Source organism: Pagrus major, chromosome 18, assembly GCF_040436345.1.
Source record: "Pagrus major chromosome 18, Pma_NU_1.0".
Classification (NCBI taxonomy): Eukaryota; Metazoa; Chordata; class Actinopteri; order Spariformes; family Sparidae; genus Pagrus; species Pagrus major.
Window position 1 is genome coordinate 27,037,727 of NC_133232.1, and position 60,948 is coordinate 27,098,674.

Sequence of the window (60,948 nt, forward strand, 5' to 3'; positions counted from 1 at the left end):
TCCCTCGAGATGATAAACGCATCCTTTAACTTGAAACACACATAACTGTTGCACAGGTCACACACGGTAAGTCATGAAGTCATTTTCTTAACACGCCACCAATCAGCACAGTGGATTGATTTACTCAAGTAAACTTTTGGCAGATGCTATTTGCACCTAGTTGTCCATAGCCAACAATGCTTTTTGCATCCGGGTTCACTGGCGCCAGAGTACATTGGACAACAAGACCCCCCCCCCCACACACACACACTTTCGGGTGTTATGGCACAAACGTCTAAGCAAGGTACTGAAAGGCTGTATGTTGTGTTTGCTGCCAAAAAAGAGAAATAAAATCCCTGTTTATGCAACGTGTTTATGGTGTCCTCCTTCAGTCTTCACAGCAGAGTTGGACCAGACTGTGAAAAGCTTGTTATCAGCTACGAGCCAGTAAATTACAGTAGAGTAAAACCAGAGGCGTCCCAACTACTGTTCACAGCCCCCACCCGTCCATTCCCACCACCACCACCAATATAGCTACCCAGATAACTACCCAAATTCAGTTCAACCTGGAGAGACTTAATACGAGTGAACAAGTATTTATTGACATGCACAATAAGGATGAGAAATGCGAATAGTCTTTGGTGATTAGACCCTATCATGATGTCATTGTATTTTAAGGGGGCAATGAAGCCATGTGTGGTCTAGCCACTGGTGGTGGTGACTGGATGAAGAGAATGGCTAAGATCTGGATGGATGTGAAGAGGAATGGGCTTCTGGTGAGCTCAGACTTGGGGTGCTGGAGGTGAATTGGGAGGACGAGGGCCATGACAATTTGCACTGAAATGACAACTGACAGCAGCAGAGAGAAAAAAAGGATTTAAAGTTCGGCAGCAACATTATGATTGGCCTCAGAAGTTTGTGGAATAATCTGGTTGGTTAATATGAAAGAGCAAATAGCCATGGTCATTTGATTATGAAGGAAGCTGGAGAAGAAGGGCGAGAGAGAAAAATGAATGATGAGGACGTAGAGATAGTCTTCCTGATTGAACTTAGGCCAAGCTTCATTTGGAGCATGCAGTTACCTCATGACAGGATGTCATCAAACATTAACTTTATTTTTTGTCCCCCCACTGTTTGACCCAAGTTGGCTCCACACTACCCACGATGGAAAAGCCAACATGGCTATCTACGGTTGGGTGATTGTAACGTAACCAAGTAGTTTTGGTGCGTACACCAAACCAAGAGATGTTGTTGCTAATGACCCATGTGCATGTAGTGTTTCTTTCAAGCAGAAAAGCACTGGCAGAGCACTTGGGACCATCTGGTTGCACATTGATTGACATTAGCTAACGCTGTGGTTACAGAGTCTGCTCCCACAAATGGGCTTTCCTGTCTCTGTTATGGTAGTTTCGATCCTCACTGGGAACAAGTAGATAAAGATGATGGTGCTCGGAAAAACATTATATCGTCAAAAGCCCTAAAACTAACCAAACTGCAACTGAAAACGGAAAATAATTACATTCGAAAAAGGAAGATGCAAAATGGTGGTCTGAGGCTTTCTGACCCAACTGTTTGTCTTTAGTTACAAAGAACCCCAACTAAACACTTTATTGTTAGGTGTCACAAGCCCAAAAGCAGCATTGAATACCTTTACAGGGAGGCGTCCAGTGGGAATCCTTATCAGATGCTCAGACCCATACCAGTACAAGAAGTGCTACTTCAACCTCCTCACCCTTCTCCTACAAGTTTATGCCTTGTGGTATTATGTGTGGAGATGGTTAAGAAATGAATGAATGGACATAATCTTTGAATATAGTTTGCCAAGATCCTTCCTGTAATCAGTTTCTCTTTGAATGCTTTGACTTTTCTTTGTCGTGTCTTTTCCTCCTCTCAGTGCTGACGGCACCTATGAAGTCTCCTTCTACTCCAATGCTGTGGTCTCCAATAACGGCGAGGTGAACTGGCTCCCACCAGCCATCTACAAGTCGGCCTGCAAAATCGAAGTCCGCGATTTCCCTTTTGACCAGCAGAACTGCACCCTCAAGTTTCGCTCCTGGACCTACGACCACACTGAGATTGATCTCATGCTTCTTAGTGATTATGCCTCACGTGACGACTTCAAACCCAGTGGTGAGTGGGACATTGTTTCACTGCCTGGACGCAAGAACGAAGACCCTAATGACATCAGGTACCTGGATATTACCTATGACTTTATTATCAAGAGAAAACCTCTGTTCTACACCATCAACCTGATCATTCCCTGCATCCTGATCACGTCGCTGGCTATTCTGGTGTTCTACCTCCCGTCAGACTGTGGCGAGAAGATGACTCTCTGTATCTCTGTCCTCTTGGCCCTGACTGTGTTTTTACTCCTTATCTCAAAGATTGTGCCACCAACGTCTTTAGCAGTGCCTCTGATTGGGAAGTACCTGATGTTTACAATGGTGCTGGTCACCTTCTCCATTGTCACAAGCGTTTGCGTGCTCAACGTGCACCATCGATCCCCCAGCACACACACCATGCCTCCTTGGGTCAAACGTGTCTTCCTGTACCGGCTCCCCTCTTACCTCTTCATGCGGAGACCCGGTAGCTCCAACATCCGCGAGAAGTTCCGGAAAAAACACCAGCAGCGATCGTTCTCTGACCAGAAGCTGCGTGGAGTGGACGGAGGGACTGGAAGTCCTTCGGGAATGGCAGATTCCTCTTCGTCCTTCTATGTGAACGAGGATTCGGCCAAACGCTATGGCTGGAAGATCAGCGACTTGTCAGAGAACACAGATTTCAGAAAGAGGATGACGCTAAAGTGCAACATTGACGTGGAGGATGCGGTGGATGGAGTGCGCTACATCGCCGACAAGATGAAGAGCGAGGACGATGATGAAGGGGTAGGTGTATCTGCATGTGTCATGAGTGCAGCATGCTTTGGAGACTTTTTCTTCACCCGTTTTGTTCTTGCCACACAATTACATCCTGACATAGGTTGCTTTTAGTCTTTTGAGATTTTTGCAGCTATTCATAGTTCCCAAAGGATGAATCCTCATTACTTTATTGATCACTGACTTCCCATCTATCATCACAAGCAGGTCAAACTTTTTACATTGCAGTGAACTTCCTCAACATTTACGTGATGGATTGGCTCAAATTTTGCTGCAGACATTCGTGGCTCCCAGATGATGTATCTAATGATCCTGGTGATCCGGAGTTTTCCTCTAGTGCTCTAGTTTCTTCAGTAATTACACTAAATTGTTGCACATCAGTGGGGATTAATTTGGCTATTGAGCATGAAGAAGATATACTGGCAAAATCCAAAGCAGCTGTGGTGCAAAGTTCCTGCCCTCAATTCAATGATTTGTGACTTTGTACCACTTAATTTTTTGTCACAGCCACGTCACTAATATTTAATATCTAACGTCTCTGCAGATCATTGAAGACTGGAAGTATGTGGCCATGGTCATCGACCGTCTCTTCCTGTGGATCTTTGTGTTTGTGTGCGTGGTCGGGACGCTGGGCCTCTTCATGCAGCCTCTCTTCCAGAGTTACAACACCCCCATCGTTGATGACATGGACCATAACTGAGAACAGAAACCTGAACTTTAATCTCAACATGACCCAGACATGAACTTTGAGTCCCCCCACCCCTCCCCAGAAAACAGCGCTCTAACAACATTTTAACACATGAAGTCACACGTCCGCCTCACACCACACGCTCACTGGGAATTATAATTATGCACTTTAGCCCTCGTCCGCCACCTGCTCCCATCCTTACTTCCACCTCTTGCCTCTTCATCCTACATGTGTCCCAGCATCCTCTGCTCCACATCTGTTGTGTACAGAGGACCGGGGATTTTTTTTGTTTTTGTTGACTAAATAGATAATTCTGGTTTATAACAAATTGGGTCACATTTTCATAGTTTTGGCCTTCATCCAGTTTAATAGGAGATCGTATTTTTAATAGAGGAACTTGAGAATGTGCTGACATTTCTTGCTCCAAACCTCCAAAGTTTTAAGAGGACTTTTCTGGCATTTCTTCCTTTATTGGGCAGTTGATACAGAGACAGACCGGAAACAAGGGGAGCGAGACAGTGGTAAGACATGGATAAAAGGTTCCTGGTGCAACTGAGCAGAGGACACATGTCACACTTTTGACTGAGTCAAACTGTGCTATGCTGATTTGCGTTTCCATTACCAGTTTTACTGCGCTGCGTTGAACCGTGCTGCACCTGAGATGGACTTTCTCAGATGGAGCATCTCTGGACTCAGGCCAAAGCATTTTTTGGGCTTCTAACTGAATTAGCTGAGCTTTGATAGCAGCCACTCTTTGAGAGTATTCACAACTGCTTTAACCACTTCTCAAGACGAGCGCATCATCAAGCAAGTAGCCCTGTTGTAATGGCAATGCAAATCCCTGCCCAATGGGCCGACGTGCCAAGTCAAACCCAGTCAAGCCAAACAAGCACATGTGTATAAACTTAACCAGAACATTGGATCGAATTCCTGGTTCAACATTGACCCACATTACTTACATTAAACATTATTACTTACATTTTTGGTACATTACATTGACTCATTATTACCAAAAACACAACCTGAGTTATAATAACCAGAATTATCTTTTATTTAGAAATGTGCAATGAAGCCACCTGTCAGTCACGATGCTCTTTCTTGGGAATCAATATTGATGCAGTTCTCTATTAAGATATAGCTTTATTTTGAAAGGAACACCTGACCTGAAATGGTCGCATTAAAAGTGTGTTGAGCCCTATCACTGTTCACAAAGGTTTACCTGGCCAACAGCAACTCAGGACATATTGTTTTCTGTTTACAACAGACTTGGTCTTGCTCTTTGTATCTTAATCAAATTCTTATGGTCCTAACATGACATTATGGGAGCTAGCATGCGTACAGCAAGGCACTGCTCTTTGTTGTTAAGTCTTTTTGTGAGAGAAGAGAGAGAAAGAGGCCAAAGATGATCAAAGCCACAGAAACTCACAAGCAGATACAGGCCTCACGTCGACCACACATCCCCTGAGGAGAAGAAGATGAATCCCTTCTGTGTAGATACATAGAAGAAGATCACCTCCCTGTGTCCTTTTTCCAATAGCACACACACTGTATGGATTTCTGATATTTGCCTTGAACATGGGAACGACATAAGGACACAAACAGCTGTTGGACTGCTTAACTAAGAATGGATGGTGTGTTAGGGGGTTCCCAGCCTGTTTTTACCCTCACACACACCTCACTGTGTGGACTCAAAGAAACGGACTGATTGAATCTATGACAAGCTGCTTTTGTGATGTTGAAAAGCAGCCATGTTTTAAGAAGGTTGCAACCTTGCAAAAAAAGAAAACAATAATGATACAAATCTTAAAGCCAATGACCTTTAGGCTGTTGTTACTCACCATGCTTCTTTTTAAAAAGGTACAGTACGCTGGTTTCATCAAAGCAGTGCTCCTCAGCATCCATCACACCACCAGCAATAATATTGTACAGTATTTTATACACACTGACCCTGGGCCATATTAACCAAACAGTCTGGATCTTCACTTGTTTATCTTCCATCATATTGTATGCTTGATTACCGCAGCCTGTTCTCAGAGACGTTACTTGAATCAGTGTCCAATAATTATTCCTCAGAGGTATTATAACTTGTCACAGCACTCATCTGTCACTGCTACCAATGTTAGCCAAGGAAAAAGGTGTACTGTACTAATCCAGCTGTTTTTGATTCATTTCATCTTTCAGTGGATGAAATGAAACATACTTTCTTCTTTTTGTTTCCACCAGCCAGTCATGTTGCGTAACCTGTTGAGTTTTGTCTAAATGCTGAGATTTACAGGAAAGGAGATGGTGGCTGATGTCCTGCAAAGTGGATCAATAAAGGGAAAATGAAAGCAACAAGCAGACCTGATGAATCACATGAACATTAATTGGTCATCCTATCCTGCAGTCTTTCATTCCGCATTATAAAGATGTCTCAGTTTCTGTATTAAAGCAACTACAATGAACCTTTATTTATTTTTTTTGTTGATTCTGGCAGCCTTGTGGACAATCGTGGTCTGAGCACCACCGCCTGCTGTGGTAAAGATATTGATCGGGTTAGCATGTGCAATTTTTTTGAAAACGCTTAAGTTATCTACACTCCCTTTGTTATATCTTCATAAAAACGTTGCAGCAATATATAGCTCGGCATTAAGTGTTGCAATTGGCCTATTAACTGTAGTGCAACCCTAACTAGCTTTGTTTTAGCCACCAACTTAAATTAATATATGAAAACCACATCTCACAACGTATTTCATAAATAATAGAAGAAAAAGAAAAGGAGAATTCAGAATTAGTTTTGAACCCTTCCAGATCCTGCAGCTCTCTCCATCCGTCGAACCATAGTTGAGTCACATTTACGCCCATGCTCTTTCTGTTTTAGCTTTATTTGTTTCCTCGGTGAATTATTTTCTTTTTCTCTTTGCTGATCCTGCCACGGTATCAGCGACAACCACCAAATACAACATCGAAAATAAAATTCTATAAGGAAAACTCTCCTCCTCCTCCTTTCTTGTGAACACAGGCTCCTCTTGTCTGTGTGCCGTAAATCATTTTGTCTGATTTTGCAGGGAATCCAACGTGACAACAGGCATTAAGAATAACTATATAGAAATAGCCAATCTTCTCACAGATGGTCTCATTTGCTTTTGTCATATAGAGGCATCAGTATTAAATCCAGTTAAAAACTTCCTCGAGCTGCTTTTCGAGGTATTTCACAGCCTCGCTTGCTCTCCCTCCTCCAGCTCTTCCTCTCTTATTTGGTGTGTGTTTAACAGGCTATTTGTGTATCACCTTATTAAGGACGTGACAAAGTAAAAGCTTGAACAGCTCTTTTCTCTCACACATTTTCAGCCACATCGAGTTGATTCAAAACCAAGCACAGTCTCCAGGCAGTTGGCATTTTGCACAGAAGTTTTGGGAGTGCATGTGTGTGCGTGCTCTTTGTGCACGAGTGTGAACTGTCCAGCGCCAGGGCTAAATGTTAGTCAGCTGACTGAGGCTTCATTAGACAGTCTTATATCCCCGGGGTTTGTAACTTCCCCTTCTGTTAGCTTAAGATGGTGGGGAGGCGGTATGACTACCAAAGGGACACAGCATGTGAATGAAAACACACATGCACATTATCACAATTCTGAGAAATCTTATGTGTTGTGAAGCTTTCTGCTCTTTATCAGATAGCAGCTGCTTCCTGAAATGTGGTGTTGACCTAGAAAGGAGCCAGAGGCATCAGATAAAGCTGCATATTTGCTAATTTCATGCCACTAATAATCACATTTCACACATTCTAACTTTAAAGTTTGCAGCTTAGTCACTGTAGCAGCGTTAGTATCAACTCCCTGTCTAATGTGATGGCGAGAAAGTCTTACATTAAAAGCGTTATCAATAATTCAGTAGAGGTAAATAATACGAGAAATTCATAAACATAATCGCCAACAACAGCAGCATTAGTTCAAATCGTACATCACGATTTTTTCCACATTACATGTTGTTGCAGTTTCCAGTAGTGCCTGCGTGGATATTCTGGGTCCTTGATTATTTGTTTTTCCACAACACAAAAATACACAAGCTGCTTTTTCTGATGCTTCCAGCAAAGCATCATAATTTTCCAGCTAACATCACATCTATAACACACACACACACACACACACACACACACTCACACACACACTCACACACACACACACACACACACACACACACACACACACACACACACACACACACACACACACACACACACACACTCAGAGTCAAACAGTGACATAATCCTGCAGACGTAGTGACAGCCGTTGAATTGGAGTCGTGTTGAGCAATTACAGCTCACAGTTGTTCCCCCATCATCCCCTCGTATGACTCATAAATAAGATGCTTGACATCAGCATCAATTTCCATTAAGAGAGTGGCCACATGGTGGAGGGGAGGGTTTACAGGGGCTGATGGGTGACGGGGTGGTGTTGCTGGTGTTTTGGATGGACGGAGAGTCTACTGTTTGTCGATGGGAGTGTGTCAGACTGAAGCCAATGCCTTGATCCTCAAGGAGTTGCTAGTGCAGTACCTTTTTATGCCTCTGTGCCGGCGACAGCCATTGCTGGAGGCATAATGTTTTTGGGTTGTCCGTGTTGAAGTAAGACAAAGTGGACCCAAACGCAAGACAAAGACCGAACACAAAAGCTAAAGGAAGTACAACCAAAAAGCAAAGTAAACAACCAGGAATAACACAAGGAAATAGGAAAGAAGGGAAGATGGAACAGGGAGACACCGTAACACAAGGACAGAACAGACTACCTGACAAAGACAGAGGGGACGAGGACCTAAATAGAAAGGGGGTGATTACTAACAGAACACAGGTGAGGAGCTGAAAATGGCGGGAAAATGGACAAAGGGAGGAAGTAGAAAGTGAGACAAGACACAGGAGGATAAAACTTCAAAAATAAAACAGTAAATAACAGAACCACATCTTAAACCATGACAGAAAGAAAATATTTTCTACATAAAACATGATCCGGTTTCACTCTATTTAATGAACAAAAGTTTTAAAGTTGTGTTTTTGTGCACAAATCCGTGAGGCCCGGCCCTCAGAAACACTACTACGGCCCTCTGGCAGCATCCATATATTTAAGAATCCATTGCAGTGTCATACAAATTTCATTCATCAAGATTTTTAAAAAATCTTTTTTCCAGGAAATTACAAAATACCATTAAGAATACGTAAAAAATGAGTTTTTGTGCCATGTTAGGCCTGATGCTGGCGTGCAGGTGGAATATAGAGCAAACCATATGTGTTAAAAACACTGAAACATTGATTTTGACTCCATGGGAACTTTAAAGATTACCATCTTTCCACCCAGGGCTTTAAAATGTGTACAGAGATGTAGAAAGTAGGGGGGTTTGAATTCCCCAGCTATAAACGTTTCATCTTTTGCACTTTCTACCAGGCAGAGTTACAAAAGGGTCATGAAAATAATTAAAATTGGTCTTGGCAGTTGTTCAGCGGTGACTAACTTCCCTCGGCTACCATGTTTGTTCACTGTGGGTTTAAAGAATCTGCTGGATTTCAGCAGTGCACTCAAATTATACCCATCCGTCCAGCTGCACTCTATAGACTTTGTATGTATATAGAATATATATGTGTGTTTATGTCCATTATGTCCATGCAGAGTCTCCACGAAGATGACCGCACAACCGGGCTCTTCCTCCATGAATAAAAAAAACCTGCGCAGAAAAAAAAGAGAAAAGTCAGCCAGAGAGAGTTGGTGTTATGGTCTCCAGGTCTGATCGTGAAGCGTGACGGAGGAAATGAAAGTGGATGGGTGATGGAGGAGGGTTGCAAGAGAGAGAGAGACATGATAGAGGGAGACAGAGATGATAAAGGTCGGTCATAAACAACAGACTTCTGCAGCCTGTTAGGTCGGCGGAGGAGCCGATTCACGCTGCAGTCGGAGATCAATAAGCATTTATAAATTGCAGACATGCAAACATACACACACATATAGACGCTCAGAGGCAGGACAGCAGTCGTGGACATATGGAGTTTGTATTTATTGTATATTTGATTGGACAGTTTAACACATAATTCAGCAAAACCGTTTTCAACATGTTGGAAAGTTTAACTTGGCTATTTAGAAAGTGACCTGATTATTCCTTAATTTCTGCCTGAGGCCATTCACAAACACAAGCTACGACTCTGACATGTTTCTGCTTTATTCTATTCAGCTCTATCCTGTTAACCTGCTGTAATCAGCCTCTTGAACCTCCGATGCAGCATGGTGAATGTCAGCAGTTTGATCTGTTTCCTGTAGTCCACTGTTGCCCTCCATCTCTCCCATTATCCTCCATGGACAGTCCTTTAGGATTTATACCTGCCATTTCAGCTGTGTGGTCAATATTTATGAACTGCATTACTGCATTACAGAATGTGTAGCTGCTGTGCAGTCGAGTCAGGGGCCCATCGATCCTCACCTCTGAGCCACTAAGCTGAGGGGACAGACTCAGAGCTCTGGTCCAAACACTTTACAGGGCTTTAAACTGGGCTAAAGGGTCCCTCTGTAACGTCCCCGCTGGAGCAATAAATATCTCCTCGAGTCTGCTGCCTGGTGACAGATCAGGGTGCCTGCTGCTGCTCACTAGTGGTCAAAAGAGGAGCTGCACAGATCAGCATCGGAGCAGTCCTGTGAGTTAATCAGAAATAAAAACACCCAGAATCTGTGTTGATGGCAAATCTGGGATGACGTAAAAAATGTGCAGTTTTCTGTAAGTATGTAGAAGAATAAAATATCACATATGTGTCATTCTGCACATGTGTAGTGAGTAAGTAAAGATTTCCATGTTGTCTTCAGTCTGTATCCTAGTTTAACCAGTTTGAAACATTAAGTCGTCATCTTAGTGAACAGAACTTCCCGTCGCTCATCTGAACCTCTCTGTAAGCTGTTTGGACAGCCCCCCGATCAGTTAGATCCATTCAATAGCTCTAACATCCAAACTATAGATGATAATCAATAAAGTTAGATTTTTTTAACTTTTAAATGATCCTTTTTGGCGAATAAATTACACTTAAAATACGGGTGTAGGAAGGTGGAGTTACACTGTAAAATCTGAGGACTAATCATTTTAAGCTGTTAAAGCTTTTTAGCTCATACAACTTCAATTTAAAAGTCTACTTTACGTGGAAATTCTGAGGTAGCCTGATCAGTTTCATGACTTTTTAAAAGTCACTTTTAAAAATAAAATTTTACAATGTAGAATCTGCAACTATAACGGTACGTTGTCATTTTTTAATATCATGGTTATTATCAATATTGGTATAATGAATAAACCTGAGCTTGGCTTCGTTTCACTCCTCTGGCTGCAGACTTTTAATGAGGGACAGGGTTGATAAATACATAAAGCAGAATGGAGTTGTAAGCATGATTATAAAAAAACTGTCGCAATATATTATACGCAAGCTGCTGCTCTGCATTTGAATGTGTGTGTATGTGAGAGTGCGGGAGAGGGAGCGTGAGTGTTCATGGGAAAAAACTTGTCACACAGAAATGGCAGTTTAATTAGCAGCGAAGGCCTTTAATCAGATAACTGTGATTCAAGCAGTGAAGGGACTTTAATTAGTTGCTGGTGGCTGCAACAGGCCACAGCATGGCCAAGCAGACCGCACATAGTGGACTCTGCATGGAAAGGAAGTCAACTCTCTGTGGTGTTAATGGGTCTGGAGAGAGCGAGGAGGAGGAGGGAGCAGTGGGAGCAGGGGTGAAGGGGAGTGATGGGCAGGGTTTGAGGATGCGCATGCTGGAGGGTTGAGCGGGGGTCACAGAGTGTAGCGTGACTAGCAGAACAGGACGAGCTGTGGGACGAGGAAGGATGCTGAGAGCTTTTAAAAAAGGGGACAGTGCAGGGTGGAGACAGTGGAGTTGTGGGATTAGAGACAGCAGAAGGAAGAAAGGGATCATGGGAAGAAGTCTAAAATGTTTAGACTGGACTAAAGGGTAAAGACAGAAATATGGCAAGAGGTCAAGAGGACACATCACCATGAATTTTGAGATTACTTGGCCAAAAGTGAAATGCCAGTCAATTGAAAAAAGTTCTTAACCGCAGCTGAAATAGGTCAAAACCATGAACTAATCTAGCGTTGTGAGTGACTAAGCATAACTATACATATAAGTGGATTGTATTGACGGATTGGACATTTGGGTAGAAATAAATGAAGTAATAGTAGTAGAGGTTATTTATACAGCACTTTTTTCAGAAGGCTGAAAGGAATCCTGTATATTTGGAACATTAGTGAGCCAAGAACAGACCCTTGAGGGACACCCACGTTAAAACGGTCAACAGAGGAGTTGGCATTAGCTATAAGAACTGAAAAGGCTCTATTGGACAATAATGATTATAGCAGTTGTAGGGAAGTTCGTTTAAGAAATACAGTGTATGAAATAGAGATATGATACTTAACATTTCCTCATTATGTTTCTTTAAACATAATCCGCTGCTGCAATTTAGTTATGCAAATGTATTTTTTAGGAAACAGGGTCGCAGATACTAAAGTCCCTCTATCAGAGCTTTCTCACAGTTGACCCCAGACCTTAAATATAAAAAACAGATATGGACCTGTGAGTATTAAGTTTGAGAACCTTGACCTAATCTATCTGGGATTAGAGGGGAGGAGATTGAGGAGGTGACAGACTGTAAGTATTTTATCATAGATCACGAACACTTCAGGGACCAATGTGCTGATGCTGTTCATACGAAGGGCCGACAGCGCATTGACTTTCTTAGAAAACTGAACTTTTTGGATGTGGATAGCAAAATCCTTACTCTATTATACAAATTACAAAACAAATTTATATAAAAAATTTTGAGAGTATCCTGTGTTACTGTATTGTATGCTGGTATGGGCATTATAGAAACAAATTACCTGCACCACAACTACCACAAAGTCTATGTTTAAGTCTACATTCAGCTGAAAGATGCTCTATAGAGGAAACTGCACAGTCAGAGTTTAAAACTGCTCCACATTTGATTGGTGCAGCTTTAAATGTACTTGTAGTAGAAAAAAAAAAGGTTGACTGTATATCAATGGCTTAATCGGATGCAAAATTTGCACCAGACACAACATGTTCAATAATACAGGTTACTGATCAGACTTGCTGCAACATCAGACCACCGGCTGTTTAAAAGGTAGACGTCTTATCAGTGTGAGTGACAGGTAATGAGGTGAGACCGTGATCACTTGAGAGGGAGAAGAAAAGAACTAACAATGCATTTAATTAGGAAAGGAAAGATTAAACCGACTGATGCTCTCTTCTCTGACTCTCCTAACAGAGCACTTTGTTCTCTATTGTTGTAGCTTCATTGATGGAGACATCACATATAGTACAGAAGAAGAAGAGATATCCCCAAACTTTTTTTCAAAGAGTGGGAAGAATAAAAGAGATATTAGATAATATATAAAAAAGTAAAAGAGACACCAAGGCCAGTAAAATGAGTGATTTAGAGAGACAGACATATAAACATGAAAGTGACGATGAGGAAGGTGGAAAACAGAGAGCTAACACCCAAACAGATTCAGCTGAGGAGGGAGAAGCAGTGTACAACAGTTGATGTGGATGAGTCGGGACAGTCCTGTCTGACACACACATTGTTACAACTACACCCGCCCTTTTTCCTTTTCCTCTGCTGTCTCCATCAGGCCCTCGAGGTCCTTCTGCTTTGTCTGAGCTGTCCGACCACATGCCTGCTGTTATTTAACAGCGCGTCGGCTGTGTGATCGCACAGGGGGAGAGACAGGACAGAAGACAAGAAAGAGGGAGACAAGTAACAGAGTAGGAGGGTGAGAGTGTTTTCCTCTGTTAGCTCTTGCTGCTGGAGAGTAAGCAGTGCTGGGATGTCACCTCAGCTGGAGACGGCTCTGAAACACCAGCCGAATGACTGTGACGCTGTAGGGCTGTAGTCTTCTCCTGTGAACCTGACTAATTCCTGCAGATGCTTTGTTTCTTTGAAATTCATTTTTTCATTTCCTTACCTTCTACTGACTTTCTCTCTGCTCTAAATACACAACACACATTGATATCCAAATGTTATCTATCCCTTTTTTCTTTAAATGAAAAATAACCCATGATATTGATATTTTATCATAACCAGGGATCAATACTGTTTCATTTTTATGTCTTCCACGTGCTGAATTAAAGGTGCAATATGTAAGATTTAAGTTAAAAAGACACAAAAAGTTTCAATTAAAAGAAGGTGAAGAAATAATAGATATCTACCAAAGTTAGCATGCTAATGCCTCTCTCGCTCCAACGCTCCTGTGCTGGTGGTGTAAACACCAACACTGAGCTAACTAGCTAGCCGCAGCTACATTTAGCTGCAGTTGGCGGTAACACTAACAATACGCTGCCCCCTATTTGTTCTGGGTGGCTAATTCTTACATATTGCACCTTTAAAGCTGCTGCTGGTTGATACAGATGTTACAGTTAATACAGTGATTTAATCGCTGTTTTTCTTTTCTATTTCACACTGCCTACAGTAACCAGTAATGATTCAAAATTAAATCCTTGTTTTGGCTTTTAAATCTTTAATATATCTTTAATTATTTAATATATTTTAGTATATTCTAATTTGATTTATCTGTGCACTGAAATATAGGTGTATTTACTGTATTCTTTAATCCTTCAATGCAAACTGCACTAGTTTGATTTTAAATTCTGTGATTTCTGTATTTCTTGCCTTCTGAATTGTAAATCTTTTCTCTTTTGCTGTATTCTTATCCTGTGAAGCACACTGACTTGCTTTTGAAGAAATGTAGTATACAAATAAAATTGCCTTGCCTCGGCTTCTAAATCCTGACTCATTGTGACTGATGTGAGAATACAAATACCAGAGACATGATGACGTTTGTGAATCCAGGAGCTTGTGAGCCATTATCCCTTTTTAAATCCCTAATTAAATTGAAAGTAACCACAAAGGAGGAGATAAGAAGCAGATGAGGTGAACGGAGGGAGATGTGGTTTGTGCAAAAGCGGCTGCAACTGACTATTAAGCAAAATTCCCAAATATTTTATACATTCGATGCAGAATACTTCAGAAAAAAGTTACATATTTCCTTCTAGCTTTGATATCAGAAAAAGAAACATTTAACATGCTGCTGAATTTCCCATAAAAAGCCCATTGAGATTTCAGAAGAGGTTATTGCTGAGACAAGCATACACCTTGGTAACTTCCTGCCTTTAACATACAGTGAGGTCATTATAGAGACAAATATTTAATTAATGACAAAGGTCACAGGTTGACCTTTTAGCTTTTAAGCTCAACACAGAAGGAAATGTTTGTTTTTCTGGCTGAATGTCAAGAAGCTCTGTTTAAAATGTCCATCACTGTCTTGCGGGCAGTCTCTCTCCCTGCGCCACATGGATGGATTTAGTTATTAAGGCAGACGGTGCCTTTTAGACGGATGGTGCAACAAGGAAAAGAGACAGAAGAGACTCGTTGAGATGGAAAAATAAACAGAATAACACACAAGAGTAAAAAATATAAGATATCCTGTTTCTCTTCCGGGCTGTTGGGTAGAAAGTCTTCCTCAGCTTTTCTTTGCATCCTGCTGAATCAAAAAATATATTTCTGCAAATAGATTCACTGTCACATTGAAGCACATCAAGCAGCCAAAATGTATCCCTCTTCTCTTCTCTTCTCTTCTCTTCTCTTCTCTTCTCTTCTCTTCTCTTCTCTTCTCTTCTCTTCTCTTCTCTTCTCGTGACACTCTGACACCATATCACGCCAATTCTGGAGCTTTTTAACATTTCATGCTCAGCTGATTCAAGTGTCTCTCTCTCTCTCATGGCCACGTCCCTTTACTTTTACCTATCATGCCCTCTCTGCATCACTCTTCTAAAACACCTCCCTTTACTTTGCTTTCTTTTCTCTTTCGTTGTTTTTGGCTCCTATCAGCGAGAGGCATTTAATCGCCGTGGTTTTCCCCCTCCGAGCTTCAACAACGACCTCGGTCGACTTCACTTCCCCAACGACAAAACTAATTGAGCTTAAAATTGAAGACAGAGCAGTTCCACTAGTCGTCAGCCTCTTGGCTCCTGACCTGCCAGCTGCTAACATGTACAAGCCACTTTGTACATTTACAATCTGCAGCAGTGTTGCAGAAAACACCAGACACACTGGTCCCATTCTGACATTAAACCGACCAGAACTGGTATACAGTTTGTGTGACAAAACAACGGGACATTTGTGAAGTAGACAGTTTAGCGAGTTGCTTTCTACAGAATGAAAAAGGAAGACTATCTTTGTCGCTGTCTATTCAGTTTCCCGGCGACATCGCCACCCGTTATCAATCACAATCACTCAGAGGAAGTTAGGAGGCCATGCTAGAAAACTAATTTGATTCACACAACTTTCTATAAATCACCAAAATTGATCGTTCAAGTTGCTGTACGTATATTCTTGACCCAGCAGATTCGGTCATATGTCACATGTGCAAGTATCAGTACAGTATCGTGCCTTTATGGGATGTTTAAGGGGATTTATAGCTAAATATGTTAATATGAATGGAGATCAAGGGCCCCTTTTCCCAGATCTCCTTATGGGGCTCCAAACATTTGCTTGGTTTGCCTCTCCTGATGGTGCGCCTGAATACATCTTGTGCTGAAGACTAAAACACGTATACATGTAGGTGAATGTGTCCATACATGCATTCACATACGCAGCTTCATGAAATATTAAGAGACCAATCAAGCGAAAGCTTTTTCTGTCCATCCTGTTACAGCGGGCTTTAATATCACTGTGTTACATTTATGTCTGAGCTCAACAACAGATACATTTAAGAAGCTTGGACAAACAAGAAGAAGAGACTTCGGGGTTTTCTGAGGTTTTTTTGCAGTGTGATAATACAGACGTCAATGAAAGTAAACGTGTTTACTTCAATGATATATAAAACCCACTACGACTGCTTTTTTCTCTTTAAAGATGACACAGTAGTCACTTTAAACACCACAGTGTAGTTCCATGTCGTGCTGCTTTCCATTATTTGAGTCGGGCAGAGTCTGCAGCCTACGAGACTCTGTTATAGAGCAGCTAATGCTTTAAGCTTCCTGGGCATTGTTAGGCGTACAAAATCAATTAAGTGACTAAATAGGCCATTTATAGCTCAGCAGTGAAAAAATGTGAAAGTGTGTGTGTGTGTGTGTGTGTCCTGTATATTTTTATTAGATAGACGTGAGGATAAATCTTTGGGTTAGAGATATTTTAGTGAAACCTTTTCTTGAGAAATGCTGCCAAATTGACATAAATCTACATTATTCATACTGTGTCCGGACAAGTACTGTAGAAAAAACCCCTGTTTCAAGAAAAGAGCGTGTGAATCTTGAAGGAAATAGTCTTGCAAAGCTGAACATGAGATGCTAAAATAGACATTTCTGCAGTGGGACCTCTGGCAGTCCTGCAGCCATATTTGAAAACCCATTTCATTATTCCAAACTTATTACCTGTGAGTCACTGTGAGTCAGGTCGCTAGGTTTGGCCCTTGGGTGAGAGGGTGAGTGGGTGAGTGGGTGGGGGTGTGGGACGCAGGGACGGAGGGAGGGGGAAGGCGGGACGAGCAGAAGTTGTTCATGTCGGCAGAGCGCACCGCGAGTCCAACCTCTCCACGCTCGGGAGCGCAGAGGAAAATGTTGCTCTGATCTCAAGGCTTCACAGACGACTGCAGCGGCTTCCTGGCGAGACTTTTATCGTCACAGTAATCTTTCATCCGCAGAAAGCGTCTTCAAGCGCCGATGTATCGATGAATTTCTCCGGGAAACTGACTAACGTCCTCCTGCTGGTGCTCCTCGCAGCGCAAGGTAAGACTCAGCGATCCCACAGCGCGCCGTGAATACTCGCTACCGTGGGATCACCTCATTTGTAGTGGTTTGTGAGCGTGATCGTTGCATTACTTTTAAGTTACAGTAGCCATCACCACCCGCAGTTGCCTCTCCTGCGCGCTTTTGGATAAAAGAAATCAGTGAAAACCACCCGGAGACTAAAAAGCAGTCGAGATGATCCACTCAGACAAACTTAACTTCTGTTCTAGCCCAGCCGGGTACAAACGAAACTGAGGGCGATGATTGACAAACGTAACGACAGTTCTTGAATTATTCTGTCATTGAAAGTGCAGGAGCGCGCAACTCCCAGCAGATCCAGAGCTGGTCCATGAATGTGAGATGCCGTGCGTCCTGCTCACTGCTCCATCACGGACGCATGCTCTGCCTTTACACCTTGCCTTTTCCTCCCTGACTGCTTGTGCGCATTGTGAATTATAGCATCCCACATTCTCTAGAAACTTGCAGAGTCGCTGTTTTGTTGGACCGTAATGATGCACGGATGGATTATTCTGAGCTGAGGATCTGTGATCGTGACATGGCGCATCAGAGCTGATACCTTTAGCCCCTGGAGCCGATGTGAAGCAGCCATCCGTGCACAAAACGAGCCAACACATGGATGACATACGTTTCTCCAGCAGCAGCAGCAGCTCAATGATTGTCAATGCTGACTTCCTCCCTATGTGGAGGGCTATGGGTTCCCTCCTCCCACAGAGGTCAGAGGTCAGGGTTAGCACAGGACAGATGTTCTGGGATTCTTGCTGAAGGGCCGATAAAAGATTTAAGTGCAAGTTATGAGGACGACTCCCTCATGGCTTTATTTGATGTCTGTGACGTTAAATCACAGCTGGAACACTCTGTCAGGTTGTCTGTATTTTCTTTTCTCTTGTTCCCTGACACATATTTTCTATTTTATTCCATCTGTAGTTGATGTGAAGCTGCCAGTCTCCTGTGTGCTTTAAATCAGCACATTTTGAAGTAGGGACCTTGAGTGGCTCCCAGGAGACCCGGAGCTGAACAAAGAAAAAAAGATAAATGCCTTAAAGAAAAACTTTGTGCTGCGTTCACATGTAACTGAATGGTTATTTTAATCCTGAATTTCTGCTACACAGACGCCGGTTTCCTGGGAGAGCGTCTATACCGCTGGGAGCAGCGAGCATAATGGGTATCTATCCGTGTGGAGGATAGAATAACTTGCTTTAAAGTGGTAATATGTTTTTTGGCAGCATCTTTGCTCTAAGTGCTCACTGCTGTTTTTGCACTTTAACACCTGTCAGTCAAACAGTGTTGGATGTACTGGGAAATCTTCTTCTGTGGCTTTTTTTTCATTGTGTTGTTGCTGGAATTTGAGCCCCTCAAAGGAAGAGCGGAGAAGCAGTGAAGTTAAAAAAACAGGTTTAAACTTTTGAGTTTGGCTGGCAGTTTGTAATGCCTTCATATCTTTTACCCCTATAAACCAGGGTTAAAAAATAGTAGCATCTAGCCTATCAATACTTTCAGCTTTCTTGACAGTTTAATCTAGTTTGATCAAGAAAATAATCTTTGTTTTGGTAATTTACAATCCATAGTTTGTAGGAATTAATAAAAGCATCCCTGGTTTGCTGCTGGCCTGTCCTTCTACTTTTAATATTCATGTCAAAGTCAATGCAATAAATACATTTAACATTTAACACTTTAAAGGTGCACAGTGCAGTTTGGTGGAAGAGAAAGATCTTCATTGACTGGTTTTCTTTATGCCTAAACAAACTAAATAAACAAACTGACCTTAAAGGACAACAGAATTTCACACTGTTTTACTTTGTTTATATGTGGCGGACCCTGCCACCATTCTAGCTTCAAACTTTGTTCTGGGGTCGTTATTTTCCTCTGAGAACAGCTTGTTTGTTCAGTTGTGGAGTGTCAGTATGATATATTAAAATTCTGAGTTTGAATTTCTTCTCCAAAACTACATAGTGCTCCTTTAAAAAGGGGCTCTGTGTAACAATTTAAAGCAATTTACATGTATTAATCACTTTTCTATCGGTTGTATGTGAGCGGATTGTAATGTGAAGTGAAACATGAGACCTTTCCGTCTCTCTCTGTTGCTTCTACAAGCCTGTGGATGATTTGTTTAAGTTATTTAATGCTTATGGACGTTCTCCAGTGAGTCAACATCTCAGTGCCTCTCTTCTTTTCGCTAACAGAGTCCACTAACATAAACTAACAACACAGCACAAAACAGAAGTTCTACATAGCCCCTTTAAATATGTAACTTAAATAAGCTGAAACTCACCAAAATGTTTGAATTCCAGTTAAGTCAAAAGCTGAGAACGTAGACAGCTTAGTAAGCTCGTTAGCATTAGCAATGGTTTATCAGCAAAGCATTATCAAATTACTGCCACATAAAATAGGTCTATAGTATGTTATTAAATTAATATTTTTGGACATGAGCAGGATGGTAAAATGAGGTGGTAGATAGTATTACTGTCCAATGTTAAAATATTTTACCTTTCCGTCCTCACCTATGGAATTTACAACCAGATGTTGATCAAATGTGATCTGGACAACGAGAAGCTATTACCCGAATGATTACTTGAGGGGGTTCTGTTGAACTTTTGTGTTGTTAGTTTATGTTCGCTGACTCCGGTTCTAAGCTAACATTAGCTGCTGTCGCTCTCTGTTAGTGGAGGCACTGAGACGAGGCACTTGAGAACGTGCATAAAGTCAAATCTCTGACCCGAGTCCTTCACCAAGAAATTCACATTCCAGCAGCATCAAACAACCTCACGAAACCATCCACAGGATTGTATCTAGGCAACCGAGGGAGACGGACAAGCTCTCGTTTTTCATGTCACGTTACAATCCACTCACATATGTTCAATAAAAAAATGATTAATACGTGGCAATTGCTACAAATTGTTATTTAGAGCCCCTTTAATATAACAGACATGCAATATGTTGTTCTTCACACAAGCGCCCAGAAATCTGTGAGGTGCAACTAAGCATGTTTCAGTGGTTGCACTGGTGCGCCTAAAATTTAGCAGGTCCGATTACAAAAAAAAATCCTATAAAAATATTTTTGAGGTTATTCTTCTTGTTGCCTGTGCTGTGATTTGAATTAAAAAAAACATTTATCTGCCTCTTTATTCCTGTTTACAATAATTTACATAAATCAATTTAAAATGTATTATTAGGTGCACCTAGCAACCAGTGTAAAAAGTTGGTCAGGAGACCTAAATGGCAGCTGTTACTCACACTAAAAGTCTTCTGTGGTCCATCTCATGCAAACCAGACACAGTGTGCTTTGAACAGACTGTTAGAGGAGTAATTATTCCGACGCTGACATTTTATAAGAACATTTGGTGATTCTTTGTCACTTTTAGCGCCTCGAGTGCAGCAGTGAATTTGTCCCAGATGTGGTACCCAGGGTCCCCCTGTGGGAGCGGCACTAAGTGCCTTCGTACTGTCACGCTCCAGTCGTCATGTAAAAGACACTGGCTTAACACATCCTGTAACCTGATGCAGACTCAGAGACGAGGGGAAGGGACTGTATGCGTACGACACGTGGGATGGGCTCGCCCGCTCTCTGTCATTCTCTTCAACGGGAGAGATTTGCTACAGCTGACTGCTTTGTCGCTTTGCCCTTGAACTGGACGGATTTCAAAAGGAACGAGGAAACGGCGCCGTGAAGGGATGACAGTGTCAATCCTCTCATGGCAGAACTGATTCTGCTCGAGTAGGAGGAATCTACTCCATGTCCTTGGTACTTTGTGTTGGTTAACTTTGCTTAAAAAAAACTAAAAGGATTTTGCCCTCACCTTCCTCTTTTCCCCACTCTGGTTCCCTTCTTCCCTCAATCCCTCACTGGCTGTGTGGGCTTTTATATGATGCTGTGCAGGGGCTGTTTATGCAGATAAGTGCCTGGAAAACACACACACACACACACACACACACACACACACACACACACACACACACACACACACACACACACACACACACACACACACACACACACTCCCAGTGGGGGTCTGATTAGTGGGCTGCATAAGGTATTGTCTCCTGCCATCCAGGATCAGGTGATTTGTCCCCATAACAGAGGAAATGCTGATCCTGCAGTCCATGGGATTGGGGGTATTTTAGTCGAAAATAGCATCTGGTTGGAGAAGGTAGGAGGTCTGTACAGCATGGGGCTGTTAGCTGGAGTTACGACATTAGAAATATAGTCCCAGCTATTTTTCAGGTTGGCGATTGAGTGATTAAAATGAGCGCGTGCAACCCCCTGCAGCATCTCGCCTAGCAGAAATAGCTGAGATGTCCAGCCATGCCTGCATTATACTGATCCGATCCGCATTATGTTTCACGCTTCACCTTTCATCTCACTTTGCTGTGCTTTTTAATGGGCTGCAGCGGCGTGTTGACAGCGTAAAAGGGGATCTGCCTTTTCAAACAAGCAGAAAGTTCAAGCTGCTAATTATTCAAACAAAAAAATACTAAATGTTTTAAACCGATGGTAGTGTGGCCAGAAAAAAGGGCAATAATCAACTGTTCTTTCTTCCACCAGCATTTGAAATGCTTCATATTAAGCTTCTGTAGCTTTTATCTAAGTCTTCTTGTATGGAGTTGTCTGCATCATCAAGCGTATTTGCTCCTCTGCCAGACTTAAAACGCTCTTCTGAGCTCCAAACTGCACAACAGCTCTCTGGTTTCTCTCCCAGAAGCAGTGTAGTTGCAGTCAGTATGTGTGTGTGTGCTTCTGTGCGTGTGGCTTAAGGACTGTGTGGTGGCTCCAGGATCCTCTTAACGCGATTGTCGTGTGATTATTGCAACCGAACCCCCCCCAACCCCGTCCCTCGCACACATACGGTATCACCACCACAGGCAGAGGCAGAGGCCTTATTCCACACACACACACCCCTACACCCCCCATGGATTGGCTTAGACCGTCATTCTCCCCTCCAACCAACCACCATACACGCACACTTTCGCTGTCTCTTTCACACACATGCACAGACATCCTCCTCCAGACAGCCCTGCTGCCTCACTCCTCTGGGACATCCTGGTGTTCAGTGCTGGCGATGAACTGAGTCACGCTTTAGGATGGAGGGGGAGAGGGTGTGAAGTAGAAAGCTAGAGAAGACGGCTCAGATGGAGGAGAGGAATATTAGAGCATGTTGCCTCTACTTTTCTCACACGTCTACATTTTTTTTTTATTGACTGACCTCAGTTTTACCTCTGATTTGGGGATTTTCTTTTAACATCTGTTTGCTCACGCGTCCCAAGCAATTTGTGTCTGTCAAAGCCGATGCAGGCTTATCGGCAATGTTCGTCACGCTGACTGGCTGTAAACTCTGATGGTTAACAGACATCTCAAACCTTGTGCTTCAGGTATTGTTGTCTTTCCATTTCATCCCACCGTGTTAACAAATACACTGGACGATTTACAAGAAAAGATGCAACGACGCTCGATCTTTACAACAAAAAGATTACTTACTTTTATTGTTAAACTTAGATGTACCATGTGCTCGGTTCGTCTATATTGGAAAGAAAAACGAGTTAGATGGTTAAAAGTTGTTGCTGGGGGACGTCTAAAAGCGACACTCGTCATCCGGACTGTGTGGAAAGTGTTGTATTAATTCCAGTTCCAAAAACGATCGACCATCACCAAAGACCCATCGTTTGTACAGTCACATCTTAGGTAGCTAACTGGCGAGCTAACATGTAACAGTCAGCACCATTGTCTGTAGTCTGTAATAAACACAGAGTACTTAATTAATCCCAAGAAGGGGTAAAGGGGACGTACCTGGCAGTGCAGGAGCAGTGTTGACTGATAATCTTGTCATCATCAGCCTCTATGAAAAGTATGTGTGGTACAAAGTATGAATGGCTTCTCTCGTTTTCCATCAGACGGTGAATGACTTGGCCCTCAGTGCTGTTTTCTTGAAACTTAACATCGTGGATATATCCTTCCATCGCATACCGTAGTCCTTGCTGTCCACTTCTTGAAGCTGTAATGCATGGACTCCCAGAAAGTATCTATTAAACACCGCTGCAGCCGGCTAAAGGGACCGGCGTCACCATGTTTCTTTCTGTCAAGCTTGTCCGACCTAGCGACAGTAACCAAGGGGTGGGACTTCAGTCTGTACAACCACGTCCAGTCGTCAAGCGACCTCATATCAGGCTGTGATTTCGCTGTTTTCAAGGTGCGTTTAGAGTTTGACACCTGCTTTTCTGGGCTGCTGCTGCTGTACAGAGCAGACACTTTGAGTTTATAACTGTAGTGTTCATCGTCCGACTAATTATTGACAACTCGTATGGTAAAGTATCGTCAATGTTAAGTACACGCCAGTTGTAAGGTCAGTCACTTTCCAGGTTCTCAACCATAATGGTGAGAAATGATTTCAGTTTGCGACATAAAGACGTATGAAATGTTCCTCCTGTTTTAATGTCACGAGGCGCATATGAAGCCCTCCATCGATCCATCCAGCCATTTCCCATTACCTCACCCGTGTCTGGGTTGTGGAAAACAACATCCTTTCTTTAAGAATTTCCTTCCTCTTGATGGTTTCTGAAAATTTCTCCGGTCATTGTGGGAAACGTGATCCATTCGGCATGCCCTGGGTCAGAGTATTGTGAAGCTGCTGGTGCCTCAGTTTTTCCACTCTGCCTTGAGAAATAACTACAGCTATCAAGTCATTCGAACTTCTATAGCCATTAATTCATTTTTATCTTGCTACTCAAGACTTGAAGCTGTAGGTGAGAGTCAGACCTGAGATAAACTGGTTAATTTTATTAAAACTCCTCTTTGCAGCAGCTCGTCTTCTCTGAATGGGTCAGAAAGCTACTTTCTCGTTCTTTCTGGTTCCCTGAGAATTGAAACACAGTTGTATCGCAGCATCCCTTGCACACCAAGGACAATATTTTCATTTTGCTGTCATGAGGTCTGAATTATCTAAGAGAAGCATAGAAAGCCATAACATTTTTGGCGTGAACATTTTGACATGACGCAGCAGGTAAAGCACAGGTGTAGATAATAAAATTATCAATGGCTGAATTCCATTTAGCCGCTCCATTTGCAGGGTCCTGGTGTTGTGCACGCTGGCACACAGTCGTGGCTTAACGAGGCACCATTGTTAATGTTATTTGTAACACCAGTGGTTTTTCTGCTCTGACAAGTCAACATGTTTGCTATAATTAGTGTTGAGGAAAGACTTGAAATGAGGGGAAAAGACATACAAGAGTTGCTCTGGACACAAAAGCACAGAGGTTTACAGAAACTTTACTCCACTCGAGGCCGTCTGAAGCCTCACTGCAGGAGAGATAAGCGCACCTTAGTACTGATTACTCAATTACCTACAGCTGTGACTGCAGCACTGAAAACCACCACAACCTCCCACTCCACACAGACACAGTTCCCCTTCTTCTGAGTGTCAGTGCAGCAGTATGCTGTTACTGTTTTAGCTCCTGCTGCAGTGGGCACCTGTCGCAATCCGGAGCTGCTTTTGTGACTAAACACATCCACAAATCCTCAATTCATCATCAGCCACATGAAAACACGTAGTTGAATCCGTCATTCAGCTCTTCACTAGACTGATTGAGTTTTATCTCCTTTCAAAGCACTAAGCTGCCGTGCTCATCCGTCTCTTCTCTTCCATCTACCTGTTTGCTTGGTGCGCTGCCTGACTGTTTACCTGCTCACCTCATTCATCACCGCTGTGGATAAATTCACTGAATGAGTTCAAATGACATAAACTGTCTGGATTTTTTGATGTTGTTCTGTGGCATTACTTGTGTAGAGGGAAATTTCACAGGGACTTGTTGATGACTGTGTTCACTCTGATCTTGAATTAGGGTGGATGAATGTCTCTCTGCTGTCTGTGACACACAGCAACATCACAGTGAATGTGGGGGAATCATTACACAATATTTTTTTTCCTTTTTCCGGATAGTCACTGTATCAGGCAGTTGTAAAGTTGTATACTTTTGCTGAGACGAGGGATATGTGAGACTCTGGCTGCAGGTGAATTTGTCTTTTTTGCGATGTGCTTGTTAGGAAGGTTCCTGACTGAAATGACTTATATAGGGGTGTCCGTTTTTTTTCCCCCAGAGGCAGGAAGGTAAACAATAAAAAGCAAGCTTTATTAAAATAAAGCTGGAATCCACGCAGGAAAAAAATCAAACAAAAAGGCAGGAAAAGAAAGTAAAAAGGGGAAAGAAATCAGGAACAGATGCAGGCTGACATGGGAAAACAGATGAACCAACAAGGAGTGAGGGGAATACACAGGGAGTGATTACTTAATGAGACACAGGTGTACACAGAAAAAGGGCAGGAAAACAAGGAGGGGAAGTGGAAATTGAAACATGATACATGAGGATATACTTTCAACTACAAACAGGGAATCACAAACAAACTAAAAACCCAAACCATGACAATGGGTGTGCATTTTCTTCTTTGTTTTATAAACTGATCATGAATGATTTTGATTGGTAGTTCGCTGTGCAGTCACTTACAAGCAACAAACTCCCATGTATCCAGAACCCTTAAAATTGACTTGACTATGTAATATCAGAAAGACTTATCTCATAGATTAGTCTGTAAAATGAGGACTGTGTAAGGTTTTGCTTTTGTTACAAGCAGCAAAGAGTTGTAGCAGGATGTGTTCGAGTTATTTTGCCATACTTGACATTACATGTCCTCGATGTGACAGAGGAAAGCTAATAATGTCGGCCTGTCGGATTCTCTGAGCACTGCGGTTGTCTTTTCATACTTTTGAATTCACCTTCACATCTTCCTCATCCAGTTTTCCATCAAGGTCAAGCAAAAGACACAGGACTTTTTGTTTTTTTCTGTTCAACCGTAGCCTGCAAGTTGTCATGATGTCATGATGTGACCCAGATAGGGATGCCTTAACAGTCAGTTATCGGTTAATCATGAGATGGCATGATCCACAGTATGTTCGATGCAAAATCTGAATAGATTTACACAAAATAACACAAAATAAGGACTTCATTTTAATTACGGAGCTCTTGTCTGTCGCTTTTTAGGAAAATCTGACGCATATTGAGGCTACTAAATGGCCAAAATGTAATAATATCACTTTGTATATAATGTCTCTTTGTTTTTTTAATTACCATTTACTTGTTTTTAATTAAATATTTTCTTTGTCTTTTCTTTTTCTTGTTTTCATTTTGACATATTTCATAAGCAATATTTGTAATGTGTAAACAAGACACTTTTTCATGTATGTATGTATCTGTGCCCATCTCAAGTAGGGCTGATGTGCAGCCGCCGCTCCACATTAGTGTTTATGGTAAACACATCATTGAATTAGGCTGCTTACACATGATGTGTTGCCCCAGAAGAACATCCTTACATTTGGAGAAATGCCATCTTTTTTCCATATCTCATAACATATGCAGAGAATCTGTCCTCAAACCTCCCACATCCTCTCAGATGAAAGCATGGAGGCAAGGAGCTATTGAATTTCATGCATCAGTGATAAAAATCATATGCTGCTCAGAGTGAGTCATATCAAAGGTGAGTGGACATACAGTACATAAATAGGAACATGTGATTACACACGGGAGCACACGCAGTTACATGTATGTACAGTACACAGGCGAGCCCTCATACATGAAGTCACACAGGTTAACACACGGCCCATATGTTTAATGAGTGGGTCGCAGCACATGCAGTAATCACTGCTGCTCCTCTTGTGCGTCATTCAACGTGTCACACTCAGGCCATCAAAAACCCTGGAGAGCAGCGACACGCTATCTAGCTTTTCTCTGCCTGCTCCTGCTGTCACTTCTCTCCTCCTATCTCCTCTCACTCTCTCTTTGTATCTCTTCTCCATGCACTCTCACACACACACACACACACACACACACACACACACACACACACACACACACACACACACACTGTCAGCAGTGTATTATTGGAGGGTAATTAGTTCCTTCAGTGTCCACCACTCGCTCCCAGGCTCATCCTGTTAAGCACATGCCTGATCAAAGAGCCTCCCACAGGCCACGGGTCTATCTGCAGCTTTAGGCTCCTGTAGCCGCCGGAGACGGAGGCAGACTCACTGTTTGGTTTGTTAATTCTAAATCAATGTAGCTATTTAAGGGTGAAATGCATGACTGCTTGACTTGGCCTCATCCCCGTCAGAACAAAGCATCGTCACTTTGTCACAGCGTCACAAAGACGGGAAGAAAAAAGCACATGTCTGAAAGAATTAAACACGACTGTCAAGTCGATTTCACATGATTTTCATCATCAGAGGCAAAGACAGTTCTGTCTTCAATGATTAATAACTTTCCTCTGAAGCTTGAGGCAAGTGAACTGAAACTGAAACATTTGGTTGGTACTCCACTCCAGCAGCGTCTCCATGGACGGCAGTGTTGGTCAGTTCACTACTCTGGTCCAACTACCGGATGGATTGTTATGAAAATTATGAGAATTTCATGGTTCCCTGAGGAACATCCTAATGATGTTGGTGGTCCCTCTTCTCCATTAAAGATAGATGAATAGATTGCCATGACATTTGTTGCAGACATTTATCTCACCCTCAGGATGAATTATGATAACCATAGCGCTCCCTTAACTTTTCACCCTGCACCATCATCAGGTTTAATGTGTCCAGTATTTTGGTTTAAGACTGCAAAACTAAAGACATCCACATCAGCCTCGTCTGTGTTTTAGTGCTTATTAGCATGTTTGAGCATGCTAACCTGCTAAACTAAGACTTTGAACAGAGTTGATGTAAGGGGGTTTTAATGTAATGGGGAAGGTACAAAAGTTTAAAATGTATTTACATTTTTTTTAATGCATTCAATTTAAAAGACTCCCAAATATATTAAAATCCCAGCATCAATCACTGTGAGAGGGACTATAGATATATTTGCTTAATCATCATTACTCATTACTAACTGCCTGTGACGTTCACCAGGGTATCTTTTCCGAAACATTGGTGCTTGTCCAAGTGTCCTGGAAGATTTTATTGTCCTGAACAAATGGGAGAAATCCCATCAAATAATCTCAGCTTATTGAGCTTGAAACCAATTCACGTGACTTCAGACTGCAACTCTGACTCAGTGTCGTCATTGTCATTAGACCTGCTTGGTTTACAAAAAAAAAAAACCTGTTACAGTTGCTTGTTTAACCATGTCTGATCTCTCTGGGTCATATCAGATTAAAGCAACAATGACACAAATGTGACGACTGTCTGTATAGACTAGTGTATAGCCAACATATTCATAAAAAGGCCACAAATCCATCTTCTATATTTGATGTATATATTTGAATGAGACTCAACAATCAACTGTCTTTCTCCAGAATTGCCTTATTTTCACCTCTAATACATTATTTTTACCCGACCACCTTTTTATGACCAAACAGATTTAAGTGTTGGACTTCAACAGATTTTCCCAGTGGAAAAATAATTCATTACTGGATAACAGAAATCCTCATTAACACCCATAAATGTTCTCTTTTCAACACAAAGTAAGTCCTCACATTAAATACTGTGGCGACTATGGCGAGCGGTTAAAGCAGCGTGCAGAGTCATCTGAGGTGAAAGGTCAAAGGTTATAATTAACTTCCTTTACATTAAGGCTACTTAAGATCTTCAGGCAGAACAAAGAAGGGAATTAGGGGAGAGACTGTGCCAACAGGAGAAAAAAAAATACTGGCATGAATTATTTTTTTAAATCACAGTGAACAAAACGTCCAATTAATTGACTGATTATAATTGCCCTGGTTTCCCTCGGCCCAATTAGAGGCTTAAACAAGGTTCTGGCAGTGAAGCGAATCAGGGAGCAGCGGGCAGTTTTCAAGTCAGGTACCAAGAGCTGAAATTACCCAAGCGTCTCAGGAGAGAGGCCTTTTCATTAAGCTTTAACACTGAACTTGTCTCTGCCAGCGACCTCAGAAAACTTCTTGAGAGTTTTGAAGCCACCATGGTATAACAATATAGTATAATTCTTATCCCCAGAGCGTTGGAACTGGATCTGACAGGTTTTTTATATTTTTTTAGTTAGTTAACTCCTTAGAACAAGTCTGCCTGTTGAAACGAGACTAACAATGCCACTAAAGTGAGATAAAAGCTGCAGAAAATGTTCAGGGAGTAAACATGACGGGGTTCTGATTTTCATTCACATCAGAGGACTTGAATACTTTGTGCCTCCACTCGTCTGCTCCCCTGATCTTGAAACTTCATCATCAAGCTCCTTTTGCTGCCTTCATTTTTTTGTTTTGACCTTTTTGTGGAGCTAAATATGGTCTGGGCTCATACTATGTGTGTGTGGTCATTGTTTTATGTGCACCAGATGTTGTGATTATGTAAGTGTTGTGTGTTTTAGCTCGGTAATCTGAGTCTACCCCTAAAGCCTTTTTTCTCCCCTGTGAGAGGAAATTAAAATATGTTGTTAAAACCTGTAAAATGTATGAGTGTGGTCCGTATTATCATTGTGAGACTAGACTTATTATTTTCCTGGCAAGTCTGATTTTGTCAACATGAGTCAATGAACAGTATGAAGTCTCCCAAAATGAGAAACCAGACAGCGTGTAATCTGAGACGTCTGCAAGATATTCATCTATATCTACTCCCAGTGGCAATAAAGAGATAACCTGCTTTATGACTTCACTGTATGGACAGTGAATATGAGACATTTCATTAAACATACTCTAAAAAAAGATGTTTTATGAAAGTACCATCCCCACTGAAAGACATTTTCAAGGTACTGTATGTGAATGTGTTGTGGATGACATGTACATTAGTAATAGTTACAAAGTGTTTGTATCAGAAATAAAAAGATAAAGTTATGACCCTCGGTTAAGAATTATGGTTGAATCTGCTGTTGGTCAACAACTATTTAACCATTCTTCCACTCCAGCCCTGTTGGCTTACATGAATATCTTGTAATAAATTATAAAAGTTTATATTTCTAAAGCATATTTTCATCAGTTTAACACATGCTACAGTAAATACCTGGTTTTTTTTTTCAGGTAAAAACTCTCTTCTTGCATACAAAGGTAACCTGTACCTAACCTACACAGTATTTCACTTATTGTTCCTCTTGTATGAGCTGCACTATTAAGCCACGACATGCAAATTATTATGACATGATGTCTTTGTTGATATAAAGCATAAATTGACAGAATAATATTCAATGATTCAATTTTCTCACTCTGTCCAGTGCTGCAGCTCTGTATTCCCCCTCTGTCTGAAACGCTCTGTTTTAGCTCCTGTCTCTTTAAGACCCCCCTCCTTAATACCCAGTCTCCTCTGATTGGTCAGCCCACACACGCCTGACCCTGCACCGCTAACAACAACAGAGCAGCTGTGCTTAATTAATTCTCACATGCTTAAACTAGCCGCTATAGGCATAAATAATGTGATTGTGTGACATGGTTGCATAGTGTGATGTCACAGAGTCACGAATCGAAGCTTCAAAGCCTCACAAATGGTATTCAGGACAGCCGCAGCGAACCAGCTGTACGTGCCTCTGGTTTGTAGAGAGTTAACTGACAGAAAGAAAGTGTCCCATTAAAGGACCATGTTTTATTTAGTTGTTGTCAAGGAAACAAACCTTTTCAGTGAATGTGGCTATTTGTGTGTATGTGGGTTGTGCCCTATTTGCCCTTTTGGTGAAGCACATTCTCCTCCGTCTCTGAACTGGTTCACGCGGCTCGCTAAGTGCAAGTTTGATGGTGTGGGACCGCGTTGGATAATGTGTGCGTCACACTTGTCACATTGAAAGCTGTGGTAGGAGAAGCTGGCCTTGGCTTTTAGACATTATATTTTTTCCATTTTTTTTATGTGCCTCAATGTTTCAAGGACATACAGTAGGACTGACGACCAATGTTGTCCAATGTTTCGTTACCCAGAAGAAAAGGGTAACGGAGAAAGGAGAAAAAATAAGAAAAAAGGTTTAATGGACATTAAAAGAAGAGATATTGAGTCATTTCCTTGTTATTCTGCGGTTATGTATCGAGGATTTGGAGCTCATTGATTCCTTAGGTTGTGCTGGTGGTGTGTGAGTGTGTGCTGTCCCAAGTGAGGCCACATTTTCTGCTTGGACAGGCACCGATCTGTGTGCCATCTGAGGCTCCAGTGTTACTAGTGGCAGTTTTTCCACAGTATGACCTTCAGTTCAGCCTTACAAAGTCTGCACACACACTTCTTCAGACACACTCTGAACCACACTGTTCTCTTTTTGCTTAAAGCATCTTGTGTTTGGAGACTTCCTGACTTTCCCTCGCCTCGGTTAACAAGCAGTTAAAAGCTCCTGTACTGTACGCAGTGAAAGTGAGGAAATGTTGGAGCTGTTCAGTGGACGATGTGGATCCAGTGCAACATTTTTCAGGGCTTGCTGGTGAAATGATCCCTTGATAATGAGAATACAACAATCATCTCTGTATCTCTGGATGATTTTCTTTAGCAGACACTGATGTAAAAACATTAGTTTAGCCGTCAATTTATGGCTTAATCTGTGTTATATAAAGCTGGATTGCCAAAAAACCCAAGGTATTTAGGAATGTCAGGAAATCACCTGTGCATTTCAGTGTCTAACTTTCTTTCTCCCTTATCTTCTTCTTTGTTTCAATAGGCTGTTTTTCATCTAAAGGGGAGGACAGATTATTTCGGAGGTTGTTCAGGAGGTACAACCAGTTCATCCGACCGGTGGAGAATGTGTCCGATCCAGTCACGGTGGAGTTCGAGGTCTCCATATCTCAACTGGTCAAAGTGGTAAGAGAGGAGTGTGAACAGCTGATTGTCTCTAAACAAAGAAATCATAGGTTTTAATACAAATCAGCCATTCATCAATGATCTTTACTTCCTGCTGACTAATTCACCTCTTTTTGTGCTTACAGGATGAGGTGAATCAGATCATGGAGACCAATCTGTGGCTGAGACATGTGAGTGATGTTTGTCCTTTATGCGATGGCGTTGGTGATTATGCTCAGTGCGTTATAATGAGTCTTGTCTGTCTTTTAGGTCTGGAACGACTATAAACTGAAATGGGCCCCTGTTGAGTATGATGGGATTGAGTTCATACGAGTTCCATCCAATAAGATTTGGAGGCCGGACATTGTTTTGTACAACAAGTAAGTTTTAGTGCACGAATACTAAAGAAGAGTCTTGCAATTAGCATTTATCATTTAGCAATAGCAATGTGATGAAGTCGTTGTCAGTCTGAATGCATTATGAGTTATCCCTCGAGCTTCTACAAACTACTCTTATTTATTTATGCTCTCCATCTTTTGACCTTTTGAGTTAAATGTTGTAATGGCCTTTAAGTGAAATGACATTTCTCCTTGAAAACGCTCTCTCGCAGCGCTGTAGGTGACTTCCTGGTGGAAGACAAGACCAAGGCTCTGCTGAAGTTTGATGGCACCATCACGTGGGTCCCTCCGGCTATTTTCAAATCCTCCTGCCCCATGGACATCACCTACTTCCCCTTTGACTACCAGAACTGCTCCATGAAGTTTGGCTCCTGGACCTACGACAAAGCCAAGATAGACCTGGTGCTCATTGGATCAAAGGTCAGAGGGGAGAGATCCTGTCTAGCAGCTTTGCATTTTGTTTTTAAAATGTTTCTTCCTTAAAATAACTTCCATTCACTTCACATCTTCTTTTCCGCAGGTGAACCTGAAAGACTTCTGGGAAAGTGGAGAGTGGGAGATCATCGATGCTCCAGGATACAAGCATGACATCAAGTACAACTGCTGCGAGGAGATCTACCCGGACATCACCTACTCCTTCTACATCCGCCGCCTGCCTCTCTTCTACACCATCAACCTCATCATCCCCTGCCTCCTCATCTCCTTCCTCACAGTCCTCGTCTTCTACCTCCCGTCTGACTGCGGCGAGAAGGTCACCCTTTGCATCTCCGTCCTCCTCTCCCTCACTGTGTTCCTGCTGGTCATCACGGAGACCATCCCTTCGACGTCGCTCGTCATCCCTCTGATCGGCGAGTACCTCCTCTTCACAATGATTTTTGTCACGCTCAGCATCGTCATCACCGTCTTTGTGCTGAACGTCCACTACCGCACCCCCATGACTCACACTATGCCGGAGTGGGTGAGGGCTGTGTTCCTCGGGGTGCTGCCCAGGGTGATGCTGATGAGGAGGCCTATCGACCAGGGCTCCTCCTCACCTGCCATCACAGGAGGGACGGGTGGAGGTGGAGGAGGGAGCAGCAGAGGAAACAAGAAGAGAAAGAACAGCATAGCAGGAACAAGTAGCTCGGGGAGTGTAAGTGTCGGGGGTATAACTGGGGGTGTAGCGATTCCACCGCTGGATGGGGGTGCAGGAGGTGGAGGAGGAGGGGCCACCTCAGCTGGCGGCTCAATGAACTGTGTGGAGTACGGCGAGATGAACCGTGACATGAAGCGGGATATGAACAGAAGGTGCCCCTACAGAGGCAAGGAGGTGCCAACTCCTGTCCCTCCCCCGATGGTGCCACCACCTCCTCCTCCTCCTCCTCCTCCCCAGGCACCCCAGACCCAGGTGCCCCAGGAGCCAGAGCCGCCCAAGCTGCAGAGGACCCTGAACGCCCCTTCGCCTGTCAACGCTGTCGTTGCGTTCTCCGTGGTGTCGCCAGAGATCAAGCAGGCCATCGAGAGCGTGAAGTACATCGCAGAGAACATGAGGACTCGCAACAAAGCCAAAGAGGTACAAAGACGAGCTGATGGGGGTGGGAAGATCTGCTTTAGTACATTTCTGCAATTGCAAGCTGTCCCCAGAGATACATAAGTGTACTGATGGTTTCACATTTATTTAGGGAAGAAACGACATCTTCATATTTAAGCTTGGATATCTCTTAGCAGAGGGTCTAATATCACTGTATAACCAGGATTTATTTTCACAGTCACAATCCCCGAGTGTGCAGCAAGTCTGAAGTCTCCATGAAATGAAACCTTATAATGAGTCTTGCTTTAAGTCAAAATATTTTTATGCATCAGCTGCAGGTGGCATTGTTTGGACAGAGATCTGCCTCACTCTGCACTGTTGGAAGAAATAAACACTTGTTCATAGACAAAGTGAGAATGCAATTGAAAACCATAATACTATTTCTGGGAAAGAAGGATCCTTCACATCCTTTTATTTTGTGAGAAAAATAACAATTGCAACTGAATATGAGATGTTTGTGTCAAAGCAAAACCCATAATGTTTCTTCCTGTAGTTCAGACTCAGTACTCCATAGCGCTAATGCAATCACAACAAACAGTCCAAAACCCAGGGAATCTTCATATAGTAGCATAGATGAAAAAGAAAAACAGCAAGTCCTTACATTTAAGAAGCTGGAACCAGCAAATATTTGACATTTTTTGCTTGAAAAATGTCAAAATAGTTGGCAATTAGTTTTCTTATGATCGACTAATTAATAATTAAAACAGAACAAAAGGAAGGCGTGATGCAGTGCCAGAGAAGGAGTATATGAACCCAGTTACACTTACACATACAGTACAGTACTCTACCTACCAGGACCTAAACACAAGATGAGGGAAAGACAAGACCTCCAGGCCATTTCAGAGCCAGAGGGCCATCCAGGAATCTCAGATGAATAGCTCCAACACTTACATTATTACACTTTTTCTCAACTGCTTAGGTGGATTTCTCGAAGTCGTGCTCCACTTCCCAAAACTCTAAACACAAATGCTTAACTGCACTCATCTTCACAAACCTCAAACATCCATGTCAAAACCAAACGCTCCACTCAAAGCCATGTAATCTTGGAGCAAAACCAAACTTTGCTTTCAGACATCACACAAAAGCCATGGAGCTAAAACCAAGCCTCAACCCTCAAAATAAACGGCTGACCTTGAACCAAATTTTTCCCCCCCAAAATAAATAACCACACAACAACAAAGCTCTACTCTATGCGTGTTGTCTCAGCAAGGTTTAAGTTTCTACCTTGCTTAGCAAATGGGGTGGAAACCATTTACGCGGGGCTATAAAAGGAGCGTAAAGCTGCTTGTTTGTTGCAGATGGAGGGCTTTGCGTACGCCTGCTGCACACTCTGGATAGCTCTGATATGTTTGTCGCTCCAGCTCCATCTTTTCTTAGCAGCGCTTGGATCTTTCCTTGATGCATGCAGAATAGCCACACTGCCTCCTCTATAGGCACACAATGGCATTACGGTCAGTGCAGCCATGATCCTATTGTCCACACCTGACTGATCAAGGAATAATACGTATATGCACGCACACACATGCTTTACAGACTACTCCAACAATAGCCACATGCAGGGTTGTAAACACTGGTGGCTCTCTCAGCCTTTCTTACAAAACTCACACACCCCTTTCAGACACACAGCTCCAGTGTTGACACAGAGACATCGAGTAAGTGTGGCCGTTTGAGCAGTTTCTAGAAATTTCACCATAATACCATTATGCAAAGGTCGCTGTGAGTATTTTAGTGAGGAAAGAGAGAGAGCACAGTGAATATGAATTCACTGAATGAACATTGCATTTCCTCCTATCCTCAGGTGGAGGACGACTGGAAGTACGTGGCCATGGTCATCGACAGGATCTTCCTGTGGGTTTTTGTGACCGTGTGTGTGCTGGGAACACTGGGACTCTTTCTCCAGCCCGTCATCAACTTCTTTAAATGAGACTCCCGTCTTTGTCCCGTCTCCTTTCTCTCTCTTTTTGTCTGCTCTCGTCCGTCTCTGCAACCCGCTTGAATTACTTTGGGAATTATCCCTCCTGCAGCTCTTTCACATCAAACACCGACTGTCTCCTTTCTCCTTTTCTGGCTTTCTGTCTCCTCTCTCTGTCTCACGCTCTTCTCTGGGACTCCATTACTTTCAGCCCTCTGCTGCCTCTTTCCTCACACGACTTACCCTGATTTCCCCCATTTCTCATTCGCCTTGCCCTGTCAATTTGCACGCGATCCAGTCTCCTCCTCCCTGTTAATGTGTTTTCTGACATGATCGTCACATCTGCTTTCCATTCCTTAGTTTTTCTCCTCTCCCTGTGCCATGTTTTGACCTGCCACTGCCTCCTGTACAGCTTATCTCTTCACGGTCGTCCTCTGTCCCCCATTGTGTTCATTCTTCTCTGCATTTCCATTCTGAGTGTTTTACTGAAAATGCCCACTCAGTCATTGTTATGGTATGGTCTTATACAATGTTTAACATTATCAGGTAATGATTTAAGTAATTATTGCTATAATTACTGTAGAAGAACCCTCTTAAAAGACAAATCACTGAGAAAGAAGAACCTGAATACCTTTGTGTGTTTTGCAGTCGCACGTTGTCATGTGAACCGGTGCAATAAAGACCAAACACTTTTGAGAAATTTGGTACAGTATGCCATCTAAAATTAAGAAAACAAGTTAAACACTTCAGCATTTCCAACCAGCTGGTAATGATATTAATGATGTTGTAATGTAAAGGTCTTTTCCTGTTGTCGACCTTTGTTTTTTTCTTCTGTACAGACGTTTGTAAAATACAAGTGACTCATGCATGGCTGCTGAGACATACACTGGCTCCACACACGATGTGATTCCCACATTGTTCACACTAAACATAATCATGCGTCGCACAGGAATTCACAACATCACTGCAGACTTACTGTATAATGTATAGAAACACCTTGAATTGCACAATGTAGATTAAACTTGTAAAAAGACTTGAAAAGGCCAAACTGTCTCAATTTATTTCTGTTAAGTTTTCAAGACATTTGCAACCTCTCCCTGATGTACCCTGCGCCTTGCTGAGATTGGGCCTAGCACCCATAAAAGGGTTCAGAGGGTGCAGAAGTGGATGTAGAAAATGGATTAAATGTCATACTTGTGTTCGTCTCGCATTGCCAAATCCACAGCTGTGTCAGTGCTGGAGAAAGGTCTGGCTGCACCGATTATCATTCCGCTACAGGGAAAACAAACTTTCTGGCTTGTCTTCATTTCTTTTAACCAAACGCAATCGTCTTGGGCGGGGCTAAACCCAGGCTTATACGAACAGCCTACATCAGTTTCCCTGCTCCAACATACCTGATTCAAATGATCAGCTTGTCATCAAGCTCTGCTGAAGCCTGATAGCCAGTTGACGAGATAACATGCAGGACACTGGCCTACAGTGACTCTGGTGAGTCAGACTACACTTGTGTAAGCAAGGTAGGGCAGAACTGGGGCAGATTAATCATTTTAATGCAAACAAATCGGAAAACAAGAGGCTTACAGGATGTTGAGGCAAGAAATAAAAGTTCAATAAGTGAAATCCAGAAAAACAGATTCACTGCAAAGAAACTATCTATCTAAAAATGACAAAAAATCATATAAAATGTAAAACACTTATTCTGAAAGCCTATTGAAAGAAGCCAGGAGGAACTTTTCACAATTTTTTCATTTTCAAGTGTCGAGGTAAATGTTTCATACTCGACGACCTTGAGCCTGTCAGTATTTCAGTTAACAGCTAACCTATTGTGCCATGACAGTAAAACTCAAAGAACCCTGCAACACATTTATCAATGTAAAGGCTTGAAGCTGTCTATTCAGTACCATCCACATAATGCATAGGTTCTATAGTGTAGTGGTCATCACGTCTGCTTTACACGCAGAAGGTCCTGGGTTCAATCCCCAGTGGAACCCCAGAGTCTTTCTTGCATTCTCACTGTAGGCTACTTGGTTTAATGTAATGTATGTATAACTTTGGGCAGCTGTGACTCAGGGGTAGAGCTAGTGTATTGCTAACGGAAGGTAGCTGTTTCCTAACTCAGAGCCAGTCTGATCAAATGCACAGTTATTGAGTCAATATGCTATACTATTGAGCCAGTATGATAAAAATATATTTATACAGAGCCATGATTTTTTTTAAATGTGGCAATATACAGCAGTCAGGAGAGACGCACTCATTTCTACTTGAATCTGACAGTTTCATTGCGCTTTGAGAGCATCTAATGCTATTTGCAAATACACAAAAAAGAGCATACTTTTGCACAGTCTCGATTGTTTGAATCTCTGTGAAAGAGCTGTGTTATTAAGTGGAGGTTTTGTTAACAGTAGCACCAGTGCAGCTAACAGTGACAAATTTGTGACTGGAAAAATCCTCTGAGAAAACGTGTGTGAGCAGCTGAATGAATATTGCTCAGTCACTCAAGACATTTCAGCACCAACTTCTGCAGCTGGGCCTCACAATGACAAGACTGCACTTGCAGACGGCAGGTGGTCATGATTTTGTATTAAGTATAACTCAATGAGCTTGTAGCCGCTGGTCAGTGAAAACAGAGAAAGATAGTGGGAGCCAAGTGTTGGATTTTTAGGAGGATGGTGGGAGAGATGAACACTGGGAAGTGATGAGAGAAATGGGTGAGGTGACAGGGGAGGAGCTCCCAGAAGTGTTGGGTTCTGGTGAGTCATGCTATGCAAGTCCCAAGTGCTCAAGATCAGGGACAAAAGTGCAAAGTCCAGAAGGTTCCCGTGATGAATTTAGTAGTTTTCAGGATGGGCAGGAACCAGAGTTTGAGGTGCAACCTGAGGAAACAGTCGGGACACACAGTCACACGCTGGAGCACGTTGGGTGAATCAAAACTCCATGTGGCCGAAACTGCATCTCCAAAGCAAAAGCACAGCAAAGCATTTTTCTTTGAAGCTCCTCTCTTTTTCAGACTTATCCCCCTTCCCCTCCCTCTATCAAAGGTCACGGGTGAGTCTGAATGTGCCTGTCAGCGCTGACACACACACACACACACACACACACTGAAGGTCCAGGGTGGTGAAGGCACAGCGCTCTCCCCCTCCAGTCAGATTTGAGTGTGACTCTGGCTTTGAATTGGCCCACCCTGTGGCTCCCAACAACCACTCACATTTAATCCTTACTCGCATGTTTCTGTGTGTGCATGTGCATGTGTGTGTGTGTGTGTGTGTGTGTGTTCAAGAGGGGAAGATTACAAATGTCACCTGAGGAAATGAGAGAGAGAGGGTGAGATAGCGACAGAGTGTGTGTGCATGTTTATGTGAGTTATGAGTCCATATGTGCACTCAGCAGCCTGGATCTGGCTACATGCGGATTATGGGATGGGATGGAGTCTAGTTATAAATATGGAGATGCAGCAGCAGCAGCCGTACAACATTCACACATAGTATCCCATCAGTCTCAGTCTGCTGCCTGACAGGGTCACATCAGCGCCCGGCTGCCACAGAATGAAGAGATCAGCCAATGAACCAGCGACTCCAGCTATATTTGGAAAGTATTTGTGTGATGCGTGCATATTCTCCTAACTGGATCCCCCTCAAAATATTGAGTTGCCCTTCAAACTTTTAACATTGGATTTGAATGGCAAACAAGCCTGACAATGTTTTGTTATATATACTGCATTATTTTTAAAATCTGCACAATCAAACACAATTTTTTTATATTTTGATAAAGACACATAAAGTGGCTGCCTCTAAAAAGCTGCAGACACTCTAATCTGAATTTGTAATGGTGTAAGTCTGATATTTTTAAAGCGGAGGATCTTTCTTGAATGATTGGAGTGGCAGTCGGAGCTACGCAGAGCACAGCAAAGCTCCGGGTGCTAAATTGAGGGATAATACATTATTAAGCCAGCCACATGGATGAATATTTTACATGATTCTTCACTGTTGACGCCGACTGTTAGCATCCGGCTCCTAGATAGCGGGACCTTCAGGATGACGGACTCTTCACAGCGTGTGTGTCTGGTTTCTGTGATCAAACTTATTCAAAATTAAATGATAATTCTGTTACATGCATTTTTAAAAAAAAAAAAACACCTCGCCCCTTGTGTCCTTCTCCTCTCCGGCTGCCTTTCCCTCTCACTTGTTTCGGGGGAAACTGTCCACCAAGAGGCCATGCTATGATGAGGGGACATCTGCAGTGGAACACTAGAGCATGCTGGGAAAACTCGGGTTGCGGGGTGAGATGGGGGCATACTGCAGAAGGGTGGATGGTGAATTAGGGTAGTCTCTAGTGTCGTCGGGAGGAGAACTTTACGTGCCCGCGGCCAGTCGACCGTGGATAAGTAAAAGAGACTCTCCTCTAAATAATTCATTCCAATGGGAGCCTACTGAACACATGCACACACACATGCAGGGTCCTCTCGTACACATAAATGGTTGCTTCTCGAAGTAGAGTCTGCACACACACACACAGACACACATGCTCACAGAGAAAGAGCATGCTTCTAATTTTACTCTCTGATGAATATTTATAGATGGATGAAGAAACATTGTCTTAGAATTAAGAAAGAAGATTTTGGTGGAGCAACAAAAATGCTTCTGGCACTTTCTGGGGTTTGAGAGGAAACATCGCAGACATTCAATGTTTAACTTGTAGAGGAAAACATACTGCACCTCGATAGATAAAGAAGCGATACGCATGTCTCTTTTTTTTACCGGAAATATATCTTGTCATCTTCGCGTGACCTGCACTGTTCGAACACGACTTGCAGCTGGAAGCGTTGCACCCTAAAAAAAGCTGCATGTTGTTTATTCTGTGTCGCTGATGCATCGTTCACATCGAGTTACTCAGAGCTGTTTTTTTGATATGCTGGGAGATCAGGAAAATGCAAAATAGAACTGGAGGAAGAAATGAAACTTAGACACAAACTATGTAACCTGCTTCTTATTACTACACCGTCGTGGAAGCATGCAAACTCATGCAGAGCTGGAGCCTCGGTGTTGGTAAGGAGATCGACTGCCTGCTGAGAACTGAGGCAATTAAAGAAAAAAACAAGCAGACAAGCTCCGTCTAACACACACCTCTAAGTTAAAATATTTGACACAGAGGAGGGAAACAGAGGGAGAAGAGGAGGAAAGAAGAAATACAGGATGGTTAAACGGACTGCTCGCTGGTTCATTCGTGGCACTCCTGAATAAAATCCATCTCATCACTTATGCACGACACCACCCTCAAAAATCACAAGAGTTGCGTCCATTTGTGAAGATTATCTTGCTGAACAAAAAGCATTAAAGTTTCACAAACTTGTGTTTGCCAAAGAGATTATTTTCTGAATGTTAGCCTTCAGAGATACGTTATTCCTGCAGGACTCTATTAACATGTTTTTTCTGTATCTTGTATGTTTAACCTGTCAAGAAACCAAAGTGTACAAATGTCACTGTATGCAGAAGCTGTCTTGGTGTTTGCTGGTTGCTTGTCAGTGATGATATGACTCTGTGCTTTATGCTATGTTAAGCTAATCTGTTTCTTGCCAGAGCTTCATATTTGGAGATACCCTCAGACAAAAAGGGGGACACGACCACAAGCTTGAATTCCTGTTTAAATTTGAGCCAATGAGAGAAACTAGCAGTGGAATGTGATTTTCTTTAGCTGGCAGACTGACAGAGTGTTCGTTAGCAGAGTTGCAGCACTACTTTCTGTGTCTCCCACAGGAATTGCTCTCGAGAAAATTTCATGTAATTGTCCCCTCCAAAGTTGACATCAGATTTTCGCTCCTGCTATAGAGCTTCATGAACCCTCAGGGTGTGGGATCCATGGAGCTCTGTCAGCATAAGATCAGCACCCTGGACAGCGACAGCACAGATCAGTCCTGGCGCTCGACAGCAGCGGGAACACAGAAGGGAGCAGAACCCTGAAATCTCACATTACCTGAGAGCGCTGTGACACAACGTCTGCTGCCCATCAGCTACTGTCTGTTTGGATTACAACAGAAGCAGGGAGGCAGTGTAAGGACAGAAACTGCAAATCAACAAAGTCTCCACTTCACACCTTCTGCTGAGTCGCTAGAGAGACATTTGTGAATACAACAACCCTGAGGGTTTTTTTGGCACAGTCCTGTGTGTGTGTGTGTGTGTGTGTGTGTGAGAGAGAGAGAGAGAGAGAGAGAGAGAGAGAGAGAGATGCCCTACTGGTACAAAACCACACCATAAACAATATCTTTTTAAAGTTGAAGTTATGACATCTGGTTAAACACACTTCCTAAAAAGGACACTTCATTGTTGCAAAACTATACAGAATGTCTGCGCCAAGCTCTCTGCTCTCTCAACAAGTTGTTTGTCAAAATGTTTTAGCATGTATTTCAAATTATGCTCCGCTGAAAATATATTAAATACTTGAGGGAGGGTAAAGGTTGGAATGTTTCCTCTTGGAGAAGGACGCTACAGGCAGAATGTGACATTTTCTCAAACCTCAGCTGTCCATCCATGTGCCCAGTATGTTGCAACAGTTTTTCCAACATTTTTAGGAGACAAGGACGCTTCATGGTTGATGATTTTTTTTTCTCTTTCTACATTTTAGATGTATGTAATAAAAACAAGACTAAAAACAAGAGGGGTTGAACCCCAGCATTTTTGGATAAAGAAACAAAGACAAAGTTGATGGAAATCAAGTGATTTCATTGTCCTTCTTTTGAACCACATGTTTGATTTTAGGGGCCAGAACGACTGTGTCATGCTGAGATGAAAGAAGGTGGACCCAAATGCATGAGACAGCAGGCAGGAATATCAATGGATGAATGATTTTTTTCACAATCAAAGGCAGGAACAGGGAAATACAACAGCAGGATGAGGGAAACAACAGCAGGAAGAGGGAAACAACAGCAGGAAAGGGAAGCACAACAGCAGGAAGAGGGAAACAACAGCAGTAAAAGGGAAACACAACAGCAGGAAGAAGGGAAACAACAGTAGGAAAAGGGACACACAACGGCAGGAATAGGGAAACAACAGCAAGAAAAGGGAAACACAATGGCTGGAAAAGGGAAACACAACAGCAGGATGAGGGAAACAATGTCAGGAAAAGGGAAACACAACAGCAGGAAGAGGGAAACAACAGCAAGAAAAGGGAAACACAATGGCTGGAACAGGGAAACCCAATAGTAGGAACTGGAAAACACGACGGCGGGAAGAGGGAAACACAACGGCAGGAACAGGGAACACAATGGCAGGAACAGGGAAACACAAGGGACGACCCCACAAAAACTGAACTACAAAACTGGACTTAAATACAAACTGAACTAACAAGGGGATGAGGTGCAGGTGGAGAGAGGTGGAGAAACACAGGTGGGGGTAATGAGTGGAAAAACACGAAGGAGATGTAGTGCAGGTGATGAAGGAAAGCAGACTGCACAAGAACACAAGAAAATAGGAGGGAAAAGACACCACGTAAACCCAGAAAACACATAAAAGTGACCTCTTTTGCATTTGCTGTTAATACGTATGGACGACAAATTACAATTACGTCATTCATCTGTCCATATGCGCTGTATGTTAGGAACCAGGCCGAGGATGGAAACACAATGTGAAGTCTTCTTCAAGACTTTTCTGATGCCATCGCTGAGGCTTCATGTGACACACTGCATATGTGTGTGCATGACAGAAGGTGCCTCATTATCTGTCTGTCATGTCCAGAGGCTATTGAAGGTTACACAACATTTCTGTGACTCTAGATGAGAAATGGAGACTGATTTCTCCTGAGACAGCAAGCATAGTGAACTCCTCTCTCACACACACACACACACACACACACACACACACACACACACACACACACACACACACAGCCGTACTCTCTGTCGACACCCCAGGATGCAAAGCCCAGAGGAGTAACCACATCACTGGAACACGCATACATACATTCATACAGTACATACATACATGCCTATATACAGTGATGCATACCCACACACACGCACAGACACACTCGCAAATACACAGCGCGTGCAGGCCGATAAAACAGACAGAGACAAAAATATTCAAATGGATATTTACATACAGGTGGACAGTCACAATTTTGCATACGTGCACATCACAAATAACACAAATAAATACAAAGAGACACTCATGCATATATGCACAAATACAGATGAGACAGACACACACACATGCACACAGAAGCACAGCTGACTCACATCTGATGACAACATCTTTGGTGAGCCAGAGTTCAATCACTCTCTCTCAAGTGTTCTGACACACACACATACACACACACGAACACACACACACACACACGATACACAGACACACAATACAAATATGTGGGGCTAAAACTTTATATCATACCCCATGGGAGGCATTATCAATTATGCCTCTCATGGGTCTCATTCACAGCACATACAGTATGTACATACATTAAATACTAGAGGGCACAATTATATCATATACATCAACATGGCCGCTGTCAGGGGTCTTGACTGCTGCCTGAAAGACCAATCAAGTAAGTCAAGATGACATTTGCATTTGAACCTGACTAGTTTTGGCTACACTCAGAAGAAATAATGTTATAAGAAGACGAAGAGTTTTGTGAGGCTTCAGTGTGGTGCTCTGAGCTAAATGTAAAGGGCAACAACATGCTTACAATGACAATGTTACTGTAACATGCTGATGTTTAGCAGCACTCAACACAAGGTACAGATGATTCGGATGGGAATGTCTTTAGTTTTTCAGGTATTTGGTCATGAACAACCTTTTGACCTGGTTATTGTCCAAAAGAAAAAAAAGCAGCGTTAACCACTTGAAATACTTAGTGAAGCAAGAGCTGTATTGTTACACACACACACACACACACCATTATTATTTTAGTTGCTGTTGCTCATGATTATGGCTCCTTAGTCATCCCTGCAGTGCGTTATCTGCAGGAGACAGTATTGTAACTCTGCCTGACAGGCTTGAGTTTCAAACAATCAGAGGCCTTTTTTCTTCGTATCACGTCAGTCACACGAGAACAAAACAAGATCAAGAGTGGGACGTCTGGATTCAAGTATCATGTTAGTGGTCAATGAATATTTTGTGTGTGTGCGTCTGCTGAGTGAGAAAGCTCAGTTCGCTGCTAATGATCCACACTGGAGGCTGACGCTAAAGGTCATCCATCCAGGATGCACTTAATGGCAACTTTCTCTTAATCCCTTACTTTCCTTTTCCTTTCTTCACACCTTTGTAACTTTTTTTTCTCTGATCTGCTCAGAATCTTTCCATCTGTTATGCTCTGTGGATCTTTGGTACTGTATGATGTTTGAAATATCAAATAAGTGATCTCTTGCATTATTGATTAGTGGGGAACTTTGCGTCAGATCACTTAATAGTTTGCATCCTCTAAAAGCTCCTCAGGCTTCCATCGAAAGCTAACAAGGTTATCAGGTTTTCACTTAAAGTGCTGGTGGTAGCATTAGTGGGCTAATAGCATTAGCATGTGTGAGACCAGTGACTTTGTGTTTCTCTTTGAAGCTTGGGTGAGATTTGATTCCCTTTGCTGCCTTTATCACCACTTTTTTAAACTCCTTCAAATAACAAACAGATTAAGATTAAACCCGTGGGCCTCCTGAGACAGGAATGTTTCCTCTTATTTATTTAATATTTCTGCACCAAGCCAAATTATGCAGACTTTAATTATGAGCTCAAGAAAACCAAAACAACACACACAAGTTGTAACATTTGGTAAACACACACACACACACACAGATGCAGGAAATGTGCTCTCTCTTCACTTTCCGTCTTCTCACACACACATTAGCTAACACATAAACATGCTCACACACTGTGCAGCTGCCCACAGTCGTCTGGGAAGGGACCGGCAGGTTTCCAGCCCGCGAGAATTTATGTTTCCGAATGATTAGAAGCGAGGCGGACGGGACGATCTCGGAGGCAGCAGCTGCCCGCCCCACGGCTCCAAGTGGAGCAGAAAATCAGGATAATTTCATTGTGATAATCAGCCTCCCGTTATCCCCGTCACTTCAACTCATGGAGGAGGAAAGAGGGGAACACATGGGGGGGGAGGGAGGGTGTGACAGAGAGAGGGGGGAGACAGAAAGAGAGGAGGGTGAGGAAGGAATAAAAATACAAAAGAGGAAAATTTGTGCTTCATGGCTGGTTAGCTGCAGAATATATGCACGTGTGTGTGTGAGAGTGTGTTGGAGTCCTGTGTGCCTATGTTTAGTGTATTCCATGTTTAACTTCCCTCACATTTTGCTCTTCACTTATTCATTCCCAAATCTGTCTCCCGTACATATCTCTTCACCGCCATTTCACCCAAATCACAAAATTGAAACCGTAATTTGACAACCCTTCAGCACACTTTCTTTCCTTCTTGCTGTTTCGTCCACAGTTTTTACTGGAACTTGAAAAGTTCCAATGAAAATCGCTGGCAGGACTTTCAGTGGTTAAACCAAGAGGGCACTGCAGATCCGTACTGAAATTGGCAGGAGGAGAGCTAGTTAGCTGTTAGCAGCAGGTGAGCAACCGGTCCTGCAGTTTGTTTGGCTAAGGGAGCTAACAGCTACTGGAGCTGAGAGCTTACAGCCGAGCTAAACACACAGCAGGACAGAGAGTTTCTGTTTAGAGGAACATGAAGCAATTAAAAGATGAACAGCAGTTTAATGTGACGACACAACAGATGTTTTCTGTAAATAACAAAGTGAATAATACATTTAGTAAACATCACCATCACACTCACAACATGTATTCTGCTAACAGAATAAAGCCCTGGTTCTTGCAAGCAATGGGTAGCGCCCCCTAGAGACCCGGAGTTCTTCCGTTGGGGCGACTGGATATTCAGCATTTTTCCGTTGCATGTCTTTTCAGGGTTTGTCATGTCAAGTTTTTTTCTAATGGGAGTGTTTTGGGCTGTTGCAGCGTTAACCTAAACCTGAAAAAAAAAAAAAAAATCCATCCGTGAGTTAGAATTTGCTCCTGATGTTTCCGAGGTGTGTGTGTTAGCTTGTTACCTTGCTAAAAACAAGTATTTTGGAGAGTTATTTCCCTTTATACAAGAAGCTGCCAAATTTGAGGACAATAAACTGTCGATCCCATCTATTTCTATCTCAGCTTATTTCTCACCTCAGCTAAACATTTTCCACACTCTGTTGGAAGTCAGCTGGTGGCACAGTACAGATTTCTCAGCACACAGTTCTTTGTCGCAAGTGTTGTTGTTCTCAGCTGTGATTTACTGTATAAACCACCGCTACCATCGCCATCAGTTTGTGTCTGTGTGGGGGGATGTTAATGACTTTATGTTGCTCTTAGCTCTCTTTTTCACACTTTCATTCTCGTTTCTTTCCATCTCTCTTTCTTTGTGCGTGAATCAGTCCTTCTGTTGTCGTTTTCTTGTCCTTTATGCAGATTGCTGCAGTGCTACTCATGTATAGTCTGTGTTTGTCTTTTTCATGTTCTTTCTATTTTGCTCTTTCTTGCGAGAGAGCTGATAAAATTCCCAATAGCTTTAAAAAATGATCAAAGTGTTATATAACTGATGATTTATAGTAATTTCTATCTGTCTTCAGTTTGGTCCTCTCTGCACCAGCGCTGCAGCATTCGGTCACTCCACCTTCTGCGCTGACAACAACACCTCACGAATAGATACACTCAGGTCTTTGACGGTGTTCCCATGAGTCCGTGCAACCTGTGCTGGTCACAGCTCTCACATTTGCTCCATCTGTAGGCGCAATACATGAACACAGAAACACATTCAATTGACCTTATAGCTGACTGTCTGCCACTGGAAACATCTGGCTGTGAGACATGTCAGGGTGTGTACTGTCTGGGAAACTGTCCGTCATGGCAGCTGATGCAGTGATGGGACACAACATGGAAACACCTACACAGAAGTGTGTGTTTCACGCTGTGTGGGCATGTGCAAGATGAATTGTGCATGCCTGATTACATTTTTCCAAGGCCAGCTCTGACATCGATGCTTATTGTACTGAACTAATACGTTTAATGCTACTTATAACATACATGTAGCAAAAATAGCTGATAGAGTTAAATATTCATATATTTACAAACAGTTTTTTTATGTGCAAGTGTTAGAGGACCAGATCCTTCATAACCTCTTTATCATGTTAGTTGAGGTTCATATGAATATAATTTTGAATATATTAGTCGTGGTCAGAGGGTTTTTATATAGACAGTCTGCTGGGAGGAGCTGGAATGACTTCTGGAGGGTGTGAAGGCTCCCGTGTGTACAGACCTGATAGAGGACTGTGTGGTGGATGTTATTTTTCCTGCGTGGTTGTTGATCAAAGTAGGTTTTTTTAACAGAAGAGAAAGCTGTACTACGATGTGATATTGAAACCGAGGACTTGTTGAGGGCTGTTAAAATGTGTTCCTGTGCAGATAGAGGTGCTGCTGGGGCTCCATGAACACAGAGTCTGTTTCACTGCCCAGGTATCTGAAGGCCCCCACCTGCTCCACCAGCTGCACTTTTAATTTAAAGCGTTTAAACAGCGGGTGGGCAGCATCACCAGACATCAGTGTCATCCTTCAGCGGAGATGTTCAGCTCTCATCAGTGAGGGTGAGCAGATAGTCCACATGCTGGCGATATTGGCCACTAGTGCCTTCTCATCTGTGAACTTAAAGTGTGTCTTTCAGTGTTTCAGTTTATGAGACGAACAGAGAGGGAGATAAGACACAGCCCGCGGACCACACGGGTTTAAAACAATATTTTTGGACTTTGAACCATTAGCTGCTACATGTTGTGGTCGATCCTGCAGGGATTTTTTTAATCCGATGACATTGTGTTGACCTGTAGACAGTTAGGGGAAGAAGAATGAGAGCAGTCGAAACTTTTGCTCACAGTGTCCAGTAGTGTCCCACGGGCATCCTTAACCCTTTGCTTTACTTTATAGGCTTAAAGGTGCAGTATGTAGTTTTGGGGAAGAAATTTTAATCAGAAGAGGAAAAAAATCTTCGTTGACTGATTTTTTTATGACTAAATAAACTGAATAAACAAACAACAGAAGGACAACACAATTTCATGCTGTTTTACTTTGTTTATATGTGGCGGACCCTGCCACCTTTCTAGCTTCAAACAGTGTTCTGGGGAACTTAATTTCCTCTGGGAACAGCTTGTTTAATCAGTTATGGAAAAAAACAACATTTCTGAGTTTGCATTATTACCTCATTGATATTGTAAACATTAAAATTCTCATTTTAAATTTCTTCTCCAAAACTACATAGTGCTCCTTTAATACAATTGTTGACATGAAAAAAAGCATTTTGACAAATGGAAAATAATGACTGCATGATAGGAAAATCCACTTTCTATCGAGCACAGATTTATTTACTGTTGTGAGCCGCTGTTGTTAAGATGGGGACATTATCGCACAGACATCCCGGTGTCAGTAACACCAAATATGATTAAAGCCAAAGAAGCCACTCCAGGCCTATCGAATGACTGTCATGATTGATAAGGTGGTAAAACAAAACCAAAAAAAATGCATATGAACCATGATAATGTCACTATAAATCTGATACAGTGAGACACTTGAGCATGACCGTGACTTTAAATTAGATTACTAGGCTACAGTCAGTTTCCATCACATGCCTGTTACGTAATCTCTAAATCATAGATTAAAGTATAGCTTTGCACCATTAGCTGTTTCCTGTTCCACTCAAAATTATGTTTGCTTATTGTTGCTCCACTGAGATATTTGAGCTTCACTGTGCAGAATGATGTGTGCATCTTACTCATCTCCTCCTTACACTTTTAAAATGAACATTATTTGCTTTTAAGAGTATTCTTATGCCTCCACACGTGTCTGGAGGGGATCTTTACACATCAGAAAAGGCCTGTACTGTCATATAATCTCTATTAACATGATGTCCCGGGTTAGTGTTGTCATTAGCGCTCTCCAGTGGAGGAGCAGCGACACTGACATGCACATCCATCCATCCATCCATCGCTTTGATTGAGACACACAGCTGAACCCCCAACATCTGCCCTCTGTCACTGGGGGACATGGAGCCCTCTACTGGGAATAAGTTAATGTATGTTTCATGACATTCAGCTTTTGTGACACAATAATTGAATTACAACACATCCCGATTCTATTAAAAAGGAAACAAAACCAATTTCTTGTTGACAGCTGCTCTAGGAGTTTTGGAAAATGCGTAAATGTCACAATGTCCATCCATTACTGACATAAATATAATAAAACGAGATAAATAAATGAGGTAAAAAATGAAACTTTCCAGCTTCTGATCTCAGCCCAACCCGGGCATCCCTGCCTCCTCCTCCTCCTCCTCCTCCTCCTTCCCCCTCCCACCTCCTCCTCCTCCTGAGAGCCGCTCCGCTGCCCGCCGCTCCCCGTGACGCCTCTACCGGAGTCACAGCACACGGACACCGGCCACACGCACCCTCACACCGGCTCCCTGCTCCGTGTGCGACCGCAGCAGAGGGCTTGTGTGTGTGTGTTTTTTCCCCGCCTGGTATTGACAACTACTGATGGGAGCCTCGGTGCCATCTCGGTGCGCGCACAGTGATCCTCTCCAGCTGAACAGCCCATAGTGAGCGCAGGCTGCAGGAGCGCTCGGTCGGACCAGGAGGAAACATGAAGTTGACGGTCGTCCTCCTCCTCCTCTTGTCGGCGTCCTGCCCGGTGTTCCTCGTCGATATCACCGGTAAGAAAACTCTGATGTGTTTTTTTTTTTTCTACATATCACATCCCATCGTTTCATTTTGGGGAACAGGCGCTCCACAGACAGACCATGTGGTGCAACATTCATGTCTGACTAAGACTGAAATCAGCTCCAGGAACAACCTCTGATGACCTTGTTATCCAAAAAGTTCAACTGCTTATCCAAAACTACTGTATTATTGTTACTCTACAGCAATTTGTTGTTTATTACTTCCCCTGTAATCCTTTCATGCCCGTTACTTTCTGGTAGAAACTAATGCAATTTAGTCTGAGGATGAAGATTTAAAGGGTTAACTTAAAGCTGCACTATGTAGTTTTAAGAGAAGAAAATAAAAATCTGAATTTTAATATTTGCAGTGTTAATGTAATAACACAAACTCCACAAGTGAATAAACAAGCTGTTCTCAGAGGAAATAACGTCCCCAGAACACTGAATCTAGAAAGGTGGCAGGGTCCGCCACATATAAACAAAGTCAAACAGCATGAAATTGTGTTGTTGTTTAAGCTCAGTTAGTTTATTCAGTTTATTCATTCATGAAAACAAAGAGAGTTTTTTTTTAAACATAGAGAAATCAGTAAATGATTGGAATATCCTCCCCAAAACTACGTAATGCACCTTTAAGGATTTTAAGGACAAGAAAGCAATAGAAACATAAGTAACAAAACTAATTAGATGTTATTGGGGTTATTCCTGCACTGCTGCATCATCCAAATGAGATTTTAAGCAGCACATCACATCAGCACTGTCTGTCCTGAAGTCCCCGGGTCATGGGGACAAACAGAACCGGAACGCAGGTGTTGGATATCAGTGTCGCTCTCAGCACCTCTCAATGAGAGTCCTTGAAAGCACAGACAGAGGTGATCCAGTGAGATTAAAAATACCTCGTAACTGATTACAGTAGGTGGTTTTATGTTCATACAGATGTGCAGCCAGAGGTGAAACCAGCAACACACTCCTTCTCACCACACACATGAGCTCCTGCACTTGACGTCCCCTGTGTTTGACATTACAGCTGTCTCTTGTCAATATTACTGTCTCTGTTCCCCCAGAGACCTTATGTCGCCACAGGCAGACTGATGATGATGATGCTGACTGCCCGGCTTCCGGACACAGCTATATTATCTCTGTCCCCTCCCCCTCCATTCGTTACTCAGTGCAGAGCTGCATCACTCACTCATCAGTGTCTGTTGTAGTGTCACAGCTGGAAGTTATGGTTCTTCTCCAGGGGAAGAGCATGTGGCTTCTTATGGATGAAGATTAGCTGGATTTGGAGGGAAACAGCTTGTTTTATACTCTTTTGTTTGCTCATTTTCTTTTCTTTGGCAGCTGAGTTAGTGTCCATACTGCTTTCAAGGTTTTCCATCTATCCGTCCATTGTCTTCCTCTTATCTGGGGTCTGGTTGCGGTGGCAGCAGGCTTAGTAGGGTTTTCCAGATGTCCTTCTCCCCAGCAACTATACTGCTTTCAAGGTTTTAGCCATCTTTCCTTTTTGTTAAATCTCTCTCAAATGTAAATTGTAGTTAACTTTCAGACTGTACCTTTCCAAATGTAGCCCAAAACTGTCCAAGGACAGACTTAAATGAAAGAAGCACCACACGTATGTTTAAATGTAGTTAGAGTTTAGCAAAAAAAGACCCAAACGTGAGACACAGAGAGGCAGGCAGGTTAAAAAACAAAAGGAGAGCTTTATTAGCAAAGCTGAAATCCAAAAAAAATCTCAAAAGGCAAAACTAAAGAAAAATACAAAAACTTTGAAAGCCACAGAGGACACACAAGGAAGAGACACAGGAACTGAGAAAATCCAGCACAGAATGAGGGGAAACACTGAGTTAAATACGCAGTGACTGATTAACTAACGAAACACAGGTGTACACAGAAAAGGGGCAGGAAAAAGACACATGAGGATGAAACCTACAAAATAAAACAGGAAATGACTGAACTAAAAAATCAAACCATGACACAGATGTTTCAAAGAAAATTCATGACAAAAGGGTAGTCAACAAGAGTAAGTATTAACAGTTGTTGATCCACGTGTCTTCTCTTTGTTCCAGGCCAAAGTGAGTTTGTGTCCTTGGCGGAGATGGAGGACCTTCTGCTGAGGAACCTTTTCCAAGGCTACCAGCGCTGGGTCAGGCCCATCCAGCACTCCAACGCCACGATTAAAGTACGCTTCGGACTGAAGATCTCGCAGCTGGTTGATGTGGTAAGAATGCACCTGAAATCACAAACACACATCCATGCACTTATGTCTTCATGACCAGATTTATTGTCTTATACTCCCAACCCTTACACCGGTTGCTCCTACACATCTCAGCCTTTTTCTTTACCTTAATCTAAACCAAATCCTAACGATGTCTCCAGAATCACTGGTGACCCCACTCGTGAAGAAGTCATTCACACGGGGATGTGTATTCAGTTATTTCAAAAACATCAGGCTTTATGTCACCCGTGTCATCATGTATTAAAATTATGTTGCTGAATATAAGAACAGCTTCAGTGACCAGATATAGTATATGAATGTGACAAACACAGCATGAAAAACATTTCCTCTAGTTTCGAAGCTACTTAACGGTAAAACGCAGTTTGACATTAAAGGGGTTAAACCCAACACTTTAATCCTATAAGGAAAAGAGATGGCTGGTTGCTCTATATAACCCAACGGAGATCAAAAATGTGTCGGGTGCTCTTGAAAAACGGGGGAAAAAAACAGAGTACTTCAAACAAGAAGGCAATCCGGGCACTCCAAATGTAAGAACACGTCATACATGAGGAAAGAAACTAAAATGCCCCTCATTGTAGTGGCTGAATCATCAAAAAAGCTTCCTACTCTTTTAAAGATTTGGCCGGCCCACTACAATAAACTCTTTTTTAATAAATCCGCCCTTGTTTCTTATATTTTATTATTTATGGATTGCCTTCTTGTGTGATGTACTTTAATCCCATATTTAACATCATCATGACTCACATTTCAAAGGCTATGTCTGGAGATATTCCTCATTGTTCTTATTGTCAATAAAACACATGATAAGAGCCAAACCAACAATGAATAAATCCTTCTAGCCAGTATTATCTGTGTAGTCAAAGCATGTTTGCATATTCCTTTGTGCCACAGAGCTTAATTCTTGTTGCACTGGGTGTCAATATCAGTCCATTTTTCAACATTTTCTTTCATTTCTCGGGGAATAATGCACAGATCATGGATCTTGATGACAAAAATGAATTGTATTTAGGAGGCTAGTATCTATGAGGGAGTACAATTTGATGCAGATCCTAGACTGGGTGAGTTTCAATTATGATTATGCAGTTATGGGTGGTTTAAAATGGGGCCTGTTGGGCCTCTGCAGAGGTATGCACTCTACTGAGTACCTTTCTAGTTACAAACTACCAGAAAAAACAACATAAAATGGCTCCATAGAGCTCTGATTTGATATTGTGTTGTTTACATCCTCTATGCGTAGTCGAGCTTGTGACTTCAGACAGTGTGTGCGCTAACAGCTTGAGCTTAGCAGCAACAGTTAAGTTTTCGGCTTGAAAAAGAGTGTAAATAACATATTTTGTGTGAACTGTTACTCTAACCGCAAAAGCAACTTGCCAGCCTCAAGTAGCCCCATAAAAAAATCCTTCTATCAAAAGAAGAGAGTGAGAATGAGACATGAAAGTCCAACATCTGTGAGCCACATAGTACAGTATGTGGTCGTTTCTTCCTTTATTCTTCCGTCTCAGCAGAGCAGCGTCTCTGTCCATGGTGCTGAAACCAAACAGGCCGGTGGCAGCTTCACAGTGTGGAGCTTTTTTCCTCGGTCCTGAAATAGATCTGGAACACTCTCTTCATATCTACAAACACACAGCCTCTCTCTGGAGTGTTCCTTTAATATTTCAGAGGCTGGGCTGTGATAGGTTGAGATGGTTTAGGTGTTCGAGAGGAGAAAACGGAGGATGCTAATGGAGGAGCCACTCTTCTCGGCTTGAAATATTCATCGCAAACCAGTTTGGATTCAAGTCTTCAGGTCCTTCCGCCAACCACTCCTGCTCGGCGAAGACAATAAGTGATGAATTAAACAAAGCCCCTCTACTGGGTCTGCAGAGAGGAAAGATTTAGGTTGATGATCTGTTGGATTTTGATGAGGAAAGCTAGGCAGAGACACAGCAGCTTGGTTACACTATGAGCGTCCCTCGAGTCTCCGTGGGCTGCTGCATGGCTCTGTATTAGATTATGGTTCACCTCTGCTCTATGTGATCTCCAAAACAGCCAACTCGGTTTGACAGCTCAGGCCTGGTCTGGATACGCTGAACAGCAACATCTTCATATATTGCTCAGCCAGATTTATTTCTCTCCCAGTCTGCCCCTTATTATTCAATCTTGCCTCCACTGAAGTGTAAATAAACCTGTGTTAACCACTCTCCATCCCTCTATTCCTGTCTTCATCTATTTACTTCTCACTGCATTCATATCGCTCCTTCTTGGTTCACTGCACCCACCTCTGGTTTCATGTTTCTCCGTCTTGTTTGCTAAGGAAGTGGCAGAGACAGGTAAATGAGACGCGGTCTGATTTCTTGGAAAAGGAAAAAAATGATTTAGTTTCTCGTCTTGTCCACTAATCAAATCTAACATCATGATGGAAGAACCCAGATCAGAAATAGTCAGGCTGTAAACAAGTCACATCACATAAAACCCCAAAAATGCAGTATATTTCCTTGCTTCTTGTTAGTAGAGATAAATGTGTTCAAGCGGAGATAGCTGATATTGTTGATTCAGATGATCTTAAGCCACCAATATCTGCCTGTCATGGATGTTGACGTATATCCGATAACCTACACTGTTCTCGTGCTTCTGGGTTCTTATCTCTCTCAAATATCTTTGTCTGTTTTAGGATGAGAAGAACCAGCTAATGACAACTAACGTTTGGCTGTGGCAGGTGAGCAAAACACAAATATGAACTGAGGCTGTATGGCTACAATCTGTTTGTATTCTCATGTCTTTTTACAGTAATACAGATATCAATTTAAACACGACTTAAGTTCAGCACAAGTTCTGGATGAACACCGGTTTTCTGTTACATCTGAGAAATGTTTATATTAGGGATGGGCGACCAGAATCTTTCACCACAGTATATGAATTTTTTTCGCAGTAATGGTTTATTTCACGGTCAACAGTTGTTGTTGTGTTAATTAAGTGAGGAAATGGTTTAAAATAACCACATCATACTGTACTTCATGTGGATCCTGTCCTCATCAGAATAAAAGCAGCTTATTACGACCCCATATTTCTGTTTGTTATAAGGCAGCGACCTCTAGTGGCTTTAGTTATCTGGAGGACGGCAGGGATTGACGGTCGAGCAGAACAGACACAGGATTCAGAAGAACATTGTTTGTATCCAGCGTGAAACCAGAGGTCAACGATGCATTCTTTAAAGGTGCACTACGCAGTTTTCGTGAAGTAATTTTAATCAGAAGTGAAAGATCTTCATTAACTGATATTTTTATGTCTAAACAAACAAAATAAAAAAAAACTGTCTTCGCTTTTATGACTGAATAAACTGATTAAACAAACTGACCTTAAAGGACAACACAATTTCATACTGTTATACTTTGTTTATATTTGGCGGACCCTGCCACCTTTCTAGCTTCAAACGGTGTATAACAGCTTGTTTATTCAGTTATGGAAGTTTGTATCAGACTACATAGTGCCCCTTTAACTTACTGATGTGATGAAATAACGTCACTTTCATATGGTTAGGCACTGTCACCAACAGTCGCTATTACGTTAGGTGAGAAAGTGGTAAGAAGGTCTGCTGCCCAAATCATGTTGAGAGGCAGCTGGATTTCCAAGATCACATGAGAATCCTGTCCTTATTTATAACCTCGCCTGCACAGAATACACTGCAGAGACACTAAGAGATAGCTCCTGTGATGGACACCAAACTGGACACCTTTATATAGAGATATAAACCACCATATCACCTGACCCTCGGGTTTTTGGAAAACATTCTCCAATAACATTAACTTGGCATATTTATTACAACCTTTATTCCCTTATAAACACGCCTTATGAAAAGTTTGCTTACTTTTAGTGTTTGTTTGTTGTTTTTTTGCATTATAAGTTCAATCAGAAAAGCAGACACATATGGGAGGCATAGGAAACACTGGTGGATGTGATCCAATTCCAGGGACAGAGAACTTATTAAAAGACGCCCCACATTTTTTTTTAGCTTATAAATGCAAACAAACATTATATAGTATTGCTTAGTGCTGTGTAGGTTTAATAAGACCTCATCCTGTGTCCTGTGTTTATTCTGAGCAGGAGTGGATCGATAACAAGCTGCGATGGAATCCAGAGAAATACGGAGGAATCACTTCGATTAGAGTTCCCTCTGAAAATATCTGGCTCCCGGACATCGTCCTGTATGAGAAGTAAGACAGATCTGACAGGAACAGACTGATAGACCCACATGTAAAACTTAAATTACTAAGAAACTGCCTTTTTTCTGATTTTTCTCAATGTTTCTTCAGTGCTGATGGGCGGTTTGAGGGCTCCCTGATGACCAAAGCCATTGTCAGGTACAATGGTGCCATCACCTGGACACCCCCTGCTAGTTACAAATCAGCCTGCACTATGGATGTCACCTTCTTCCCCTTCGACCGCCAGAACTGCACCATGAAATTTGGCTCCTGGACATACGATGGGAACATGGTGGACCTGATTCTGATAGACACCCATGTCGATCGGAAGGACTTCTTCGATAACGGGGAGTGGGAGATCCTCAGTGCCACCGGTGCCAGAGGGACCAGGAGGGACGGCATGTATTCGTACCCCTTCCTCACGTATTCCTTCATTCTGAAGAGGTTGCCGTTGTTCTACACCCTCTTCCTCATCATCCCTTGTTTGGGTTTGTCCTTCCTGACTGTCCTGGTGTTTTACCTTCCCTCAGACGAAGGAGAGAAGCTGTCACTGTCTACCTCTGTCCTCGTGTCGCTCACTGTGTTCCTCCTGGTCATAGAAGAAATCATCCCCTCCTCCTCCAAGGTGATCCCACTCATCGGAGAGTACCTGCTCTTCATCATGATCTTTGTCACGCTCTCAATCATCGTCACCGTCTTCGTCATCAACGTGCACCACCGCTCGTCAGCCACCTACCACCCCATGTCGCCGTGGGTTCGTAATCTCTTCCTCCAGAAACTGCCCAGGTTGCTCTGCATGCGTGGACACACCGATCGCTACCACTACCCAGAGCTGGCCCCTGAAAGCCCTGAGCTGAAGACTCGCTCTGGAGGTCGGAGAGGAGGCGGGAAGGCGAACAGCTCATCCCACGGACAGACGACTTCTGATGGGAAGGAGGAAGAGGCCTGGGCGACCATGTTGGACAAGGCCATCTACTCAGTGCGCTACATCAGCAGACATATTCGTAAAGAACACTTCATCCGGGAGGTGGGTTTGGCCGGATCGTATTACTGAAGAAAGATTTTACATAGTCCTCCCAAAACAAGACTCTGCAAATGTCTTTGTTTTAGTTTGATAGAGAGCCCCCTAGTGGCAGAAGTTACACATTGTACGTTTAATGTTTATGTTTCTGTCACACCATCTCCCATTTTTTCTATTCCCCAGGTGGTGCAAGACTGGAAGTTTGTGGCCCAGGTGTTGGACAGGATCTTCCTGTGGGCTTTCCTCACTGTTTCAATACTGGGCACTATCCTCATCTTCACTCCAGCTCTGCAGAAGTTCATGAAAGTCCTTCCTCCACCTGCAAGTGAGGACCCACCTTCAAACTAGTAGCAATAACGCACCCTTTTCACACGCAACTGACGATCCACCTCCAAGAATCTGCAAACCACTGAGCAAGACGAAGCCACTACAGGTGCTTTGAAAAGAACTTTGACTCTCAGATTTTTAGTTGGTTAGGTTTCTTCTTTAGACTCGCTGTTCAAAGTCTTCTGTATGCCCTGAAGTCAGTATGTTTATCGTTTTTCTGCACATTACAGTTTCAAATTATTATGATGGCATCAAGTTTTGTTTACAGACAAATGAGACAGTCTTAGTGAAAACTGTTGCAACCTGTGTTGCTTTTCAGCCAGTTTATTGCCAAAGTCGTAACACTTCAGCACATAGTGGCATTAAGTAGCATGCAGCCATCAAAACACTTGAAGAAACATACTGGTCATTTAAGAAAGGTATTTAATGTAAAGTTAAATGAAACATAAACCAACTTCATTTAGCATAAAATGAAACCATACAATGATTTATGTACTTATTCCACTTAGGCACTTAATTGCAGTTGATTTATCATTTTCACCTGGTCGGAACAAATGCTCTGTGATGGCAAGGTTTACCAGAACTTAAAAACTATCATCTTAAATTCCCAATGTCAAGGTATCACTCATACGTAACTATTCTGTCACAGGTTGCTTTTGTTAGCACTTACCTGAAGCACAAATTACCTCTTACTGTAACTACTTTTTAGTTTTTTAGTCAGTGTATATTGTAAGAAAAATAAATTATTTAATCTCTCTAGGCACCAACAACTTTGAACTACCTTCCTAATTCATTAGAAACACAACATCCTTTTATATATTTTGCAAAATCTCTAAAGACTTAACTATACATCAGGGGAATAAAGCCATTAAATGATTGATCAGGGATCTAATCTGTGATGTCGTATCCTAACAGCTTGTATTATTTTTTCTCCAAAATACTCGTCTTTCTCACCGTCTTCAAAAAAATCACTATATATTGATCACAGCAGTTAGTGAAACAATTTCAAGCAACACAATGTAAAGTGTAATGAATAAATGAAGGGAATTACATTTGGACATTTCGTCTTTAAAGTACACTGTTGTTTTGATATACTTAATCATGTTTATCTCTGCTGCTGTTCAATTAAAACATGTATTCCCCCTCAAACGGACGTCACAGATAAGAAAACATACAAACACTGTATGGATAGAATGGGTGAAGTGGCAGCTCCACCCAGTGGTGAACCAGAGAGATGCAGAAAATGTCCTTTTAAAAGAAACAACAACACAGAACAAGTGTTTATTCTTTTTTTCCCGAAAGAAATTTGTGAAATAAATTCTTATTTTCTCTCCTCATGTATTAAAATTGAATATGAAATGCAAGACAGAGATTATATCTGTTTCTCATTTGAATCCTTATTCCAATGTTCAACATATTTTCATTAACTGCATGCAATATGTTTAATACAAGACACTTCAAGAATCATTTCATTTGCTTTTATTCTAACTTTTATTGAATAAAATGTGTTATTGTTGGCGTCATTGTTCTAAAATATTCCATACACTCATAAAAATAACTGTATTTCACAAATGTTTCATATGAATATATAATATCATTCATTACCATATTATGTAAAGATGTATGCAACTGCAGCATTTAACCAAACTAAACCAAACCAATATTGTTTTTGTTTTTTTTGTTTTAGCAAGAATTGGGACACGTTTATGAATTGTTTCTGTTGAACTCTGTCTTGATACCTGTCTGACATCATGGGATATTAAGTTCCTGTTTATTTTATCTATTAAAATGGACAATGGAAATTAGGTTTTATTATATGTGTTGTTGTTTGTTTACAAAAAACAAATACATCATCATATACACCCTTTGAACCATGTCCATGTAATACAGATACAGTATCTAAAGGCAAAACTAATACATTCCTTCATAAAAGTAGTTCATGGTTGAGCAGAATATTTTAAATTGTATTCCCAGATGAATCATTGAGCTTTAACCACGTAGGAAACGCCGCATTATTTGGGTCATTATCTGTGTCCACCCGTCTGGCTGTCCAGGTGAGCTCGCGCATTGCGCAGCATCTCCATATACAGCCTGGTGTTTTCCCTGCAACATAACCAGACAGAAGAGAGAGCATGAAAAAATGATCAAAACTTTAAAGAAATGTGATTATCTGCATCATTTGAAAAGCATATTAAACACAAAGTTATAGCGCTCGGGGTTGCAAGTGTCACTGCTCAGTTTGGGGTACAGAGGTACAGTAAGCTAGATAAAATGGGGAGAACATGACTTTAAAACTGCCTTCACCTGCATTATGTTAAGTCATTGTACTGATGGCACACTGGATAAAAATGCCCTTCAACTGGCACGTGCTTTACTGCTGATTACGTCACTCACGTAGCCACAGAGCGGTCAAACATCAGGTTACTCATGTCCATGTAGTACTGAGCATCTGTTCGTAGAGCCGTCCAGTACTCGTTTGCCTGAGGAAGAAATACACTTTGTCATAGTAATGCCTCT

The 60,948-nt window shown here is 42.2% G+C and overlaps 3 protein-coding genes and 1 non-coding gene across 4 annotated transcripts in view; all 4 read left to right on the plus strand.

The window, feature by feature from the left end:
* The window catches only part of LOC141013300 (neuronal acetylcholine receptor subunit beta-2-like), a 16,062-nt gene extending 12,507 nt beyond the window's left edge, over nt 1-3,555 (plus strand). The window contains exons 5-6 of the mRNA XM_073486967.1: nt 1,874-2,864; nt 3,400-3,555. Of these exons, the coding sequence (XP_073343068.1) occupies nt 1,874-2,864; nt 3,400-3,555 (1,147 nt within the window). The remainder of the gene's footprint in view (nt 1-1,873; nt 2,865-3,399) is intronic.
* Nucleotides 3,556-32,229: 28,674 nt separating this feature from the next.
* On the plus strand, nt 32,230-35,972 carry LOC141013302 (neuronal acetylcholine receptor subunit alpha-3-like). Its single transcript, XM_073486970.1, has 5 exons — nt 32,230-32,271; nt 32,351-32,460; nt 32,691-32,898; nt 32,999-34,030; nt 35,847-35,972. The coding sequence occupies exons 1-5, from the start codon at nt 32,245-32,247 to the stop codon at nt 35,970-35,972; spliced, it is 1,503 nt and encodes a 500-aa protein (XP_073343071.1). The 5' UTR covers nt 32,230-32,244.
* A 1,906-nt stretch (nt 35,973-37,878) lies between these two features.
* On the plus strand, nt 37,879-37,951 carry trnav-uac (transfer RNA valine (anticodon UAC)). Its single transcript has one exon. It is a non-coding gene; the product is annotated as a tRNA-Val (tRNA).
* A 14,792-nt stretch (nt 37,952-52,743) lies between these two features.
* Nucleotides 52,744-58,452, plus strand: LOC141013240 (neuronal acetylcholine receptor subunit non-alpha-2-like). The gene is made up of 5 exons (XM_073486887.1): nt 52,744-52,887; nt 55,556-55,600; nt 56,986-57,095; nt 57,195-58,110; nt 58,288-58,452. Exons 1-5 carry the CDS (start codon nt 52,765-52,767, stop codon nt 58,450-58,452), a joined length of 1,359 nt encoding a protein of 452 aa, XP_073342988.1. The 5' UTR covers nt 52,744-52,764.
* Nucleotides 58,453-60,948: the final 2,496 nt, after the last annotated feature.

Excerpts from the sequence above, each read along its gene's own strand:
- LOC141013302 (XM_073486970.1), top strand. The coding sequence starts at position 32,245 with ATGGAGACCAATCTGTGGCTGAGACAT. Across the intron at positions 32,272-32,350 it reads CCAATCTGTGGCTGAGACAT|GTCTGGAACGACTATAAACT; the intron begins GTGAGTGATGTT and ends TCTGTCTTTTAG. Across the intron at positions 32,461-32,690 it reads GACATTGTTTTGTACAACAA|CGCTGTAGGTGACTTCCTGG; the intron begins GTAAGTTTTAGT and ends GCTCTCTCGCAG.
- LOC141013240 (XM_073486887.1), top strand. The coding sequence starts at position 52,765 with ATGGAGGACCTTCTGCTGAGGAACCTTTTCCAAGGCTACCAGCGCTGG. Across the intron at positions 57,096-57,194 it reads GACATCGTCCTGTATGAGAA|TGCTGATGGGCGGTTTGAGG; the intron begins GTAAGACAGATC and ends ATGTTTCTTCAG. Across the intron at positions 58,111-58,287 it reads AAGAACACTTCATCCGGGAG|GTGGTGCAAGACTGGAAGTT; the intron begins GTGGGTTTGGCC and ends TCTATTCCCCAG.